At 32.1% G+C, this 72089-nt stretch overlaps 3 protein-coding genes and 2 pseudogenes across 7 annotated transcripts; 1 reads left to right on the top strand and 4 right to left on the bottom strand.

Annotated features, from left to right (window-relative positions):
* Positions 1-5169, top strand: part of LOC133678515 (AAA-ATPase ASD, mitochondrial-like) — a 5542-nt pseudogene extending 373 nt beyond the window's left edge.
* Positions 5170-6034: 865 nt separating this feature from the next.
* On the bottom strand, positions 6035-14840 carry LOC133678574 (DDT domain-containing protein DDR4-like). 2 transcript variants are annotated; one of them, XM_062100934.1, is made up of 12 exons: positions 14150-14840; positions 13941-14051; positions 11584-11670; positions 11424-11461; positions 11262-11343; positions 10204-10310; positions 9835-9994; positions 8421-8513; positions 8119-8242; positions 7645-7687; positions 7339-7527; positions 6035-7250 (listed from the first exon to the last, which is right to left on the bottom strand). In XM_062100934.1, the coding sequence occupies exons 1-12, from the start codon at positions 14513-14515 to the stop codon at positions 6512-6514; spliced, it is 2139 nt and encodes a 712-aa protein (XP_061956918.1). In that variant the 5' UTR covers positions 14516-14840; the 3' UTR covers positions 6035-6511. The 2 variants fall into 2 exon arrangements, with proteins under 2 accessions (XP_061956918.1, XP_061956917.1); XM_062100933.1 differs by having other exon boundaries at positions 6035-7256; positions 14150-14839.
* Positions 14841-26406: 11566 nt separating this feature from the next.
* LOC133678854 (uncharacterized) lies at positions 26407-29892 on the bottom strand (annotated as a pseudogene).
* A 2442-nt stretch (positions 29893-32334) lies between these two features.
* On the bottom strand, positions 32335-33042 carry LOC133678567 (LOB domain-containing protein 27). The gene has a single exon (XM_062100921.1). It carries the CDS (start codon positions 33040-33042, stop codon positions 32335-32337), a length of 708 nt encoding a protein of 235 aa, XP_061956905.1.
* Positions 33043-49028: 15986 nt separating this feature from the next.
* Positions 49029-60306, bottom strand: LOC133678988 (uncharacterized). Of its 4 annotated transcripts, none has more exons than XM_062101540.1 (15): positions 57465-60306; positions 57254-57382; positions 56972-57163; positions 56818-56870; positions 56383-56677; positions 56131-56191; positions 55898-56041; positions 54280-54393; positions 52729-52823; positions 52378-52593; positions 51960-52238; positions 51686-51833; positions 51460-51593; positions 49859-49945; positions 49029-49786 (listed from the first exon to the last, which is right to left on the bottom strand). In XM_062101540.1, exons 1-15 carry the CDS (start codon positions 60057-60059, stop codon positions 49700-49702), a joined length of 4629 nt encoding a protein of 1542 aa, XP_061957524.1. In that variant the 5' UTR covers positions 60060-60306; the 3' UTR covers positions 49029-49699. The 4 variants fall into 4 exon arrangements, with proteins under 4 accessions (XP_061957524.1, XP_061957526.1, XP_061957523.1 ...); XM_062101542.1 differs by having other exon boundaries at positions 55991-56041; XM_062101539.1 differs by having other exon boundaries at positions 56131-56197; positions 57465-60305.
* Between the last annotated feature and the right edge of the window lie 11783 nt (positions 60307-72089).

The raw sequence follows: 72089 nt of genomic DNA, 5'->3' as shown, positions 1-72089 counted from the left end.
AGAGAGAAGGTATTGAAGGCTCACGTTTCATAAGCGGTACCGGGAGATCATAACTGAGGCTTACTTGAAGCATGTGATACAGCAAGGGAAAGAAATTACGGTGAGACACAGACAGAGGAAGCTTTACACTAATGATTCAGGAAACAAGTGGCAAATCTACAAGCAGACCACGTGGAGCCATATAGTGTTTGAGCATCCTGCCATATTCGAGACGTTAGCCATGGAGCCTGCAAAGGAGGAGATTATAGAAGATCTGGTGACTTTCAGCAAGAGCAAGGATTTCGATGCCAGAACTGGGAAGACGTGGAAGCGAGGGTATCTTCTTTATGTTCCAACGGGACCGGAAAGTCTACCATGATTGCTGCAATGGCTAACTTGTTAAACTATGATGTTTATGATCTCGAGCGCACAGCTGTGAAAGACAATACCGAGCTTAGGAAGCTTTTTGGTTGAGAGTACTAGTAAATCCATCATAGTGATTGAAGACAAAGATTGCTCGCTTGATCTGACTGGTCAGAGGACTAAGTGTTGGGGATTCCAGCACCCCAATACGCGGACCGGTGGTGTACTGATATTTGCTCATAGGAGGCTTAAGCACACCGTGACACAATATTTAACGTGGTTCGGCAAATCACTTACATCCACGGGAGAGAGTCCATATTATTTAGAGATAGAGAAAGGATACAATAAATACATGGAGGAGGATCACTCAACTCCCAGCTCACACACTCTGCTGCATATGGCAGCAGCTCCTCTTTCTCTTCACTTCACGTTTTCCCTCACTCTCACAACTCTCAGAATTTGCTCTCCACAAGACATGCCTATTTATAGGCAAGTATGATGGCTCCTCTTCTTCAACAATAGCAGCTGCACATGGGTTGATACATTTGTCAATGATAGGTGCAACTACCATTGACAATGGCAACTCTCTCTTCTTGGGGTAGGCTGCACAAGTCATTGCCCATTAATGGCAAATCCCAACAATCACTCCCTTTGCCATTCATATGGGGCAATTGTCCTCTTGCTTCTTCAGCACAGGCTTGCATCTTGCAGCTCTTCCAAGCTTACCATTCTGAGAGCATCTGTGGCCGAGTTTACAGGTACTCGCTAAACCTTTCAATCACCAGAGTTACCAAATCACACCTTTTCTCACACAAAAGGATCACTACAACCAGATAGTCTGCCACTTCACATCTGAAGAGTGTTAACGCTTGTCTCTAGAACACAACATTCCCCTTTGAGCGTATCAACCATGCCCGGTCCGGAATGATTCATCAAGCCTTACATCAAGGCTTACAACACCCCCTCAAACGGAAATTTCTATTTCCAAGTGCGACAGTCATTATCTGAGTATCTCAATATGATCACGAGCTCACCACTCTTCCAAGAGTCTACTCATCCAGGAGTTGCGCATGCCCTCTGTTCCACCCTAGGAACCACGACTTACTTCTCCATGAGTCTCTCGCTCTTAGTCGTAAGAGTCCAGGTAGCTCTTCACCTTTAACCATGGGGGCAGCCCATTAAAGGTTGATCCATATCTGTCTTCATACTCTGAATATTATAATGTCATTACCGAGCTCACCACATTGACAAGAGTCAACTCGTTCCCGGAACTTACGCATGCCCTTCTGCTTCTTCATAGCAGTCGCGTCTTAATGCTCCACAAGTCACACACTTATTGTCCAAGGCAAATGTCTTCTAGCTCATTGATCTTTAGCATGGGGGCAATATCCATGAAAGTCAATCCTGCATTTGTCTCCATACTCATCATAGCCACTTCATTGGCTATACATCTGTCCACTCATATCTAGCCATCACATTGGCTCTGGGGCGTTCTGAACTGGGCTCATATCACGGCCCTCACACCTTTTCTAAGGCGTCTTCGCCCGTTGTCATGGGGCGATCTGAACTGGAGCTCCTCTCATGGCCCTCACACCTTCCCTAAGGTGTCTTCGCCTGTTGTCATGAGGCGGTCTGAACTGGGGCTTCTATCACGGCCCTCACACACCTTTCATCTAAGGTGTCTTCACCTTTCATAGGTGGTCGCATCCTCCTTCAGCTGAGATGCTTCAAAGTGGCTCCAGAATTCTCTACAACCATGTGCACTATGGGAGAGATAACTGCCACTAATCACATAGAAAGAGAAACTTGCGGTATACTCCTCGCAATCCTCGATCTCGATTTCTATGTTTGGAGCTTCTATGCCTTTTTGCTTGACAGCTCCACCTACACCAACTCTCTTTGGTGTCTTCTCCTTTCATCATAGGCGGTTGCCTTTTATCACAGGCGTTTGCACCCCCTCAATTAGGTGCCTCTACAACAGCTCTCTTTCCATCCTTGGATGCATTGGAAAGGTCTTCGCTTGTTGTCTTCATCAAAAGCACAAGAGACTTTATATTGTACAACTTCTACATAGTCTCTGCTCTGAGCTTCATCTGGGAACACTTCTTCTCCTTGCACCTGTTGTCTTAAAATAGTACCTCGTTGGATCCTACGGGTACCCCTGCACAATCTCCATGTGCCCTCGTGCAATTTTTGTTCTCTAGATTTCTCCTTATTCCTTGCTTATGTTTGACAGCAGCTCATCCTGTCACAACACCTATCCAAGTCAAAATAGGGTGCCAATCTTTATCCCCTTGCTGTATTTCTCTTCCATTATCAGGGTCTTCATCAATTCTCCCCTCAAGAAATCACAGTCACCGAATCTAACTTCTTTGGAGAAATCACCACTTCATCAGATCCTTGAACATACGGAACCCAATTGTTCCCTTGTGCTGTCGTCTTGCTAGTCTTCAACCGTTTCATTACAAACTGCTATATATACGAAAATAGTACCGTATGGATAATCCTTCCACTAAGCAAGTTCCCAGGAAAGATTGGAGGGGTCACACTGGTCCCGCTTAAAATTCAATCTCCTAGACAGAACTTCTCAGGCCATATCTATCCATCGTACTGCCTTTCCGTATATACAACCATTTGCTAGCTTTGTTGCGGCTTTTCTTTACAAGTGATCTGGAATATACTGGTTTAATACATGATTTCTCAACATCTGGCGAGACTACCAGTTCTTAGATTCGTCAAGATTGGTATTCGTCAATTTCACTCTACACCTCAAATTGTCCAGTTGATCGGGTGTCCAGAGTGTCCCAATTTTGCCTTCCCTCAAGGCAATTAAAATTCTCCCCACTTAGCAGTTCAACACATGCAATTGGGTAAACATGTGCGATTTCTTCTTCTTCATCTCCAACGTCCACCATGAAGACCATCAGATGCCTCCTGATCGGGCAATCTCTTTTGTTAATTCACCACCACCACTTTCGGTCTCAAATCTCAACGATCGGACCGTACCATTGCATCCGGAACGATCAAATTAGCTGGAAACAAGTCTGAAATCGTCCAAATCGCATTTCAGACGGCTAAGATTTGATCAAAACAATTCTGGCCTGATGAACAGCCCAGATTCAATCTCAGATCCGGTTGCACGTAGACTCTGCTGCACAGAATCTTATCCCTTGGCTCGGCTGCATAAACGGCTCGGCTCATCTCGGCTCGCGGCTGATGACGTGTCAAGTGGGTCCTGCGGTGATGACATGGCAGATGACTGGTCGCTGACATGGCATGCCAACTGTGCATACTGGCATCACAATTACATCATGCTGATGTCATCCCTGGCATGCCTACTGTGCATGCTGACATCACAATTATGTCATGCTGACGTCATCCTTTGCATGCTTACTGTAGACTGCCACCTCGTCGGAGCGTGGGGGCGCGTGCGGGCATGTCCGACGTCCGTGTTTGACGCCGTTTTCACCAGTGGCTTCGTCTCAGCCTCCTCTACACAGTGGTATGGTCAAAACACCATTTTGAGAACTTTCATTTTTGAGCAAAAATCAAACACCCCTTTAAACCATGTGCTCTGATACCAATTGTTGGGGATTCCGGCACCCCAATGCGCAGACCGGTGGTGTACTGATATTTGCTCATAGGAGGCTTAAGCACACTGTGACACAATATTTGACGTGGTTCGGCAAATCGCCTACATCCACGGGAGAGAGTCCATATTATTTAGAGATAGAGAAAGGATACAATAAATATATGGAGGAGGATCACTCAACTCCTAGCTCACACACTCTACTGCATATGGCAACAGGGCTGCTGCCTATGGCAGCAGCTCCTCTTTCTCTTCACTTCACGTTTTTCCTCACTCTCACAACTCTCACAATTTGCTCTCCACAACACATGCCTATTTATAGGCAAGTATGGTGGCTCCTCTTCTTCAACAATAGCAGCTGTACATGGGTTGATATATTTGTCAATGATAGGTGCAACTACCATTGACAATGGCAACTCTCTCTTTTTGGGGTAGGCTGCACAAGTCATTGCCCATTAATGGCAAATCCCAACACTAAGAAAGAAGAGAAATCTCCAGATGAGGACAAGGAGAAGTCGGAGAAAGAAATTCGCAAAGAACATAAAGATGAGAGCAGCAGCAAAGTGACACTTTCTGGGTTGTTGAATTTCACCGATGGGCTATGGTCTGCTTGTGGAGGGGAGAGGCTTATTGTGTTCACTACTAATTACGTGGAGAAGCTTGATCCTGCTCTGACAAGAAGGGGAAGAATGGACAAGCATATTGAGCTCTCTTACTGCATTTTTGAGGCATTCGAAGTGCTTTCAAGGAATTACCTGAGACTTGAAGCGCATCCTTTGCTTGATAAAATTGAAAGCTTAATGAAGGTGACCAAGATCACACCAGCAGAAGTTGCAGAGAACCTCATGCCCAAGTCCCTTTTGGATGATGCAGAGAAGTGCCTTTCACGCTTAATTCAAGCTCTTGAGGAAGCAAAATAAGCTGCAGAAGCTACAGAAAAAGATGAGAAAGAAGCATCCACAAAAAAAGCTCAAGCAGCTACCAAGGCAGCAGAGGTCCCTGCCACGGAAGATGTTGCCCAACCACAAGAAAATAGTCACCGAAATGCCAAAATATGAATTGTATTATTTCCCCTTGACGCTTTCTGGTCCACGGTTGCAGTGCAGAGGTTATAATCAAGCAGAAATTAAAATTAAAATCTGCACCCACAAATCCATTGGCGTATTAACTAAGATTGTTAATTTCATTTTGGTCAGTATTTTGTTTTTTTAATTGAAATAAAATATTTTAGTTTTGAAGTATTTCACCGTATTGTTGTAGAGTTATATTACTTTTATATATATATATATTCCACAATGAACAAATATAATTTAAATTCAAGATAAATTAATTATAAATTATGCAATATAAATACAATGTTAAATAAATATAATTTTAAAATTTAAAATATTTCTAAATAGTCAAAATTAAATAGATCTTTAACTTAAAGTAATTCAACTTAAACAAAATATTAAAATATTATGAAATTAAAATGTTTTAACACAAATATTTTAAATATAAAGTTAGGTCAATGTTATCAAAGCTAATGGAATTTAAAGCATCTCTTGTTTTGCTCAAATTCCTACAAAGTATAAATATGAAAAAAACAACATGAATATAAACCATATATTAGTGATAAATCTAATTTTAAAAAATTAATATCATTGTTAATGAAAATAGTAATAATAATTTTCAATATTATTATTAATATCATTGTTATTGAAAATAGTAATGAAAAAGAGTTTTTTATAATTGGGTGATTTAATTAATTAAATTGAACAAGGTTCAATTTGATTCAATGACTTTTCAAGAGCGGAACGAAACATGTGGAATGAAACCGGAACGTTCCGGGTAAAATTTAGCTGAAAAATCTGGAATTGACCGAGATTTAAAATGAGATGAAATTTTTTCTGTTTTTTGAATTGATATAGAATATTTCGGTCATTCCAAACGAAACGGAACAGAATTGACAACCTTGATCTTAACACTATTCATGCAGTTGCATCATATAAGAGTTACAAATATCATGATAGAGTTTAATTGAGTCAGACTTTAGTGTGACAAACTGGCATAAAAATGGCATTAAAATCCAAAAATGATGATAATTACAACGTAGGAAAAATGTTAAATTGGAAAGTGATACAATAATTACCTTTCAAGGGAGGATGATCCATCACATACAGAAAACAATGGCCTGACCTGATCATTTTATCAACACAACCAACCAAAATGTTCATGAGGCAGATCATAGCCACGATCATGAAAGATTAAACTATAGGGCCTGAACATCTAAACGCCAAATCTTTCAGCTACAATATCAGTTAAGGTTATTGTACATTAATTGGATAGCATAAGTAACCCCAGTGAACTCTCATTGACCCGTTGTAGGCTTCTATGAATGTAGACATGCTAAAAAATGACTCTACCTAATCTACAGAACTCTCAGCATCAAGTTGCTCCTTGCTGCAAATTGCATTAAGGTTGTTGCTTAGCTTATGCCATGGAAGAACCCAGACGGTAATTTCCTCCACAGGCTTATCACAAAATTTAATAACATTTTACTATCGTACATTGAGCTTCTTTTCCAATAGAGAGTGAACCTCAAAAATCATTTCTATCTTCATCTTTCATTACTGTGTTTGGACTATCATCAAAACCAGAACCCGGTGCAAGTTCATTGAGATCAAGGAAACGTCTTTTTCTTACACCCTCAACTTCTTCTTGGACTGGGTTATTTGATTCCTCAGGCGGCTGATGTTGCTCTTCCCGTGCTATCACGGTGTCACCTTCAACAGGCTGATCAACTTTCATATTTTGCTCATCATCATTGCCATCAGAATCTCCACTTTGACTTCTGGCTGAATACTCTCCATTCTCACTTGCATCTGAGTGCTCATCTGATGCATTTGATTTCTCGCATTTTATTGACTCTGTTTCTGACTCGGACAGCTCATATTGTCGGTAATTAATCTGGTTCCGAGTGGCTCTTCTACTGCGTCTAAGACCTGACTGGATCTCATCAACAGACCTTAATTTTGTTTCCCTGCGTGTACGCCCTGGCAATTTCTTGAATTTTTGGGGCTCATCACTATCCTCACTGATACTCAAGGAACCCTCTTCTTCATCTTCCTCCTCCTCTTCACCATTTTCATCATCCCACTGATACTCTTCATCCCCTTCGGAGCTGCTAGACAGCCTCCTCTGCTTACGTTTCCTCAAGTATTCGTCATCATAGACAGCTTCTCCAACTATATCATCATCACTGTCAAAGTCTGCCTCGTTATCTGAAACTGCCTCAACAAACTCTTTTGCTGAATACCGTTGAGGCCTCTGTCTTCGTCTGTTGCTGCAAGCCATTATGCAATGATAAGTTTATGTGCAAGATCAAGGAAACATTGTAAGTTCTGAGAGATATAAACTTATATCACCTCCGGTCCAAAGCTTCAGATTTATGGTCTTCATCCATGTCATCATAATCAAGAGAATTAGGAGATGCAGCACTGAAAGTGCCATGTTGTGATGCATGTGAAGGACCACTCCATTTACCATTTGTAGAAGCTTCAGGTTTAGCAAAACCTTCTCTTCTGTGAACAGGTTCTGGGGATGGTGGTTTGCGCCTAAAAAAAGTAAAGAACAAGAGAAAAATTGATATTCCTTGGATGAAGATAAAATGAATCCCTCCAAGCATGGGAAGGAAACAAATAAATGATGAATGTCCATGAACAAGAGCTTACTTTGTTATTTTGATAGCCTCATTGATTGACCGATCATAATCATCTGCAAAATATAATTGATACAGCAATCAGATTGCCCATTGTTGTATGAGAACAATTATTACTATAATAAAAGCACATCCTAATTTAGAAGTGTTCGTCAGCCAGAACAGATGTCTGAAAGTTCAGCAAAACTGAAGTAACATATGCAAGTTTTATTCAAAATAGAATTTTAAGAACATAAGAGGGATAAAGTTGCAAAAAATAGATTTCCCGGTTTACTTTCCAACGTTAACGTAAATTCTCTGTTCAACATCCCTCAAGTTCCCCAAAACAAAACTCCTGGAATGGTAAACATAGAGGACTAGGCATTATAGGCAAAATCTACTTTGAGAGAAATAGTAATAGGAAAATACAACAGGTGTCGAGAGTAATCAATTACAACAGCTACTAAATCTATTGGTACTGCATGTTTCATAAGTTTTCTTTGCTTACCAAAAGTATATGTAACAGGCTTTCTATCACGGAGTGAACGTCCTGGGGCAAGTCCATCCATGTTCAAGAAATTATCAAGAAGTAAAGCCTGCCTATGTTGCTTTTTCAGCAACCTCTCTTTCCTCTGAGCAAACACAAGTATAAAAGAAGGAATCCTGAATATGATTTCATTTTAGGAAAAGAGAACTTAAAGCAGATTTCAATCAAGAATACCTAGAGGCAAGAAAGAAATAACATTTCTTTCTTGATTGATGAAATCCAATTACCTAAAACATGTTAATCACTAAGCAAATTTTCAGTACCTTGTAAACCTTCTCAATCTCGGGGAGCATGTCATTCTTTAATTTCTTCCCCAACGAAGCCTCTGTTCTATTTTTGCTATTAAAAAGCTTCTCCTGCAGCAGTTTAAAAGCTTCAATAAGGAACAATACCCCCACAAAAGTACATAGCAGATGGCCACGTTAGAAACCATCAGGTGGACCAAATGTCTTTACCACAACTGGAATATCACTGGCACTAAAAGGTGTATAGAATTGTTAAGCATGGCGAAGTTTCAATGTCAACAACTGAACTCCCACGATCAGTAAAAAGCTATTTTGAGATAGCAAGATTGGTTCGTAATTAGTGTATCATACCAACTTAATTTTTACTTTGGTTTTTCAGGTTTTTAAACCTATCAAAGGAACTGTCAGCAATGGCAGCTGAGTATAAAATTGAAGAAGAGAAGGTTAGCCCTCACACAAAAAATTAAAACTACTCATTACAAGTACAATTCTCTGATGAGACCAGAAAAGGAAAGTGTGGCACAAAGAATGGTATGAAATACAAATCCAAGAATGGTATGAAATAAAAATCCACCAAATGAGAAATCCAAATATGGAACTTGAGAGGGTCAAGGCTCTTAGAGGATAGCTTTGACAACATCACCACAATTTAGCGTTTGGCCATGAAGTTACAGTTGAAAAAAATGGGTCTAGCTTCTAGACCCCTTGACTGGATATGCATTTTACATTGTGAATGATAGGTAGTCTCAAAAATTTAACCTACCACTAAAAGGATCCATTATTAAGATGATTTTTTTGATGCACAGCTCAAACATCTATATAGACTTCCTGCAGCCTAAAGAAAATCTCATCCCAGTCCATTTTCAACTAACATATGTCAATGGGCACATACAAGCAAACCCTTTATGTAAGATCTTGGAATCTAATTTTTCACCAACTTGGATAGAAATTGATTGGAAAACCCACTCTGTTTTACAGTTAAATTTAACAGGAAGCTGGGAGGGCATCATAATATCTAACTTATCATTACAAGGCCCAGAATCATACAACCTGACATTCTTTGTGCACAATAATTCTCTTTTGTTCTTTACCGTAGTAATCCTCTATTAGATTAATATCTCACATTCTCATCATCCATAATTCTGCTTCATCAATAATCATTACTGCAGGAGAAAGAATCTATAGAAGAGACATATTACAAGGAAGGCACACTGCCATGGATGTCAAGGCACATCACAGATTCAAAACATAATCTCACAACAACACATATCATCCACACAAAAAAAGAAAGGGAATGAAATATGAACGTGAATTTACCATGAATGCTGTGTAGAAATAAATAGAAAAGTTCAGATTATTTAAAAACATGACAACCTTGCATCAGTACTTGAACAAGGAACAAACACAAAATCATGCCATTGAAGTAACTTACAGAAACATCTTGAAATTCTTCGAAATTTGTTGCAACTGTCTCCCACAGGTATGTCACATTAGGGATGATTTGAGATCCCTTTGCCTTTGCTTTAGCCTTCACCTCAGTTTTTCTTATTTCCCGGTATAACCTTTGACCAATTGTTGGATCATCTTCATACCTGCAACAACAACAAAACTGTAATTGTAGAACTTACAGTACACCAAGGACAAAAAAAACTACAAAAATAATAGGAAAAAAAGAGGAAGAAAAAAAATTCTCTAGTTATAACATAAAAATATCCAGCTGATCATTTCAATCATTATAAAATTGATAAGCGAACACAACCATAGTAAATTAAATGCATCATGAGAAGCTTATCTCCATTACCAGTAATTAATTCCTTGTGAATCACCTCCAATACGTTCCTTTCGAAATAATGAAAGTTGAATGCCATGCTTGAGGGAGTTGTCAATGTAATTCCGTATATCTTCTTGCTGCCAAAGATCACCCAGATTCAATTCCATTGCTATAGAAAAAAAAAGTCCAAAGAAACTAGTGCAAAGCAACCAAGATGTTCAAAAAGTTCAAAGAAAAATAAAGAAACAAGATAATATCCCAAGAAAAAACCAATAATAAATTACAAACCCCAACATAATTTCTAGCAAAACATCCCAACAAAAGCCTTCAAAAGCAAGATTTTATTGCAAGCCCACAAACTAATTCAGTTTGATAAAAGGAGATAACATGTGGCAGGTGTTCCTTACTTAGGTGATTGATGGAAGGTTTGACAATAAGGAAATACTTCTATCTGGAAATGATTAACATGATTATAAATAAACACAAGGTACTTCTAGAATGATGCGTAGAATACATAATAAAGAACTGCATCTAAATTATTCTGTGGAATACACAAGAGATGAAACTTGTCCTGAGATTACAAGGCTGCCAAAGCTTTGTGATGAAAAAGAATTCGACAGCAACAAAACATATTTTGAATAGTGAAGTACATGCATACAGGAAACAATGATATTGAGATAAATGAAAAGAATACCAAGTAAATTATCTACCATATATTCCACTCTACAGAAAAATAAGGGGCTCAGTTATGCTCAACAAAGACAAATAAAGCAAGTGTTGGGACCTATTTGATTCAAGCTGAAGGGACTACAAGATGAAACAAATGCCAAAAGGACTGGTGGTCACATTGTACAAAAACAAAGGTAAAAGTTCTTAGAGGGAGTCAAATTCTCCAGAAATTTCATTTATCTGTCCCAACAAAATGGCCATCAAGGTATTATGCTCTGTTCTCCATCTAATCAAACAAATCTTAACATGAATTTATTGCAGCACTTGACATGTATTGCCAGTTTGAACAGTAAAATGAGAACCAAGCAGCAGTAAAATGAACAAAAATCCAATAAAATTTTTGCTGCCAGTGACAATACCTCAACACGAATGTCACATAATGCTTTCAGTATCACCACACGGACACTAGGATCAAGTGTTTTATACACTTCAACCTCCACCCTACAACATTAAGGTGAAAACACGAATCAGAATCTTAAAACATTTGATTCAAGAGTATCCAGGAATGCAAATCTACTCACCCATGTGAAGCAACCAAGGGAAGTTCCCCATCTGCAACCTGCAAAGACACCAAAGTCATCTTAAAATGATATTCGCAATAGCTAAATCCCACCCCACTGGTCCCCCTTTTTTTTTGTTCAATACTGTCAACATTAATTAAAAAACAGTATACTGAGTTACCCAGTGCCACCAGTCTCTTAATTTTCTGCACAAAACAGTAACCCAAGTATCTCGTGTAAGGGCCATTCTGGTAACAGGGGGGATTGCCTAAAATGAGATAAATCAAAAGCGATGAGAAATCAATGTTGCAATAGTGCACATCAATGTAATATAAGCTGGCTTTCCATCAGGAAGAGCATAAATATGATCCTGTTGCACCTCAAATACTGCATCAGAATGCAATTTGATTTAAATAGCAGTTAGCTTTTCCAAGCATAATTTATCATATCAATCAAACCAAACCATAAGAAAAGTTTCCATTGTCAAATAAGATGACCATACAAAATACCACATATAGTTTGCTGCCAATACATAATTGGGTTTTACCATTTAAGGTGAAACTTATAGCATTTATTGAAAGTTGATATCCCATCTATCTGGTTTTTGGGGTAATGTAATCTAGGTGTTACCTTGCAGGGAAGACATGCCATTATAAAGGGAAATGCATGTTACAAATACAATATCAATCAGAAAATAGTACATACACAACATATAACAAAGAAAAGAAAAGGATGATGACAAATATCAATCAGAAAATAGTACATACACAACATATAACAAAGAAAAGAAAAGGATGATGACAAATATGTAACACATTGGTTTGGTGCCCTATCTTCAGTAAATATCAATTTGTTCAAGCATGTGATTTTACAATGCAAAATAGCAACATGTGAACTGCTATTCTTCCCAACTAAAACTTAAATACAAGTCCAAAATGTTTGTTTGCTCTACTTCTAAGATTTGAAACCTTTGCCTTGAAACTCTCAAGCATGAATTCAAACTAAAGCCAGACTATAGATTTGTGTAGATAATTAGAAATCCATCCATAAGTCACAGATGAAGATAAACTGAAAGGAACCGAAAAACATTCTCAAAAATTTCATAGATCACAGCTACATGATAGAACTTCTTTCAAGCATCTCCCATTTTAAAATGATCATCTAGATGTAGTGCTCAAAACGGCATGGATAATGGAATTATTTCTGCAGTAATTTATACTTCAGTGGTGAGGAAAAAAAAAACACTGGGAGAAACCGCATTAACTAAAAGACCTAACCTAGCAGCATATGCAACCCTAATAAGCTACAGCGTACCTCAGAATCATGCAAGTCAACTGTGCATTGGTGAGAATCACAGTACCTCCAAATCAATGATTTCAACAAAATAGGTGATGATATCAGAATAGGAACTCCAGAAATTTGTGATATCATTTCAAATCAAGACAGCAAAATTGATAATATTGTTTAAATTTAAAAGAAGTTCCTGCATGAAAAATTGTAGGTCAACAGTACCATTCCCTATCCAAAATATGATCCAAGTCATCTTGCACCTTTTATTTTGTAAAACACCATATTTGCTTCCAAAATTATGATAGCTAATCATTTTTTTTCCCCTCTCATTCTGTGGAGAATAATTTATCCTCCTGTGGGATAGCCAAAAACAATAACTATTCAGGTTTATCACTTTACTATCAAACTTGAGAAAACCCTAGCCAGATTTTAAAGGTGCACACCAGCAACATCACATGAACTCAAGTTGGACAAACAAATTACTGCTTCTTCCTGTTAGACTACAAAAGACTAGCCATTTATCCAGCAAATATTTAGGCATGTTTCCACCTACATATCACGTTTTGCAACTTTCTGGAGGCAACTTATTTGAAACTATAGTGAATTCCCAACACCTATGACAAATCTTTCGACATGTCTGACTTGAGGGCCCCAAGACATCCACAGATTCAAGAAGTTGTAAAGGATACCAACTCCAGTGATATCTCTGGTGACCAATGATACCAAACTTCCTACAAGTAATAATTTCAGATCAGCCTATACAAGCCTTGAACATGTGGCACATATGATCTCAAGCAGTCCCTAACAGATAGAAGCAAGAGCCTAAACTAAAACCCACCAAACTCCAATTTCTCATTCTATTGTAGAATAAACACTGCCCATCCAACCGCATACTTCAAAGGTAAAGTTCCATAATGGAAGAAACAAGAGAAAGCAGCATTCAATACTCAAATTGACACATTAAAAAAAAAAAAAGTTATTTGTTTGAGGTATTTAATCTCCCATGAAAATGTTATTGTGCAACAATCAACTTTGTTCGCAGCAGTAGAAAATGAAAAAAAAAAGAAAAAAGAAAAATAAATTGATGTTACTAACTAACATTGGACCGTCAGCAAAGTAAAAAACATTTGCTGTAACTTAAGCTTCTAAAGAAGCAGAACTCAAGAGGTTCAATCCATCCATCCATCCAAAGCAAGGACAAAAAAAGAGTTGTTGAAGTTGAAAAGGGAAGGAAAGCAAGCACTAAACCTTTAACAAAGGCATATGAATATCCCCCAAAGTATCATTAGGTGTAATCAAAGCTGTCTCAAACTCCTCAGCTGAGAACTCCACTGTTATATTCAATAGATGCCTAAATACCTGAACCATCAACAATTTTAATGATATTTTTTTTCTAAACAAATCAAAGTCTCCAAGAAATTAGCAAAACCCCAAAACCAAAAAAATAAAAAACTTACATTTAAAAAATGGAGTACTGAAGCTAATTCCCACATGGAGCGGAGGCTCCACCTCGGCAACTGTGCCGGCTCAGGAGGGGCCACCAGCTGCGTCACGATCTTGCTACTTCCACCACTGCATTGCTCTTTCTGCTGCACCGAAGACTTATCTAACTGCTGTTGCTGTTCCTGCTTCTTCGGCTTCTGCTTCCGCTCGATCACCGCCTGCTGTTGCAGCCTCGCCGCCGCCCGTATTGTACAAGCTCGCGACGGCCGATTGCTCCTGTTAACAGGCGGGGTTTGGGATTGGGCTTGGGCGTCGTCGTTTAGAGGAGTTTGGGCGTCGCTTTGGGAGATCGGTGAAGGCGAGGGTTGTTCCCGAGACATGGTTAAGGAGAGAGAGATCGAGAGGGTTTATGTTAGTTAATGTAGGATTACATGTAGACGATCCTCGATGTTTGCAGAGAGAGGGAGAGATGGAGGACCTAAGGTCCTAAGTCCTAACCATCATCCATCCAATAATTAAATTAGTATTATTATAATTATGTTTGTGATTTTTAATGCTTAATAATGCCCTAATATTTATTATTGGAGGTGGAAAAAGAAAAAAAATTAGGGAGACCAAGGACTTGTGATTGTGAAGTTGGAGGGTGTCTGTCGAGAGAAGGAAGAAGGAGAATGAGGGGACAATAGCCTGCGAATTTGGGGGAGAGTTCTTTTGTTGGAGGGTTATTACCTTTTTAACCCAGGGCTTATATTGGGTGTTCAATTTGGGTTTTTTTCTTTTAAAAAAAAAAAAAAAAAAACCCTTCATTTGTTAGGTTTTTGAATGATGATATATATTCGATAAGATAATTTTGGCTTGGTTGATTTTATTCTGGGTTGGGTTAGTGTAATTTCTAATTAATACTGGTTTATCATTACAAATTATAATTACAAAATTAAAATAAAATAAAAACTAAAAATATCAGTCAAACACTTACGCTCCAGACTAATTAGAATTACTATTTCACTTTTTTATAACAAAATCAAATAACTTTTGTAGTTGGGATAATAAAGATTTTCTTCATTTGATTCATTTGTAATTATTATATTACTCGGAAATAAATTGGTTTTTTATATCATATTTATATGAAATGATTAAATTATTTAAAAAAAACAAAAAAATTAAACCAATATTTTGGAATTTTTTTGTATTTTTACTTAAAATACAATTAAATAACTATATTACCCTTAAAATCTAATTTTTTTAACTTGCACTCATGTCATAATTGTTTGGTTATTATCAAGTTCACTTAAGGATGATTTAGTAATTCAATGAACATTAATTTTATTAAAAACAAAGTGATCAATATGTTTATCGCTAGTATTAGTGCGTGGGTAGTGATTGTACTTTTCGGGCGACCAAACATAAGCTTTTGAGGCAGCATTGGAATCTTCTTTGTGACCTCTTCATGCATAAACAGCACGTGTGGTCAATAGACTTTTAATTTAATGTTGACGGCCTTTTCTTTTCTTTTCTTTTCTTTTCTTTTTTCTCTCCTCCTCGATTTTCATATGCGGTCGTTTAATTTTTTTCTTTTAAATTTGGTCCATGTTTTTTTTATTACTATTTCTTTTCTTTGAAATAATTTATAAAATTAGATTTTTTCAATTTCATCCTCCTTTTTATTTTTTTAATATGTTAGATTTGATTCTCATTCTCTTGGTTGCTATTTTTTTATTTGATATCATTTTTAAAATTGATTTTTTTTTAATGATTTTATCCTCCTTCAATTTTTTTTCTTATAATATTTTATTCTCATTCTTTTGATTGTTGTTTTCTTTACTTTGATAAACTTTTTAAATTGATATTTTTTTCTCATCTTATCCTTCAACATTAAATTAGTTGGAAATTGAAATTATTGATTGAGTCAGGTTCTAGGATTTAACAAGTTGCGAGTCAGGTCCTCTTTCAATGTCATTGTGCAGCCTTTCACAGTGACATTAGAATCATCTCAGTGAGCTCTTTCTAGTGGTGAGGTAATGTCTATAACAAAGCAAGAATGAGTCTTCAACAGACTTTTCTTTTCTTAAGTATGATATTAGTAACTTATTTTTTATAGTTAATTATTGCCAAAAAAGTTTTTTGCTTTATTTACTATCGATGTTTTTTTAATCATATTATTAAATTAATTGAGCTTATTAAACTTAGTCAAGTTAATGAATGATGTCTCATACTTTTCTTGCTTGTTAAAAAACATTGGCATTATGAACATTTCATTTTTTTATATTAGAGAAAATTTGACCCAACCAGTTGATTATGGTATTGCACAAAAGTTGATTAGTGTTGATTAGTGTTGATCTGTTGGTTGTTTATCTTAACCTGATTTGATTTGATTTGATTTAGCTTATATATAGTATTGTCTCCTCTCTAAGCTTGCAAGGGTTGGCATTGTGCCAGGTTTTATTATGGTATTGCACAAGGTCGAGTAAATTAATTGAATTAATAATTATGAGGGGTGTAGATCAACTGGTCAGGTCTTGAATTTACTTTCCAGAGGTCACCGGTTCGAGTTCCACAAACCTCGGAGCCACTAAAAGCTTACATGGTCGTTAATTTTAGGGTTCGTGGGATTAGTCGAGGTGTACGCAAGTTGGCCTAGACACCTATGTTAATCTAAAAAAAATAATCAAATTAATTAGAATACTTGTCAAAACTAATGTGAGATTAATTGAATTGAACAATTTTTTAAAAAAAAAATTAATAAAAAAATTAAAATATATTTTGTTCAATTTCAAATTTAAATTTTAAAACAAAAACATTCACCCCATTCGAATCAAATCTAAAATAACACAAGGTTTATTACATCCAAGTCTGATAAAAAAAAAAAAACTAAAGGTTCATAAATTCAAATTGTACCTATGTAGTTTTAATAAATATAAAATCAAATCCAACTGATAGTTTTAGTTCTTTCATTCGGTTCAAAATTTTGAAAAATAAATTCAGTTCAATTGAATTATTTTGGTCCGAACTGAATCATTTGAACAAATGCTAATCCTACATCGTACTGCCTTAGTTTGCCTTTTCTTTTTTGGACTATCTTCGTAACCTGGTTTGATTTGAGTTTGCGTATATCGATGTTACCTCAGAGCTACAGTTAGTTTGTTATCACAAAAAACATGCATCTCAAGGGTCCAATCATTTTGTTGGATTACTGTGACGCATGAACACATATAACATGTAATATTTAGAAGGCCCTATCACATGGCGCCAAAAAACTTATTGAGCGTAAAATAAATATCTAGATATTGGTAATGTATATTTAAAAAATAAATAGATTTTAATATTGAAGTGAATGATATTTTAATTTAATATTGAAATAGAAAAATATTTGATCCATCTGGATTAACCTATGAAATCCACTTGGATTAATGATTTGTTTTATTAATTTTTTTAAACCAAATATAAAATAGAAAAAAAAAAAAATAAGAAGCGCAACTGCGTAGGCCTGAGCATTAAAAAAAATGCTCAGGTACATGAGACTTCTAGACAGCCCCACAAGCTTGGGCCTGTTTTATTTTTTAATTTTTAAAAAGATGGACGACCTATCATCCATCTCATTAAAAAAAAAAACAACAAATAATGCGTCATTTGCTTTCTGTAGATTTCAACGATTAAAGGTCATCGTAAAATAAGTTGTTTAGTTTTGTTCAATTTCAACTCATTTTCTAACTTAATTTTGACCCCAAACACTTTGATAAACCTATTCATAACTAGAAAAACTCAAAAAACAGCTCAAAAGGCCAAAATCAACTCGGAGCCAGAATTATTCTTGTGGCCAAATCTATCTCCTCGGGCAAGGAGAAGGAAAAAAAACATCTACGTTAAACTTTTTTAATGAAATGGAACCTATTGACATCAAAATCGATTATTTTTGTGGTTGGAATTGTCATCATGATGAATTTCTATCTTTACACCAGAATCTAGTGAGCCTCTCTCTCCTCTTAAAAAAAAGAACTAAAAAAATAAGAAAAATGAAGTTTAGCACTAAAATTAAATTTTAGGAGACTAAATGGACTAGTCATTTAATAGCTAAAAAGAAAGGGGGTCTAAAATGAACTTTTCAAATGAAATTGTAAGACACCATCTATTTTACCCGTCCTTTAGACTTTAATTCTCTATCTTTCAATTCAATATTTTCTTAAAAAATACAATTGGGTGCTAATTTGGGCCTAAAAAAGCTCAATTGTCAAAAAAGAAAAAGTTCAAATACCAAGTGGAAAATTTTAAAAAATTTGACTATTTCAATCCTTGTGATTTTTGAGAGGATGAAAAGTAAAATGCTATAGTAACATAACTTAGTGTTTGTTAATAAAATATCAAATATAAATAAAATATTTGTAGCTTGTGGAATTTCCCTATTAATCATTTTATATCTAAAAAACACATATTAATATAATTTAACCAAGTATTAATTAATTACTTGAAACATTTGTAAGCATAATGTTTTTTAACCAATAGGAAAGTTAGGTTGTAGGGTAAAAAAGCACCACCAACGTGAGGAACCACTTTTGAGCTTTTCTTCTTTTTGAAACATAATTGACTTCAGATTTTCTTCCCTTGCATGAATTCAATTTAGTTATTGATTAACATTTAGAAGACTTGGCTCACTATGGTCTTTCGTTTTAAGGGTTACTTGCAATGTATCTTAGCATATCTAATTTTCATTTTTTTATATTATTTAAGGGTGGTTCTTTTATATATATATATATATATATATATATATAAGATGATTATGATCAAAGAGCATTGTGGTCGTTTTACTTTGTAACTAAAAAGAAAAAGGTCGAAAGTGCCATACATGCTAGTGTTTCAATTTTTTCCGTAAGGGCATATAAGTAATTTTACATGCAAATAATAACAAAAAAGACTATCATACCCTTGCTCCCAAGGCCAATTGTGTTATGTTTATAGGGGTGAAATTGTTATTTCATTATTCCAATCCATAACAATAATAAGTTTATATACACAATAATAAAATTACAGTAAAAGTTGGAATCCTTTTACTTTCTTTTAATATTTCTACCATGTAAGGACTTGAGTAAAGGGCTATGAAAGTGTAAATAAAAATTTTATTAAATTCATGTCCATTGATAAAATTTTCTTCTTGGTTTACACTTAAAAAAAAAACCGGCTTGATCTAAAGGTTATAACATGATTTTTTTTTGTTATAACAAAAGTAATTAACAATAAATAAACCGTGAGAAATTTTACTAAAAGGTTAAACATATGGCACTTTGTGATTGGTTTTGTTAACACAAATTAGTAAAAAAAATTCACATCAACATTTCACATTTAGGGCTTGTTTGGGGATCGTAGTAGTGATGGTGGTTAAAAATATTTTTTGTTTAAAAATGTATTAAAATAAAAATTTTTATTTTTAAAAAATTATTTTTGACATCAGCACATCAAAATGATACGAAAACATTAAAAAAATATTTTAAACAAAAAAAATTAAAATTTTTAGAAACACGGTTTCTACCGTATTCTCAATCACTCTCTTAAACTAGTAAAGTATCACTAGTCATTTATTCAACTTTATACACACACACTATTTTCAATATGTATTTCTGTTAAAAAAAATCATCTAAACTAACATATTGATATGTTATTTGCACATGAGTAATAAAAAAACTAGATTTTCATCAAACTACCCTTATGAAAACGTATTTGAAAAGATTTATTATTTTTTTTAGTTAAATGGGTTTTATTTATGAAACGTTATTTTAAATATTTGTCATTATATAAGATAAATAATTATTTTTTAATATTTTGAATTTTCACAAACCCCTTGCTAGTGAGCTACCTTTTAAAGAGAGTACATCACTCTTACAAGTCTATATCATAGATTGCTCTTTATCTCTTTCTTCATATATATATATATATATATATATATATATATATATATATATATATATATATATCACTACTATAAATATCACTACTATAAATACTAAAAGTAATGTATGTTAGAAACTCAAATCCATAAATTATAATAAATTAGCTAACCTTCGTTAGATAGAAGAGAAAATTCAGCATTATACATAAGGTAAGGTCAAGCTTACAATATGCGTATATACTCTCCCATCAAATTCAACATACATTTTTTTTTTGAACTTTTTGGAATTAATGTATTAGTTTTATAAATAGTGTGTCGTTGCAGGTAGGTTAATTTTCTAATGTAAAGGCAGAAAGTGTTGATATTATGGATATATTTTCGAGTATCATGATTTTTTTAATTAAAAAATAAAAAGATAGCATTTACATTTAATAAAAAAAATCATGAACTAACATATATAAAAGAAAGAGTTGTTAACACTTTCTCTCTTTTTAATTTTTTTTATGATTAGGGATTAAACGTGAAAAATAAAACTTTGGATCGAAATGTAAAATGCTTAAAATAACATGGATCAAAAATACATAAACCAACACTTCAAGGACCAATTTGAAGTTTTCCATGTTAAATAAAAATGGGGTTTGTTTTGTTTTATTGATTATCTTGGTCATAATTCTTTAAGTTTATTTTCTTAACTACAACCTTAGATTCTATTTGATAAATTTGATCTTTAATTTAGTGTTGAAATATTCTTGGATATTTCACATATGTGACAACTTGAAAAAGAAAAAACTCTCAACACACAACAACATATTAACATAACTTGGAAGGACAAGATTGCAAAGAAATAAAGTTAACTGATCATAATAATAAAAGATAATTATTTATATGAACAACGCAATGCATAGTGCAACTTAGTATGCATTTATAGTGATTGACATTGTTTCACTTTTCATATCTTTTAGTTTATTCAATAATATATATAACTAAAATAATGCTACTTCCAATGATGATGACATTACGTATTTAGAAGTACAAATAAAATTTAAAAACTTACTATGTCGGCTAATGAATTACCTTATATGAGATTTGGTTTCTATAAATACATATAAAACATACATGAATCAACATAAAAAAGAATTCAACTTTACTAAACAATCTAACAATTTATTATAGTTTTATCATTTGAAAATAAACTTATTTATTTATTTTAACATACACTAATATTATTTCAAAAAGATACAAATCTATTTAAAATTAAATTTATCAAACACCCTAACAATCTTTAATATGAATTTTGTTTGATCAAAATAAACCATAAAGTAGACACAAGAGAGAATAACAATGAAAAGTATTTGTCTGGGCAGTTTTTTACTTTGAATCTTTTCTATTGAAAACTATCGAATTTATTCGGCTAAGCAATGACCATAATTTCTTAAACTATTTAGGTTTTCATGTATACCTAGACAATAAAAATCACATGATTTCTCTTTATATACTTTTAGTTTTCACAATTATGTTGAGTTTAATCTCAAACATGTATAGGTTTCTATGAGTGCTTTAAAGAATTTAGGATTTTCAATTTTTATAGAAGTGATTTCATTTCAAATTCATATAGGTGATTTTTTATTATGAATATCCTACAATACTCCACTTAAATTTATCAAGTTAGAAGAATCATTAAAATCTTAACTTATTCTAGTTTTTACCTCATGCAATATTATTCATCATAATAATGGATAAGAGCGCTACTATTAAATTGATACAAAACATTGTTGTCCTTTTGAACATAAATCTGGGATCTCTAATCAATTAGGTTGGGTTGACATCTTGTGAATTCTTTAAATATAGGCTTCAATCTCATTCTTCTTGGTAATTTATCAACTCACTCTCTTGTTAAGTCTTTTATAATGGATCCATGATGTTATCCTTTAATTTTATATAATTAATAAAGATATATCAATTTGAGAGTAATTATTATACGATATTATATTTTTGACAAAAGTGTTGAGATTCACCATTACACATAATATTTTGACTAATAGTATATTGACTATCGCAATGTATATATAAGCATAGATTTTGGCTAACTTGATATATCTTCTGAAAGGTTTCGAAGCCATTTTGCATCTTTTCCAACTATTAACTTAGAATCCATAATGGATCTGGCTATACATGTTTGTTTAAGATTTATAAGATATTGTAATTTTTTTAATGGTAAAGATAAATCCACCTATAGATTTTGATTCTTTAGAATCAGATATTTCAATTACCCTTAAAGTACAATTGGATATCTTGTGCAATATAGTTTTATATTTTAAGGTGTATCTCAAATATCCAAGAATGTTTATAATGGCCTTCCAATAATCTTTTTTAGGGTTACTTACATGCACTCAATTTGTTAAATGTATATGTTATGTTTGGTCTAGTGTAATTCATGGGATACATAAAACTTTTAATGATACATGAGTATTTTACTTAAGATATTTATGACCAATATTTTTTTTTATTGATGTCGATTTACATCAATTGATGTTTTATCTATATTGTTCTTATTATTATTTTTTATCAAATTTGTCAATAATCTTATCAATATAATGATATTGAGATGATATTAAGCCATCATGTATTTTAGAAATTCTAATTCCTAAAATCACATATGTTACACTCGTATCTTTTATATCAAACTTACTAATTAGTATTTTCTTAATAGTCTTAATGATATTAGTATTGCCATCCAAGATTAGTATATCATTAGTGGATATACAAACAATGATATATGTTATATTTTTTTTTTTTACTTAAACACATTTATCATATTCATTAATATGAAATATATCTGATAGCACTACGTTGTCAATTTTTCATACCATATTTTTGGTGTTTGTTTTAAAGCATACAAAGATTTAACAAGCTTACAAACATGCATTTCATATCCTGGTACTTTAAATCTATCTGGTTGTTCCATGTATATTTCTGCATCTAAAATCCCATCCACGAAAGCGATTTTAACATCAATTTAGTATATCTCAAGATTGTTAAGCAAAACCATAACAATTAACATATAAATTGACATCATTCTTGTAATTGGTGAGTAAGTATCAAAATAGTCCAAGCCATCCTTTCTTGTAACTCTTTACTACTAGTCTAGCTTTGAATAAATCCATCAACTTTTATCTTTCTCTTAAATACCCATTTGCACTCCAATGATTTATTTTTAAGAAGAAGATTCATTAGTTGTTATGTTCGATTTTACATTATGGATAATGTCTCATTGTCGATGGCCTTTTTCCATAATAATGCTTATGGAGTTGGCATTGCTTTTTTTAAAAAATAAAATAAAATATTTGAGGCTCATTTTCTAATAGATAAGTTATAAAATTAAGACCAAAAGTTTTAGATATTTTAGCCCTTCTACTTCTTTTAGATTTTTCTTTCTCCTTAACTTCTTAAGGATCACTATTAATGGACTTATTAGCTCTCTTAGTAGCATTTTTTCTTATATATTTTTACATGAAAAAATATTTTTTTTAAAATGATGCATTTCTAGATTCAATTATTATATCAATAAGAATATATAAAATATTTGACTTTTGTATAAGAAAAGAATGAGCGAAACTGTTGTTAACATATCTTATGAATATGTAATCAATAGTTTTAGGTTCTATTTTGACTTTATTTAATAGAGGAACCATGACTTTGGCTAGACGTCCCCACTCTTTCATATATTTAAATGATAGTTTTCTACCATTCTATGATTCATGTGGTGTCTTATCTAATTTTTTTTAAAGAGTATTTTATTCATAATATAATTTACATAAAATAGCCTTTCTTATAAATTTTGAGGTAATTTTAAATTTATCAATATATAATTTATTATTTCTTTCAGCGTTTAGCTCTTACGTTCAACAATACCATTTTTTATAGTGAATAAGGAGCCTTAGTTTGATGGATAAGGCCATGCTCAAAACAAAATTCATTAAAAGATTAATTATATTTTCCATGTTTATCACTTATTATCACCTTGATATTCTTACTAAATTTATTTTCAACCTCGTTTTTGAAATGTTGGAATACTTTCAAGGCCTCTTATTTGCTTTTTAGCAAATAGACATAACAATATCTTATACAATCATTGATAAAAGTGAGACAAGAATAAGATTCTTTTGAATATCATAAACATAAACCACATTGTTTAGAGTCATCTCTTTCTTATATGTCATTTTTAACACCATATTTCCATACATTAGGATCTTGCACATAAAAAAGTTACCCATAAACAATTACGTTTGATCATCAGTTGCTATATACTTAGAAAAACTCTTCGTATTAGAACATGTAAGATAAGTGACTCTAATATGAACTCACCAATCTTTAGGATTGTTCACCAAGTTCCCTTCTAACACAACTACAACAAGCTTTATATCTTCGTCATCAACACTTTGAATCATATTTGGCTTGTGTATTCTTTCATTTACGATAATGATAGTCCTTAGCATAATGTCCTTGAATGTTATGAACAAAGCCATAATATATTTTTATGCCAACATCATCAATCTTATACTTTTTATCCAGGACCCTCGCAATATTTCAGCAGTTTTGATTGGACTATATATGTTATATAGAGTGTTGTCCACCCTATTAAGAATAAAATTCTTACATATAAAGTTTGAGTGCTTCCATGTTTTTACCATATCAATCGTGGTCAAATACAATTCTTTTTCATTAAGAATTGGAGCCTCCTCCAATAGTAACCATATAGGACTCAAAATGGTCAAGTAGAATAACAATTTTTGTTGTCATCTCTTAAAGCTCCAAACTTTTTAGGTTTTTTCTCCATGTGGAACATGTACAAGAATAGAGTTAGTTAGTAGAGGCAATTGAGGCAACGAGATCTATTAGGATAATCGGTGAATCAATGTAATTAAAACTAGTTTTAGATGTTTATTATCACAATAATAGGATCAATTTTATAATATTTCTAGATATGCATCACACTTATATAATCTCAAAATAAAAGAACACTTGAATAAAAATTAATTAAAACAAATTATAAATTATATGTATGTGGAACAAAATATGTATAAAAAATGTACGTATCCCAGGGGTAATGGAACAAAATAGGGTTTTTTTTAAAAAATAGAATGAATGACATGTTGTCCATTTAAAAAGATAATGTGACATCAACTTGAATATTTTTCTATCATTTTTTGTGTCTAGAAATAAACAAGATTTGAGTTTGTTCACTTTAAAACACCCTAAAAATACATCTTAAGAACCTAATAACCCCATTTTCAACCTCAAAACACTATCAATTCACTCAAAAAATCTTAAATCAACATAATAAAAAACTCTTTGCATGCTCTAGTTTATTTTTTTGACATGATTATAGAGTAGAATCACCTTCATTATTATTTTTTTCAAGATAAATTCATTAATACTAAAATTAGTTTTTTTGTGGTTGAAATATGGCTATCAAAAAAACTTTTTTTCTCCTTTTTATTTTTAAGGAGTTTCTTTCTCTTCTCTCATAATTCAAAGATTTGAGGACACAAAATAAAAGCATAAAACGACGGGGACCAAGTTAATGGAAATAAAAAAAATCAGAAATCAAAATGTACTTTTCGCGCTCAAGTAACAACGAAAAATGCACATTTTTCCTAATGTACAATCCACTATTTCTTTATGTATAGGAAAACAGTAAAAAGGCTATAGGAAAAGGCTGTTATCTTTTAGTTTATTTTATAATAATAATAATAATTTTAGCTTATTTTATAATTGTAATTGTAATATAATACATACGATCAAAAGGTGTTGTGATCATGTAAATAATACCCTTCTGGATCATATATATATATATATATATATATATATATATATATATTATGGTTTAAAACCACATAACATGTGGCTATTAAATATGTATTTAATACGATAAGAAAATATCTACACAAATGGAGGTATATAAATTAAGATATGTATTTGTAATGAGAGGACAGGATAATATTTCATATAGTAGGAATATGGAATTATTTAACTAAAAAACCGAATGGATATATATTACTTAGGATAAGATTTTACATTTCTTGATATTATATTCTATAACTAAAACTAAAGAAATAGATTTATATAACCATTTAGATTATGGTTTAGTGGTAAGAGCTTGAGAATAAAAGATTTACTTTCTCTGTGATTTCAAGTTCGAGCACTGTGGTTTCAAGTTCGAGCCCTGTAGTTGCTTATATGATTTCAAGTTCGAGCACTGTAGTTTCAAGACCCGTGGAATTAGTCGAGGTACATATAAGCTAGCCCGGATATCCACATTAAACTAAAAAAAAATAAAAATAGATTTATATGAATTATTTCCCATTTTCTAGCATTGGGAAAATGCGAATTGTTTCATTGTATCAAAACTATTTTCTGGCAAAGTCCTGAACCTATACCACAGGCCATGGCAAGAAGCAAAATCCAAAAATCCACTGTTCGCACAGCTTTTAAAAGATTCTGGTCTTGTTCATTGGTATCCAAATCAACTTCATTGTCGTTAGGCAACCGACGATAAGCAATTCTGTCTTCTCTGACAAGCAGCCTAGACTCATCCATTACACGAGAACTCTTTCTTGAAGCTTTAATGGCAAGGAAAAGAGGCGAAACGAGCAACACCATGAGCAGGACAAAGGAAATTAGACGCCCTAACAACTGGAAACCAAACAAGTCTTCCAATACTATAACACTCATAAGATAAGCTGCGACAATCAACGACAAACTATCAAGATATTTCTTCTCAATATCCCCTTCATCAACCTCGTAGATTCTCACAAACCATCACATAAGAGAAAGCGGGTTGGTTACTTGGTTCTTGTCAAAATTGCCAACGTCAAGAGATACCAGCTGGGTTCGCTGTTGAATATGGTTTGGTATGCTTGAATACTCAAACCAAGAAATCCCTGCAAACAATAACCAAAAACCAGAAGAAAAATCAAACTCTGTGGTTATATTTTGGTTTTACGGATGGCGACTAAGTCAGTCTCTGTTTTCCATGTCTAGAAATGAAACCATTAGTGGAAATTAATTGTAGCTTACCTTCATGGTGCCAACGGCAGTGCCACTAAAGTGACGGAAATTCCTTACAGAGGTGACAACATCAGCGGTGTTAAAGAAACTCTGGGCATGTGCGGCTACAAACACGAACAGACACACCGCCGCAACCGGCGGTCGAGGAATCAAACCAGTAACAGCAGCCCACGTAGAAAAATAGCCCGCGAAACACTGAATCGCGCCAGCCACGAGAACAACCCATGGCCCACCACGAACTCTGCTTTGATTCCAGGACGTGGCAGAGGTGTAGAGAACACCAGAGAGGACTCCGCAGTCGGCGCCGATATCAGATACGGTGTCGAGTGTTGATTGGTCGTAAGCTTGAGTGGATTTGAGAGTTGGAGAGTAGATGGAGAAGGTGTAGAGAGAACCGCTGGTGCACTGAATCCATATGCTCGCTACTGTAGAGAACCATTTGCTGTTTAGCTTTAGTGTGTTTGAGAGTTTCTCACTGTTAAGGTTAAAAAGTGAATTTTATTTAAAAATATATTAAAATAATTTTTTTATTTTTTTTAAATATTTTTAATATAGTATATTAAAATAATATGAAAATAAAAAAATTAATTTTAAATAAAAAAATTAAATTTTAAAAAAAAACACGTTTCTAAACAATACCACCTTTTTAAATAATCTTTATTTTTTTATAACCTTTTGTTATTTATTTATTTTTTCTTTTTCTGTGCGTTGTTGCTGGCTTGCTGCAGTACCATCATGACTTGTCTTTGTTGTAGAACTGGGGTTGTGTTTTTATATTTTTAAATTAATTTTTTATATTAATATTAAAAATAATTTTTTTTTAAATTAATATATTTTTAAATAAAATTAAAAAATAATCATTACCAATATTTTTAAATTTCCCATTCATCTCCAGAAAATGTCAAGCTGCTTCTTAATTGACAGCTGGTATTTTGCTGACGTTAAGTGAGGTGAAAGAGTTGTCGTTTTACTCTTTAGCACCCTTTCAGTTTATGTCTTTATGATATGTTCTACATTACATGACAGGAATTGTTGCTATAGTTAGTTACACGTGGAAATCTGAATCACAACATTAATATTAATATTGAAAAAAAAACCCTGAAAGAGTTCAATAATTCACTGCTGATTATGAGATAATTCATATTAGAATAATATTTTATATTTTGATCTTTTTTATCAATTTTTTTCTCTTTTCAATTTTATAATTTAATGTTATATTGATTATAATTTCAGATTCATTATTTATTTTAATTTGTTTTTTATATTCCTTTATAATTTTTCTATTTAATAGGTGAATTTTTTTTTTGTATTCAACAATTTACATTTTTAATTATGAAAAATCTATTGAAATTTTAACATAGTCTCTTCTACACTAGAAAATTGTAAATTATCAACTAGAACTTGTATCTCTTCAATATTCATCAAATCATAACCAAAATATTTTCAATCATCCTGGACTTATCATATCAATGTATGAGGATACCTTTAATTCTCATCCTTCAACTTTTCCACCGTTATAATTCTTTTATTACAAGTATACCAATATGTACTTTATAATAAAATATCATAGATGAAACACATACATTCATAATTCTATCACAACAAAAGAATTATAATGTCATAAATGTCTTTTAACATATTCTAATTTAAATAATTTAGTAAACATAAGGATTTTCATTATTGCATGTCAGATTTACATTATAAAAGAGATATAATTTACATATTCATTTAATTTGGCAAAATGAATCCTAAGTATCTATCAAACTGCTTATGGTTACACGGTATCTCAAATTTAGTTCATCATATCATATAATGAGAAAAAGTTACTTAATAGGTTAATCAAACAAGATAAACAATTTTACTATTACATTTCAATTATATCATGTCACCATTCACAATTTCTTTTACAAATCAATTGATCTTAACTAGCACGTTATAAATTTAGGTCATTCTCAACCTAATATTACTAACCCATTTTAGGGTATACTCTCACCCCTTTTCGAGTGTGTACTTTCATTTTCCATTTTCAAAAATGACTCATCACTAGGTAGTTAAATCTCACAACCCATTTTCCATTACTAGATAACTAGTTTCTCTGTCCTTTTGTCGGCATTAATCCTACTACTAAAAAGCTAATTTCTTTGCTCAATTTCGAGCACTAGTCTCATTATCGAGAAGCTAATTCCTTCACCTATTACTGAGTACTAGTCTCATTACCGGGAAGCTAATTCCTTCGCTTTCATTTTTTTTACATGAAATCAAAACACTTTTCTACATTGAAAATTCATTAAATCTTTAAAACTTAATAAATAAAAGGATTGGGGGTGTTAAATACATGTTTGTTGTCGAAGCTCTAGCTATACCTCTTTATTGTTGCATAGTTCCCGATGCCTCTTCTATATTAACAGGTATACCAAATACACACACACACACACACACACACACACACACACACATTTCACATATCCAAGTTGATTTCTTTCAATTCAACCATGTGCTTGTACACCTATATCATCTTAAATATCATTGACTATTTCTTCAAAGGCTTATAGTTTTCTCATGAGTCATTGAATTGTCAAAAAGTCTATTTTGTAATTTTTTTTATAGCAACTACCACATAATGAAACTTCTTTTGCAGCGAGCGTATAATCTTTTCTATCATGCGTGTTTCCTCCATCTACTCTTCATATCTCTTCATTTGATTGTATATGACTAATACCTTAGCAAAGTAATTTGAAATAATCTCTAATTCAAGGATATATAGCTTTTCAAAGCCACCTCGTAATTTTTGTAGGCATACCTTTCTGACATTGTCAGCTTCTTGGTTTGATTGATGCAAAACTTTCCGTGTTTGTTTGGCGATTGTTGCGTTGGCCACTATTTTAAAAGTAGTATCATCCAGACATTGGTGGATGACTATGAGTGCTTGTTGATCTTTCCTTCACTCACGCTTTTTGCACGACCTTTCTTTAGGCTGAAGTCAACGTTACTCCTTCCATAGGCTCCTCAAAACCTTTTTCAAATACTTTCCACACATCTTGAGAACCTAGCCAAACTTTAATATAAATACACTAAATTTCATAATTGTTCTTTATCAAATGAGAACATTGAATTGGGAAGTTTGTATTGGTCATGTCAAACAATAAAAAAACAAGCTATAATACCACTTGTTGTAAGAAAATTAGTGCGGTAGGGCGTTTATGGACAACAAAGAAAAAAAACTAAATAACAAGAAGAATGTTCGAGAGAAAGAAATGTTTCGTTAAATGTTTTCTCTTCTATACACTTTCTTTTTCATTACACTTATGATTTATGTTTCTGATTAGAAATTTATTTATAAACCTAAAATTTTAGACAATCAAGAAAAGAAAAGGTAATTCTGATGACTTAACTGGTCAACTGTTTCTAAAACTATTAGTCCTTTCATGGTTTTAAAATTTGAAATCTTGCTGCTTCAAAATGTGTGTGCATGTCGAAAAATTTAAAGAAAACTATTGGTCACTAGGGGTGATAGATTCGGATTAATCCGTCCTTGCATTCATAAGGTCAGTGAGGGTTTAGCAAAGCTAGCTCTAAGAACAATTCAAGGGTAAAAACTTGATAATTAACCAAGGCGAAACAAAGCAATCCAATCAACCTAGGAACTCGTATGTACGCCAATACAAAGAAACGCCAAACTCAAATTTTCGTTTATCAAATTAATGCTGTCCAACAAAATACAATATTTGTGCTGATATAGGCGCAAAAAAACATGAAAGTCTCACACATAGGAAACTTAGTCCTATTTGTAGTGGTCCCAATTCAAATATGCTGCATCTTTCTAAGTGTAGCTGAGGTGAAGATGTTAAAATGGATGAGAGGGAACAGAAGAAAGACCCAACAAGAGACAAATATTTGCTGTGACTGTGGTTTACAGTTGCTAGATTTCAGAGTCTATCAGAATTTCATTGCAGTACTGTGTCATAATTATAGACTTAGATTGTAAGGTAATGCCATCATAATTCTCATAACACGTCTCTCCAAAGTTACTAAAAGTTTGGATCTATCCGCATTTTGATCTTCCTTTTACATGGAACATATATGATCTCAAAACATATAATAAAGAACGTCTTTCCTTGTTTCCTTGGCTAAATTGTTGGAATATCGTTCAGGTGTGCTTTCAGATGTTGGACGCATTATTGGCTGAAGAGAAAATCCCAGATGAATATTCTGGACAAACTCAGGTTTATAGTGCTCTTTCCCCCACTGTTCTTGCTCAATGTTATGAAAGATTCACTTCGATGGATTGTGATAGCGATTGCAGGTTATACTCTGTGATGACTGCGAGAAGAAAGGAGCTGCTCGTTTTCATTGGCTATATCGCAAATGCCCATCCCATCCATGGTATTTTCTCATCCTGTTCCTACTCCCCATTTGATGAACAACTAATTAAGTTTGCTTTTGCTCGTCTTTTTGAATCTGTTTCATGGAACTTTACACCATAACATCTTCACTCAAAGCGACCACTTTATTATCCATCTACCATAATCCTGAATTCTCGAACTGGCCATGCACTTGCCCTGCAACCACAACAACCTACTCAAAGACCTGGAAAACTCAGTCATTGAAACATCAGCGGTTCCGCTGCTATAGACAGCAGTGGTGTGCTTAGTGTCTTCATATTTTGATCAGAGAAATAGTAATCCCTTGGTGCTTCAACAATTCATAGGTGTCACTATAAGAAGAATAAATTCATACTAGTAATCAAATAGGAGAACGTTTACCTTCATAATATATATTGATTCACTGAAAGAGATTATGGATTCTGTCGCTGAAATCAAACAAATTAAGGGAATATATTACGAAAATAAAATCAAAGTATGGATGCTCAGACTCTTAAACAATAAAAAAAAGAAAGTAGAACCTCAAAATTGTGGAATTTACTCTATGGAATCCATTACAGGGAAAAAAATTGTAATATAACTGAAATAAAATGCTATCTAGTTCCTACTCAGTTGACACTGGTAAGACTGAAACATGCAGCAGCACTCTTCAATTCATTCTCTGCAACATGCTCCATGGATTGTGTAGTGTCCTTCAACGATTCTTCTGAGCTGCATGCATACATCATAAAATTTGCATCATAAATTAACATACATGGAAACCAGTATGAAATTAAGCTAGGACATGTAAGATGAAGAGCTTTTAGCACATTTTTTCCATACATTTTACACATTTGAAACAAATATCTCTTCGAATTATGATTGCCTACCATCAACAGTATCGAAAAAGGAAAACATACCTGGACTCATAGGGTTCTTTAGTTTCTATATATGATTGCCTATCGTCAATAGTATCAAAAAATGAATGCATCTCATCATAATCTTGAACAATTTCTTGTTGGGTAGATAGTGGCTGAGAAGCATCTAGCTGAGACTGAATAATTGGCATGTAATTGGTGTTACTGTTTGTAGCATAAGGATGTTGACTCCAAAGCTGATTCCCAACATTATCAATGATATTACTGCTAATAGAGTACGAGTACTGTTGTGCCAAGCAAGGCTGAGGAAGTGCCATTCCTAATTCTAATTGCGAGGGAACATCCTCTGTCAAAGCTGCAATCTGATGGTGGTGATGCTGCCTGTACATCTCAAGGTGTGCGTAGACAGCACGGAGCTCTTCTTCCACCTGCCGAATCTGGAAATGCAGTTGACAGATGATGCCCAAACAGCCATGAACAGGAAACCTGTCACGAATATTGGATTGGTAAATGATAGAACGCATTGCTTCCTCCTTCTGGAGATAATCAAGATTCTCAAGTATCCTGAGAATCTTGCGTACACCAAACAACTTATGAGCATTTTGGAACATCTTTGGTTGTTCAGAAGGGAAGTAAGGTGCTAGAGGACACTCAGAGGAGCACTTTCTCCTTTGATACTTGCACGAAGCACAAGCTTGGCTGGTGCCTCCCTTGAGAGTCATGTTGTTAACATCAAAGAAGATGGTAGAATGATTAATGAGAGAAGATGTAAATTAAGGAAATTATTAATAATGGTTGGGGAGAGATAGAGATAGAGAGACGTGTGATTGTTGTAGTTGCTGTTTAAACTGAAATGGGTAAAAAGTAAACATTTTCATGCTGAACAAGTCTTGTACGAGCGGATTTGCTGGATGTGAAGAGACTAAGTAAAAAGAGAAGATCAAAGAGAGCGATTATGGCGGTGTTATTTGTTAATTTCTTTCTTTGATTTCAAGTAATTGTTAGTGGTAGGGACAACTGTTGCCATTCTAGCTACTATATATACATGGAATGGTCAACTCTACACTTCATCTTGTACTGTTTACGTGGCTTGTAAATTTCTGCATGCCTCACCAGGTGAGAAATCCTCTCTGGGTCATGATCCCCTTGGCCTGTCCAAACGCTTGTACCTTCCTTCGTTCGGATTATAAGATTTTTCTAGTAGCAGCGGTTTAAAGTGTTTTTTTTATTTAAAAATATATTAAAATAATTATTTTTATTTTTAAAAATTATTTTTAATATCAGCGCATCAAAAATATTTAAAAACATGAAAAATGTTATTTAAAAAAAATTTAAAATTTTTTAAAACGATTTACACCACATTCTCAAACACACATAGATACACTGTGTACGTACCTCGTACCTTAGAACCCAAAGTGAAGCCAAACCTGCTATACCAATTCGAGCTTCAGCTTCGTCTTTGGATCCACTCCCTTAGACCTGTGGATTAAATTTATGGATTACAAGTAAACTTACAAGAAAAACTTGTAATTAAGGAGAACGTTAAAGACAGAATCCACCCTAGCACTCTTTATTTTGGACACTTTCTCCTTAATTAAGTCAAATATCTAATAATAAAATTAAATTGATAATCAGTATTATCTTTTAAAACTTTTTGTAATTTATTCTATCACTTTGTTTGAACAACAGATTTCACTGAGAGATCAAATCGGATAGATTGAACAATTCGAAATCCTAACTACTCTAGCTAACGAATTGGCTGCAGCATTCTGACTAATAAAACATATGTAAGTGGATGGCTAACATGCGAGCATCAATTTTAGACACTCGACGATAACATGATTTTCTAATGAAGAAAGTCTCTAGGCTGGTAATGGATGTAAAATCCCTAATAACCTCTTGTTTGAATAATAATAAAAAAAAGTTAAAGAACTGAAAAACAATGGAAAATCGTTTCCCTCGAACAATGAAGGGGGGCACAGTTATTATTTTTTTTTTTAAAAAAAAGAGAATTAGAGGAAGAACTTGAACTTAATTTTCTAATGAAAAAAAAAATTATAGCCTCCATAGTTTCATTGTAGGGAAAGAGAGGTACCGAGATTTCTAGAAATTCTTTCAAGAGAGAGAAACACTCACAAAAAAAAACAACAAAGGTTTCTAGAAGAGATTCAAGAAAAGAAGAAGAAGAAGAAGAAGCATAGAGATTGTGGAAGAGAAGAAAAATTGATCAATTAAAGTGGAATTGACATGAAATCAATTGGTAAGGAAACACCCAATCTTGATATTGCTATGAAAAAGCGTAAACCCTTAAATATTGGAAAATTAGGGCATTTAGAATTGGAAAATTGGAGGGTGTTTTGACACAATTAGTTGTGTTAGGTTATAGAGAACTTGAATTAGAAAAATTATATAATGAAAAACATAAAAAATTGAAGAAAATAAAAAATCCTCAAATATTGAAATTAGGTTTCTTGAAGAAAATTCAGAGGAAATTGGGTTTATTTGTTGCAAGAAGGGAACTGATAAGTGGATTTTTAAGAGAAAATTCAAGTTAAGGAATCAATGAGACGATACGGTGTGTTTGGTGTATTGCATACGGTGTGTTTGGTGTATTGCAGTTACAACCAATGTTTTGCGTTTTAATTTCACTTGTTAATTAACTGATACAAGCCATGTGTGTTAATTAGAAGAAAAATGCTAGAATGTTAAAGAATGGAAAGACTGTTATATATATTTTATTATGTTTCAACAAAATGCATGCAGAATTAATGATAAAGCACACTCTAGTATTTTTGGAGATTCTCCATCTCACTCTTATCTGCCTTCTTCTTTTTTTTCCCTTTTCAACCTTTTGCATCACTCAACATCTTCCCTTCCATTATTAACATCTTCCTCTTCATTCCAGTCACCTTCTATCACCTCTGAAATTAGATAACCCATTGTCCAAGTCTATTGCTCCATTACTATGAAAATATATCTAGATTACATAAGTATAAGGTTTGATTGTGAAGGATTGATTTGTTGAAAGAAAAAAACCCACACACCCTAGGGAGATAGGTTTGGTCAAGACCAGGATTTTTTGTGTGTATTTTTTTATTGAAATTTATGAATGTTTAATGAGAAGGAAACATCTTTGATGGGTTATATGTTGTTATTTGCATGAAATCTTGATGAAAGATCGAGTTTTTTGAATTCATAAATTCTAGGGTTTTGAATAAATTAAGGGAAAAATTATGATTCCTGATAAAGTTTTATGAATAGGGAATTGAATTAAGTATAATTTGGTGAAAGATTGAAAAAGAAAACCTTTGGTGATGTAAATGGGGATTTCAATCTCCGTGAATTTTATGGGGGGTTTGTAATAATTGAATGTGTCCTTAAAGAATCCATCATTTGGAGTTTTAAATATGAAATTTGCATGAGTATGAGTTGATCTTGAAAGAAAAGAAAAACTCAAGATTTTAGAGATGAAGGTTCGGCTAGAGAGAAAGAGAAGAAGGAAATTTTCCAAAAGCCAAATCGTGCTAGCTGTTTTGAGAAATGGTGAGACCGATTCAAGAAACAATCAGACTGCTTCTCAAAACGATAAGACCATTTTAGTTACTGTTTTGTGGTAGCCTGATTTTGTATTTTGGTTTTTTCTTATTTTTTCTTTGCATCTTTTGGGTTGTTTAAGGAATATAGGGGATTATTATGTGGAAAATAAAATGTAATATGTTTGTATGCATGAAATTAGCTTGTATTATAGTGTTTCTTGTATGGAACATTAATAGTTGGAAAGTTATGTGAGATGATATAGGGGTACATGTATTCATGAGTAACAAGTACTTAAATTGTTTAAAGAATATTGAGAAACACATTTTTAATATTTTAAATAATGAATGTGATGTATGGCTTGGTGTGATGCAAGAGAGGCATCGGCTGCGGGACCTCAGGCAAGCATGACAAGACTAGTGAAAGAAACATGCTGGTACTTGTCACATCAACTCTTTTAATTTATAAAATTTATATAAGTAATTATTCTTAATATTTTGATTATTGATTCATACATAAATATTATGGAATGATAAATATTCATGAAATCTCGATGTGAAGATTAGTTTAGATAAGTGTTGTGTGCATTAAGTTGGCCACATGAGTGAGGCTTAGATTGATAAGTTGTCATTCATAAAATGCTTGAGTTTTTGAATGAGATACTAACCTTATGAGTGGGGATTAGCTAAATAAATTTAAATTGCAAAAAACAAGTACATATAGGTTGTATGTATTATAGTCGGCCACATGTATGAGGCTGAGGTCAAAGTCCCTTGGAGGGTAAGATGGATGCATTTTTATGCATAGGAGTCAGTCACAAGAGTGGGGCCCTAAAGTTGTTAACATTAAGTCAGCCATGAGAAAATAGAGACTTAATCATAAAAATTAATATACAGGCCACAGGTGTGAAGGTAGTCGGAAATTTATAGTTAGTCGCATGAACGAAGACTAAAAAGGTGTTAGACATACACCTTATACATGAAAACCAATTAAAACAAAGGATTGATTGTTGTTTATATTAACGAACCTCTAAAGAAGGTTTATGAAGGGTTGGGTATGATGACCTTTAATGTTAAGTTACCTTTGGGTATTTCTTGTGTGAAAAACAACATTTTAAATCTAATGCTACATAAAAAAAAAAGTTAGCTTAGGGTTAGGGCTTATAGGCTATTATTGGAGTAAAAGGTTTGATTGGTGAATTATTACTACTAATGAATGGTAGGGGAAATGTTGATGTTAAAGAACTATAACAAAGAAATCGATGGAAATTTGTGAAAGCAAATGTTAATATATGCTTGAATTGTTAATGTCGTAATGTGATTATATAATTTTATTCTAAATTCTTAGTATGCTTAATTTTAACAAGTTCTTCATGTGCTCCTCGAAGCTAGGCTGACGTGATAAACTATTTTAGCTGTATGATTATATCATATATTATTTAGTTGTAGGACTTTTAACAGTTTTTAATTAGCTGTAAGGTTTTGATATTTTATATTATTCATGCTACTTTTTGAAATATTTTAATAAACATATTCGTTGAATTATGAGGATTATTATGTTATTATGATAAAGCTTTATTAATGACAATAAATTTCATCTTTTCATTTTAAATATAGCATTGTGATGTTTCTCTTCTAAATCCTTCTACTATATTAATGTATTGCAAATTTGTATGTGATTGTTTGATTGAAAAATATATTTGGATGAAATATATATACACATAGTGTGTATGTGGAGGAGGGTGTTAGAGTGGCAGTGGCAGTGGCAAGTGGCAACGAATACGACATCAAATAATTCCCTTTGAAGTTTATCTTAAAAGTACTATAATTAGGCAGAGCCCATCTCGATGTTCTATATGTGAGATGCCTAATTGTAGAAGCATGATGACCTAACAAGTTTGGAATTTCCTCCAACGCAGTGACTACCCTCTTAGCATACTTCATTGTCTTTTGGGGCAATGTCACCTTGACCCCCAAATACATATTCCTAACCTTCCACTCTTCCAGCAAACAAGCAATTTTAAGGGTATGCTCTCATCACACTAGGCCACCCAACTATTAAGCATTAATTCCCACCGATTACCAATGCTACTGAAACCAACCCTTTGGGATACATAACCCACATTAGAGGCGAACCAAGCATCATTAGCACGAAGATGAAAGAATAACGCGCGTGCACTAGTTCCTACCTTGATATTGCTTACTTGACACATTTGATTGTTGAGCAAATTAGCTTGACATGGTAACAAGTTTCTTATTGCTCTCTAAATGAACAACTTAAATTTAGGTGCACCTTTCATCTTTAAGATGGCTTTCCAAACGCTAACTCTCACAACATAGCTAACAACAGGATAATTAGTCCACTTAAAGACACAAGACAACACCCAACAACTAGATTTTACTGTATAAAAATCTTGTTTATGGTGATGCCACACAATTCTTGAATAATGAGGAAGAGAGTGTTTAGTTCAGTCCTTTGAGATTTGTAAGGGTCACCACTAGAATTTCTTATTAAACCTATAAATACTATGTAATATGTATTGTTTATGTAAATTGTTAATAAACAATAGTTCAAATAGATTATGTTTAAAGTGTTATGCCTTTTTCTTTATACAAAACTCTAACAAATTTGGTATCGAAACTAGGATAAGTAATGGCTTTCAGCAACAACAACAACCAATTTCAATCTCAAATTTCTTATCTAACAAAATAAAATTTTGACCTATGGTGTATAGGAGTTAAGGCTCTTTTGGGTTCTTTAGATTTATGGGAACTAATTAAAGATGGATACATACTAAACCAAAATCAACAAAAGCAAAGACATCTTGAGTAATGCAAAAAAAACAATTTTTGAAAAATTTAGGAAGTGAGATGACAAAGTCTTGTTTACAATTTATCAAGGGCTAGATGAAGTGACTCTAGCAAAAACTTTAAAAGAGACATGGGAGATTCTTATAAAATCCTTTAGTGGTGTAGAAAAAATAAATAAGGTACAGTTACAGACTTTGAGATGATGAGTGTTTTTGTTTTTGTGGTAACTTTTGTGGTCGTGATTTGAAAAAAATTGGTTTCCAAAAAGCACTTTTTATTGTAGTGTCTTTGATTTAAATAGACATTTGGTTGAAATTGTGATTGAAAATACTTCTACAAAAAAAGCAAATAATAAGTGTTTGTTTAAAACTATGGTTAAAGTTGTTATTGCTTGTTAAATTACTAAAGAGGACAACTAATTTATGTTAAAGAATAATATAAATCATATCTTGGGACCTCACATAACAGTTTAAACTATTGGGTTGAGATGGTTCTTTGACATGGTCACTTAAAGGGATGTGTTAGAGAATAATATAAATCATATCCTGGGACCTCACCTAACAGCTTAAGCTATTGGGTTGAAATGATTCTTTGATAATTTATATATTAATTTGCATGTTAACAATGCTTTTTCATAACCTGTGGTCAAAACACAATAAATTATATTGTAGTAGCTTTTATGGTTGTGATTTGAAAAAAGTAGTTTTAAAAAAATCATTTTTACTTGTGGTTGGGCTAGGTAAAATATATGTTTAGTTAAAATTATGGTTTGAATTGTTGTTTGACCAAAAACATGTTATAATATGCTAGTTAAATTATGGTTGGAATTGTTGTTGTACCTAAAATGACCAAAAAGAACGTAAATTTCTCTCTTATTTTTAAAATAGTAAAATTAACAAATAGTACAAACAATAATCCGTATTAAAAAAATGAAAATTAAAGAAGATTGAAGGCAGAAAAATTTGGTGGATGGATTCCCAGCTATTGTGGCCTTGTTTTCGTGGATTGATTTTTTTTTCCTATGTGTACAGATTTGTTTTTTAAGACTTATGGGAACCAAGACTAAAAGGTTTGGAGGATCATAACTAATTACACAAGAAGGAAAGAAATAGAAAAGGGAGGTTGAATGAAAATATAATCTCGGGTTATTTTGGTCACTTTCTAAAACGATACTTTTTTGTTTTCTCAAAAGTTATTGGTGGAGAGACAACTGTGCTTTCAAATCAGCTTCAAAAATATATATGAGCTGCTTCTTGTAAACTTACGGATGAACCATGAATATAAATGAGTCCCACATTTTAAAAGTGTGGTTGAAAATTTAACCAAACAACAATAAAAAGTTGGTTTTCAAAAAGCACTTTTTATTGTGGTGTGTTTGATTTAAATAAGTATTTGGTTAAAACTGTGGTTGAAAATACTTCTAAAAAAACAAATAATAAGTGTTTATTTGAAACTGTGGTTGAAATTGTTATTGCATATTAAATTACTAAAGAGGACAACTAATTTATATATTAATTTGCATGTTAACAATGATTTTTCATAACATGTGGTCAAAACACAATAAATTGTATTATAGTAACTTTTATGGTTGTGATTTGAAAAAAGTAATTTTAAAAAAATCACTTTTACTTATGGTTGGGCTAGGCAAAATATATTTTTAGTTAAAATTATGGTTTGAATGGTTGTTTGATCAAAAACATGTTATACTATGTTGGTTAAAATTATGGTTGAAATTGTTGTTGTATATAAAATGACCAAAAAGAACACAAATTTCTCTCTTATTTTTAAAATAGCAAAATTAACAAATAGTACAAACAATAATCCATATTAAAAAAAGGTGAAGAATGAAGAAGATTGAAGGCAGACAGATTTGGTAGATGGATTCCCAACTATTATGGCCTTGTTTTTGTGGATTGATTATTTTTTTCCTATATGTACAGATTCATTTTTTGAGACATATGGGAACCAAGGCTAAAAGGTTTGGAGGACCATAGCTAATTACACAAGAAAAAAAGAAAGAGAAAAGGGAGGTTGAATGGAAAGATAACCTCAGGTTATTTTGGCCACTTTCTACAACGATTCTTTTTTTCTTTTCTCAAAAGTTGTCGGTAGAGAGACAACTGTGCTTTCAAATCAGCTCCAAAAACATGTATGAGTTGCTTGTGAACTTACAGATGAATCACGAATATAACTAGTTCCCACATTTTAAAAGTGTGGTTGAAAATCTAACCAAACAACAATAAAAATTGGTTTTCAAAAAGCACTTTTTATTATGGTGTGTTTGATTTAAATATGTATTTGGTTAAAACTGTGGTTGAAAATATTTCTAAAACAAAAGCAAATAATAAATGTGTTTGTTTGAAGTCGTTGAAGTTGTTGTTGCATGTTAAATTACTAAAGAGGACAACTAATTTATATATTAATTTGCTTGTTAACAATGCTTTTTCATAACATGTGGTCAAAACATAATAAATTATATTATGGTAGCCAAGGTTATCAAAAACATTTTTTTGACACGACACAAAATATACAATATAAACTTAAATTGTAAACTCGAATCGTAAAATCATAAAATCATAAGTAAAATATTTTAACTAATTATATATTAACAATTTCAATCAAGTAGTAATTAACAATATAACACATTTAAAAAAAATAAAATAAACAATAGAAAAGTCCAAACACCATTATTTTATTCACATTGATTCGTCTACTTCTTGGATAAATCGACCTACTTACTTCGTCATTTACAATAAACGAGTCCCTTCAAATTTTGACAGACCATTTAACATTAATTACTCCAAGGGTCAAGCATGCCAATTTACAACTTTTATTCTATATATGTACCCGCTAAAATAGAGTAATATATCAATTGATATGTTAATAGTTTACATAAAAAATTATGAAGAATGAATGAGTATTTTAATTTTACAGAAATAAAATCCATAAATAACTTGTATCATTAAAAAAATTATAATAATCATAGTCAAAATCAAGCCCTTGATTATCAAATTGCACAAGTTTTGCAAGATATAAATTTAAAACAATGAAAATATTAAAGGTACAGATTACCAGAATGCACAATTTTAGTTTGATCGATTTTACTAGTTTTCGAGTTTTAATCTGATTTGATACGTTAGACATATGTTGACTCGTAAAATCGTAAGATTTTAAGAGTCGACTCGCTTTTTTGACAACATTGGTGGTAGCTTTTGTGGTTGTGATTTGAAAAAAGTAATTTTAAAAAAATCACTTTTACTTGTGGTTGGGCTAGGTAAAATATATTTTTAGTTAAAATTATGGTTTGAATTGTTGTTTGATCAAAAACATGTTATAATATGTTGGTTAAAATTATGGTTGTAATTGTTGTTGTACATAAAATGACCAAAAAGAACACAAAATTCTCTCTTATTTTTAAAATAAAAAAATTAACAAATAGTACAAACAATAATCCATATTAAAAAAAAATTGAAGATTGAAGAAGATTAAAGGCAAGCAAATCTGGTGGATGGATTCCCAGTTATTGTGGCCTTGTTTTCATGGATTGAATTTTTTTCATGTATATAGATTTGTTTTTTGAGACATATGGGAACCAAGGCTAAAAGGTTTGGAGAATCATAGCTAGTTACACAAGAAGAAAAGAAAGAGGAAAGGGAGGTTGAATGGAAAGATAGCCTTGAGTTATTTTGATCACTTTCTACAACGATTCTTTTTTCTTTTTTTAAAAGTTGTCAGTAGAGAGACAACTATACTTTCAAATCAGCTTCGAAAACATGTATAAATTGCTTTTTACAAACTTGCAATTGAACTACTAATATAACTGGATCCCACATTTTAAAAGCATCGTTGAAAATTTAACTAAATAACATTTTTTTGGTTTCTCCTAAACACAACAGTTACCTCAAAAACAAACACCCCTATATTACCTTCAAGAATAACAGTCCAAGTTCTTAGTTTGTATAAAATAAAATAAAAAACAATAATGCTTTCTAGGTTTAAAATGGTCCAAGCATCTTTTGTATTTTTCTGCCCTTGTATAAGTGTGTTTGGTATTGTGGTTGCTTTTGTGATTGTGGTTTAAAAAAAGCCGTTTAATAAAAAGTATTTTCTGTGAGGTTTATTTTAAAAAAATTCGGTATTTGGTTAAAATTGTGGTTGAAAAAAAAGCAGTTTCTTGTGTTTGGTTAATATGCTTTGTGTTTGAGGTTTGATTTTAGAATTACTTAAAAAGATATATATAATTGCGAAACATAGGTGTTTTCTAATTATGATTACATAACGAAATGAAAAATCCTTATACATTAATTTATTCCTTCATTGTTTCATCATACTATGTACAATTCTATTGCGTAGAAAATTCATACGTGAAGGCCTCTGTGATCCTTGAACGGTCGAGCAGGGAACAATATCAGGTGAAAAGTCATCTGGAATTAAATTGGGATTGCGATCATACTTAGAAAAAACCGCATCATCTTGCGATCTCCTTCTAATATAGTTATGTAGTGTCATTGATGCAACTGCAATCTCAACTTGCTTTTCGTATGGATAAGCAGGCATGTTTTTCAAAATTCTCCACCTCTGTTTCCATACCCCAAAAGAATGCTCGATCACGTTACGTAGTGATGAGTGTGCACGATTAAACACTTCTTTCCGACCACTTGGTTGTCCACGATGCCTAAATTCTTGGAAGTGATACCTCTCGTTTTTGTAGGAACCCAAATACCCATACTCATTTGGATATCCATCATCAACCAAATAGTACTTTCCTGCAAATAATAACAACATGGTAATTTTTAACAAAACTAAAAAAACAAATTATATGCCTTCAATTACTAAATCTTCAATTTATTTAAAATCACAACCTTTTAGAGGTTTTGGAAATTTTATACTGCTATTGTCAATAGCCTCAAGAAAAATATGTGTATCGTGTGCACTGCCTTCCCATCCTGCCCACACAAACATGAATTGCATGTTGAAACTACAAGTGGCCATGACATTTTGTGTTGGTACACCTTTTCTTCCAACAAATAAAATTTGATTTTCAGATGATATGCAGGCACGAACATGTGTGCCATCAGTTGCACCGACACAATTTTACAGGCCATAAAAAAATTAAGTAATCATAAACATTTATAAAATATTTCATACTCATTTGAACAACTTAATTAAACAACTTAATTAAACAAAAATTCATCTTACCTTGAAAAGTGGCATAAATCTTGGATTCATTGCAATTTCTTTTGGTGTGCTCATAAATTGTGGATCTACTAGTTCGATGACTTCCACAGCAAACAAACATAATGATTTAAGCACTTCTTTAAAACATCTACTAACAGTTTCACCTGAATGTTGAAATCTCTCATGCACTTGTCTATTTGACGCCCTAACTGCTATTGTAAATAGAAACATTGCCACATTTCAATAACACTCATTCTTCTTGAAGGTTTTAAGCCATGATGCGTTTCTAAATCATTGCACAGACTCAACAAAGTGGTTACGTCCATCCTGAACATGTTAACACTTCGTTTCCTATGACCTCTTAAAACCTCATTCAACCAACGCATCCTTGTATTGTACGAAACCATACATGGTTCTGTATATAAATAATTAATATAATACATGTTTATAGCTCAAGCCGTGCATATAATTAATTTTTTCATATCAAACTGCCTCCTTAAAATAAATTCATCGTCATCATCACTGTCAACGTCACCGTCATCATCATCATCATTACTATCGTAGGCGTCGTTTCCATCACCGTCATCTCTGGCACCAAAAACTAAGGCACCATTACCTTCACAACTAGGATAATTAATGTGGTCTACAATGCGGTTCATTACATTATCATAATTGCCATCGAAATCTTCATTGAATATGTCATTAAACTGTGGATCATCCATAACTTCAATTACACGTAAACAAAAAAAATTATATGTTGTTAATAAAAATATTTAAATAATTAAATATCATTCAATAAAAAAAACTATCAAAGAGTTGGTGCGACATAATTTTTTTCATACCTGTAAAGCCAACAAAACAGAGTGTTCCACTTGCTTGTATGAAATGTAATTGAGGTTTGATATGAAGAAAGATAGTTCATTGAAAATTATGATACAAACATTCCTTTCTATATAGAAAAAATTCAATATTGTTTATGTCTCTTTTACAAGTTTTTCAGCTTTTAACATAAGTACATTATCACATGTATAGACTGTAAAAGTAACATATAATGTTAATTTTACAGCTCATACATGGACAACATTCTGACATGTATTCTTTTATTTATATTGTTCTCATTCTATTATTCAAGATTCCTTAACCCTTTTTTTTTTATTTACTTTTCACCATGACAGTTTGAGGAATTCACAAATTATGAAAATCCTGTGAATGAACTACAACAGTACCGAATACATCTAAGGAAAAACAACAGTAACTGAACTAGAATTCGCACCTCACAATATTCACACCTCATAAAATAAACACAATTTATGTAGAATTCACACCTCACAAAAAAAAAACACAATTTACACCAACAATAATTCACACCTCACAATATTCACACCTCACAAAATAAACACAATTTACATAGAATTCACACCTCACAATAAACACGTCATCATCAAACCTCATGGCAGAAATTCGTTCACAAGAGAAACTGCAAATGTGGTTTTATCTTCTAACCAAACCAATATTCACACCTCACAAGCTCACAGTAGCTTCACATGGAATATTACAAGAAAACAAACATTGTACAGCAATGAATACAAATAAGGAAAAACAAGGCAGCAACAGGTATAGTCTCATCAATCCTCAAGGCAGAAAAGAAAACAACACCAATAGTAACTGCAAATAGGGTATCTATCTTATAAACAAACCAATATTCACATCTCACAAGCTCACCGTAGCTGCACATGGTATATTACAATAAAACAAGCATTATAACAGCAACACTCAAGATCTGTTTTGACAGGGAACAAAACAGTGAAGGTAAATGAACAACCAATTCCTTCCAAGGGTCAACCATTTAACATTAATAAAAACCATTGAACAGTTTAATTCGTAGATAAAATAAAACATTAAAAACCAGCAATTTCTCATACAAGTCTGTTAACTCCCGAAAAGTAGTTTAATAAATACAATAGTAAACAAAGTACCACAAATAGAAATGTCTATATGTCTCAACATGAAATGTGGAATAATACAATGACTCGAAAAAACTTTGACAAATGGAAACTACTCTTTTAAAAACCGGCATCCCATTATTCTGCAACAATAAAATAAACATGTATAAATACAGTAAGCAAGTGAACATAGTTAATTGATTAACAATTAAAAAAATGAAATAATACCATGTCAACTAAGCACGTTTAGTTACCATGTCAGCTAAGCACGTTTAGTTCGTGCATACATTCGTTGCAACCATCTCAACTTCTGTTGCTTATCACCCATACTGGCCCACATTTCTCTTTTCCTTCTTAAACTCAGATACTCTGTAGCAAAATTGTGAAACTCATCTTCAATTGAAACTCCAGGAATTGAGTGCAGCTCAGCTATCACCTTGTGAATACTATAGCCTTCGCAATACATATTAACAGACGTGGAATCACTCTTAGTCGACATACTCTCAAGTAGTTGATTGCATCTTGACAGCAACCAAACACCAATTCCAGACATTTTCTTCTTTCTACCTCGCACCTTATAAGGATCTCGTTCTTTTCTTTTGCCATCGCTTTTTGTGTTGCTGCTACTAGACATATTTATCCCTCCAACCATTTGAGCCATGTCAGTCTGGAAATCTGGAATCACATCTTCCTCCGAACCACCGCTTCCTTCTTCCAAACCAGCACGATCAATGTTGGCATTACTTGTGCCAGGATCGACATCATTTCCACCAGGTACTCCTGATGAAGGAGCCCATGCAAACTCTCCAGTTGCGATAATGTTGGAATACATTCTGTCAAATTTATTCTTCAAAGACGGTTCAATACCGACATGTCTGAATTTTTTGGCTCCTCTAATTTACTGCATATAAATAAAATCAAGTAATGAAGGATCAACAGTAAAAAAATATTGGTGTTGGAATTTGACAACAATAAAAGAAATTGTTATGATGACGAGGAATTTACCTGAATTTTTTGTTTCCACCACTCATCGCTAGTTGAAATTGTTTCTAATTCACTATTCCAGCCAACATCAGTTTCAGAAACCAACTTATTCCATATACTCCAATCCTTTTTGCATCCATCCCATTTGTTTTTCAATTGTGTTTTAGTAAATGCATGACTAGTTTGTTCTTTGAATGATGTTATAAGAAATTTCGACCCCGTTTTATCGAAATGAGTATTAGGTCTCATTCCCATATCAATGGCCTTAATGCATATATCACAAAATATATGCAACATTTTTTTTGTCCAAGCAGCCTTATCGAAAGATTCAAGACCTTTCATGATATCGTTTAACACATTTAACAAAAATTTAAAATCAATCAATGATATCAATTACATTGTGGCACATATATAACCATGGATTCAACCAATAAAAAACAATTAATGTTCTGCATTTACAAAAGCTGTGTGGTTAGCAACAAACATTGACTATGCATTTAATTTGAATGAGAATGTTCCCTTTACTTCCAAGTAAACCAGAAGGAGTTGCAATTTGTAATGAAAACTAATTGAAACCCATTAATTTTCAACTGTTCAGAAAACTCAGTTTCAACCATGATATTATTTCAATTATCAAGCAAAACGTCATTGTCATCATGGTTGTTTGGATTCTCAGAAAACTGAGGAAACAAAAAACAAAAAAGTCAAGAATTTATTTCTAGATTGAAAGTAATACAGCTTTCTTTCTCAGCATGCAAACATATAAATGCAAAATCGAAGTTCTGATTTCCTTCAAAAGTAGAAATCAAAGTAATCCTACACAACATGTTAACAGGTCACTCCTTAGGATTTACTATAAACACACGCACAGTAAAGAACTCTACGGTTTATCAAGCAGAAACAACATCAATGTGCACAGTAAACATATCAGCATGGATGCATCACATTGTTTCCGGTAAACAAATTTTAATCAAGCAGTAGCACTATAAGCTAGTAGACATAAAAAACTAAACCAGATTTCAACAAAGAACAACACATAATAACGCACAGTACATAAACCATGAAGCAGCACAGAAATACAGGTTTTAGCTCAAGTAAAAATTGAAGAACACACAATACGAGTCATGAAGCAACACAGAAATGCATTAAATTTGCTCAATTAAAAAAAAATTGATGAAGGCATAGTAAACAGAAGACAAACAGCAACAGCAATGAAATTTGTAGCTCAATTTAAACAATTGAAGAACACACAGTAAATCGTTAATACAGCAGAACAGACATGTAATTTTTAAGCTAAAAAAAAATTGAAGATGGAGATAAGGCAGGAACTTACCTCTTTCTCTCTCTTTTAGGTGTTTTCTCAGCACGGTTCTGCAACGTTTTTCTGCAAACCGAAACAATAGAGACCTAGAATATAAATGAAATTTTGAGCTACATTTTAAATAAAATTGACAAAGATAAGGTAGGTACTTACGGGTCTCTCGCTCGTGTGACCTTTCCTAGCATGAATCTGTTGGGTTTTTCTACAATGGTAACAATGGAGGGACAGATCGATGAAGGTTTGGGTTTTCAATTTTCATTTGGAAAGAAGAAGGGACAAAGGGGAAGAAGGTTGCTCTCGAACTGGAGTCGTCCTGTACATAGTGGTTTTTACAGAATTTTGAAACAAGGTTGTTGTCGGCAAGAGATGATAAACGGGAATGGTATGGGGAAGGTAGAAAATGAGAGTTAGATTAATTGTAACATTGATCTGCAACCGTAACAGAGCAATTTTGGGAGGGTAGAGAACCGTTGGGAAAGTAATTAGGATCGTTGGGAAAGTAATAGAAAAATATCGATAGTGAGAGAGAGAAGAAAACACATGAAAAGCAATGAGTAATTGCTTCTCATAAACTGCAATCCAAACTCAGTTTAGACTGGACCCATGTAAAAAAAAAAAAACATGGTTAGGGTTAACCAAACACCATGTAAACTGATTTTTATTTCAACCACAGCCGGTGCATATCCAAACACTATCTAAGCCTTGTCAATGTAATAAACTTAACAATATTTTATCTAATTCCCACGTGTGATTTTCACTGAATAACATTTAGCGGTACATGATTTTAAAAATAACCCCGACAGATAATCATCAAGAGAAAAAGAAAATAACAGAGACCGGACTAGCAAGTTGCTAAATTCCCAGTGCAGTAGAATTTCCATAAAAACAAAAGAGAGAGAATCGAGAGAAATACTGCAGAATCATATGAATTCAGCAAGTGAGAGTAGGAAAGGCACGTTTTTTCCCCCATCAGATTATATAGCAAGCGAGTAGTCATAAACAGTAACCATAAGCTGCAGATTAGAGATAAAGACCCTGATGTGATCTATACAAAAACTCTTCATAGGGGGGGTTATATTTTCTTAAAGTTTGAACCTAACTAACAAAATTCCCCCCTTGCAACCTTCACAGCATATGTTTCTGCCTACAACTGGACAGTATTTGCTACTATACGCTCCTGCAATGCATTCGCTCCAAGCAATTACTGTTTTTTCTATACCAAGTCTCCCTCCAGGTAAGATCAGAGAGAGAGAATTCCATGGACAGAAACCCCAATTACTCTGACAAAAATTCTCAGATCCAAGGGTGCCAAAAAGCACCCTTCAAGCTCCTGTTATTTGATTCATCAAGTTGCAAAAAAACTCTCTTGATTCATGGTTCTTCCCTCCGCAAATGAAGCTTCTCCTACCAAAACCGCCTGATTGTATCATAAAACCCTGGATTATACGTCACCATTCTCTTATGTGTCAAAATTTAATGCTTTCAATACCACTGCTGATGTAATGGGTCGGTGTTGCAAAACATCACTATAAACAACAAAAATGTGAAGCCATGGTAAACTTGATACTCTGTGGTTCAAGAAATAATTCCTCAAATTCTTCTTTAAACACTAGTTTCCAGTTTCAAAGAACAGAACTTGAGGTTGCAAGTGTCCTTTTTCACACATGATAAGAACATCAGTCCAGCTACCAATTACCTATTAATAGAAAGAATAATTGTAAGACAAGATAGCAGATATAACAATGGCCAGACATGATTGAAGAAGTACCTTGACAGTCTTGTCATCATACATAATCCACCGACTCTGATCGTGACTATAAGCGAAGCAATGATAATGCTGCCCATAGTAGCACACCTGAAGTTAAAAGGATCATGAGGAACGGAATAAAGTACAAATTGGCATCCCAACAAACAATGACCCAATCAGACATCCATAACATGAACAAACATAGCAAGAATGTTCAAGTAAAAAGAACAATTAAATAAATTTTACTGCTCTTCTCGTATTCCCCCTGATTCAAAAACTTCAAGTTCTATAAGAATTTTCTCCCTTGTTCCCAATAAAAGAACGTTAAATTTGATTCATTGTTCAACTGCCATAAGAATGAACAGCCTACATGGATGTGCCATTCATTTTGTTTCATTTCTTGGTTGATGAGGCACATCTGTCTGTGGTTACTTTCGTGAAACAGCTTCCTAATTTTCATATGTTTAAAACTATTTCTCTATGGAAAAATATGAAGGCATATGGTGCACTTTAAAAACAAACCAATTTTCTAGAAAACTGGAGTTTTTTGTTCAAATGGAATATTTCTCATCTAAAAAATTAATTTTTCAAATTTACATTGAGTTTTAAAAACATATTTTTAATGTTTCTTATGGTTTTTCTTCACAAAGTTTACAACGTTTTTCAAAAAAAAAAAAAACTGAAGAAGAATAATATAATATCCTTCATTTATATACATTCAGTTTTAGCAACATAAAACATTAAAATTATTTTCTTTTACATATTTGATTAATATCATAAATTTATTTTTTTTTATTATAAGTGTAATATAAAATGCTGTTCTTTTTCTTTAGTTAACAAGTACAACTTTTTTATGATAATTTCTAATTTGAATGAAATAAAAGTAATACTTCTATAGTTAGTTAAAGATTAAGATGCTATTATAAATTATGCTTTGAATTTTCTAATAATAGTTATGATCTTGACATTTTTCTTCTTTTTTTAGTGAAAAAATTCTTAACCATCAAAACAAAATAAACACAGTTTCCTATTTTTCATTGGAAATAGGGATGGAAGATAATTTCCTGTTGCTAGACAAATACTAACCATGAGTTTTCTTTTTTGTTTTCTAAAATAGAAAACAAGGCATCATTTGGTTTGCATTTAAGTGTCACAGAGAAAGGAGATAAAAAAATTAGATGAAAACTGGGCCCTTGTTTTTAAATAAGAGAATTCAGAAAATGACTTTTGGTAGTTTTCATTTTAATACAAAACTGAAAAGAAAAAAAAATACTTGTTTGCAGGAAAACAATTGTCATTTTCAATTGGTAAACATGTTCTCTAGAAATCTTTCTACAAATTGGGAGATTTTCAACTACACCCTAAGGTTTCCACATTTTTCCACTTGATGTATTTGATTTTTATATCTTTCTCCTGTTGTCCCTAGAAAACTGGTGCTAAAATATTTTCTCACTTTCAGTATTTTCAAATGCTTGTCTTTTCACCCTCATATAGATAACTCATCTTTCCTTCCAACAGAACAGCCAAACCAATCTTTCTTAATTTAACAGCATATGCAAAGTTTTTAATATCAATATCTTCATCAAGATAACATAATAAATGGTCTGAATGACTTTACATACCACTGAAACCAAGCTACGTATGTTCTTCAGATCCAGACCACGATAAAAAACACTGATATCTATCTCAGTACTTAGAGCAGCCAATGTTGCCTTTATATCATCAATGCTTTCACAGGTTTTTCTCCAGCCCAGAACTGCATGCCAAAAAATTGCTTAATTTTGGGTTTCCACAAGCTTGTCATTCTGTCTAAGCAAAAATCTCTTAACTATTCAGGAAAACATTCACCTGTTGTAAAAACATGTGGTGGAGTTGACATAATGTGATGGATGTAATTGGGCTTCCCACAACCACCAGCCTCGGAATCACAAGTTAACTGGTGATTCATTTCAACAAGATTTAAAAGTTCATCAAAACAGCTTTCAGCACACATGACCTGCAAGGAAAAAGGAAAAAAATCAATGGACAAGGTAATAGATAATGGACTATACACCTAGAAAAAAAAATTCTGAACATGGAGAAATAAGTGATTGTGTAAAATATTTTTACCAGCAACAATTACCTTCACTGTTCGGAGGGCAGTGGCATTTATATTATGAAAGAAAGCATTGTACTTCAAATGTCTGGACTCCACACCACAACTCTGGCAATTCATTTGTTCTGAAATGTCCATTCCAAAAAGAGAGTGCACTATACAAGCATTCTTTTTTGTACATTCCCAAGATTCCATGCCACTACATTCCACTGATTCAGAATCAGAGCCATGTAAACCAGTGGTAAATGCTCGATGAAGGCAGTCAAATATTACAGCCAATACTTCAGATGCATCATTCATCTGACCCTGCAATCCGATTGTGACCAACTCAGCAAAGACATCCTCGTCCATCAATTCATATACTGTGAAGAGTGAATGACGAAAAATCACAGTTCACTGAAATATATGAAACCAAGGCGGACAAAAACAAATCTTAAAAAATCACCTCCTGGAAGAAATTACTATTAGGATACAAATTGCTCAAAGCTATCCTGAGGGATGTAGGAGCAACCGCTTCCCTTCGTGTATCTGTGGATGCCATGCTGATAGCAGTAAGAATATCATACAATGCACAGACAACACATGGATCTCCCACATGAACATGCTCTGATTTTGATCTACTCAAGAACTCATCTCGAAATCGCCTTAAATGCCACAAGGACTGAAGTTATACAAGAAGCAAGAAGAAACAGGTGAGCAATGAATAGTGAAATGAAAAGCATACACCAATGGAATAGTGAGAAGAATATATAAATAGAATAGTGAAACAGCAAAGATGTCGTTGTATAGAAAATACCTGTATGATAACATTCAGGAAGCAATTGTATTCACCAATATCATTCTTCAAGCCAGTGCCAAATACATCAGTTCCATCCACATTTTCAGTTGCAACTTCATATGGTACAGTACGAGAATTATCAAGTTCAGAATATATTGTTGGTAGTGCTTTCAAACATGACATCAAGGGTATCTTCTGATGTGCTTGAAATGTATCTTGAAAATCAATGCAAATAGATGGATATAGAGTTACAAATAAATGGACCTTTACTTCAGCGACTAGGGAAAGGAAAACTATGTCTTGACCATGTTGGTAAATGCATTCAATAGCCCAAGGCAAATGCTGCCTGGCATGATTCAACCAAACTCAGCCAACCAATCTCAAGACCAGGTCAGAGCCCTTTGATTCTCAATCAGTAAGATGGGGGATTGCTTGATATCGAGTAAGACAACAGTGCAAAATACTTTCATGTCAGATGCAAAGATATTCGTTTGACCTCAATGCTCATTGCGACCACCTCAAATGATGTAACGCGTGATTTTCTAAGCCTGACAGGTATAGTGCCAACAAATAATAATAATAATAATAAATGCAATGTCAAGTCCAGTACCCAAGCAAAGCAATTATTTAATTGATCAAGTAACCCACATCCCAGCTTCCTAGCGAGACTTGTAGCATGCTCAGAAACCCACCCAGGCAGGCAGTTGCGGGCAAATTAAATGTGAAACTGTTCTCTTTTCAACAGGTAGTTAGTTAAGTGAACAATATAGAATCTTGAATATTTGACTAAGTGAATTAACCAAATACACAGAGGAAGCTTTATTGGCCTCTTTTTCACAGTGGTGTGTGCATACACGTCAAATGTACATGAATTGTTGGAGACACAATTCCTCCTGCCTATATAGTACTAACACAAATGAAGAGAATCTATGTTCTGATGATGGAACCCATCCTTCAGCATAGGCATCCTCCATGACATTCTAGGTTTCATTGTTGAGGCTTCTTGTTGTTATTGTCAAAATAAATCGACCCTGAAATAGATGGTTAGGTGCAGAACTATACGCAACAATACCTTTGATGACAATAAACCCAGGGGATAAACTGCCCAAATGGGAAACAAATTTTCAATTTAGTTGATCAAAACAGGAAACACAAGTCAAATTAATCTTTTTATGCACAGAAGGCTGAACTTGCCATTAAATAAGAAAATGAATAAAGATTACATTTTACAGAACTGGAAAGAAAAAATATAGCACAACGACCTTTTATACCAGATATCAGAAGATTTTGACAGAAAATGTCTTAAGGAACTGTCTATCATACAAAAATATCAATAATGCTCAAAAACCTTAAAGAAGCATAGATAATTCATTAATGCTCAAAGACTTTAAAGAAGATAGAAAAGTGCAATTTTGATAGAGAAGTGGGGTTTCATGGGCCAAAAGGCATCGAATGAAGAAAACTGATTTTGTTCCCTTAGGGCCCATGTAGTTGGCATAGTTAAAAATGTGCAATTATAAAATGTAGTGAAGTACAATGAAAGCAAGCAAAGGATCAAGAGAAATTTACCAAGGCTTTGGCGCACGGCTCTTTCAAGGTCAGCTTGAAACCTTTCCTCATCATCCTCCTCTACTTGTAACTGTCTCAGAGTCTTAGTCGCACTGTCTCCCAAATTTGGAGTAACTGATTTCACATATGGAAACCCATGTAATGTTAGGTTCAACGTGTAGAGAATCAACCAAAAAATAGCTTAAGGTTTAATGGCTGACAGGCAAGTAAAGAAGACCATAATACAACAGCACACAACAAACCAGAATGAGAGGCCAAAGCGACCATCATACAACTAAGGTATCCTGGAGAATGTAATTAAAATGTAAATCCCAGACAATGCACATGAGCAGTTGAGCAGAAGGCAATGTTAAACAAGTAATACAATTGATACTGCAAAACTTAAATGCTACACTTAACATTCATATGAAAACATAACATAAAGTTACAAAACTAGAAGCCTCCCAAAAAGCTCAATTCAACAAACCATAATTTTATGTTGGAATTTAAACTAATTTGGTAATGACATCATGAGTCATGAACAGTTTTTTCACAGAGATATGCAGGAAGAGAGCAATATACCATCAACACCACCTAATGTTTTTACTAATACGGTATTAAAAATAAAGATTAAACATTTCTATACCCACAATGTCATCCTTTGTGAAAATGCTGCTGAATGAGATCACTACTCCCTTTTGCACCACACTCAGACTATTATGCTCGCATGTCTTTTCAGTGTCAGGGATCAATTGGATGGCAAAACTAAGGAGAGGTGTGGGCTTGGTAGAATATAGAGGGGGGGGGGGGGGGGGGGGGCCTTCTTCAATCACTTCAACGATTCTTTGGCTCAAGTAAGGAAACGTAACAAGAGGGCTTCTGAGGGAGAGGAATTTCCTCTCTCAGCCTTTTGATAGGATTCAAACTCTATACTAACTTTTTTCTATATAGAGCAATATTTGGAAGATTGTCTATTCATTTATAAATTTTGTAGATTCACTCACTTGCCTTCTTCAACAAACAACTCTCTTGTAAATGAGTTCACTGTGCGAGTATGGTTCTCTTGTCACAAAACATTTTAATCATCCATACAGAAGATGAAAAAAGGCTAGTATAGAACAGTAAATACAGGGACAGGAACATCCTTATATGCAAAAACTAAGCTATGAACATCAGAGCCAATTTTGTTTTAACACATCTTTACTTTAACAACAACTACAATTATCATTAAGTGTTGCATAATAAAAAATTAGACACAGAATCACCAGGATAATCCCAAGGGTAATATGTCCTTGGATTAAAAATATTTAATTTCAATTACTGTCCAGGAAGTATTATATGTATTGTCATTTAAATAAAAGATGGAGTAAACAATAAATCTAAGTGAGAAATAGACGGATTAAAGCTGCTGGTTAACGGGGTGGGGTGGGGTTGTCGAAAGGGCAGTGGGAAATAAAAGATATCACCATAATTAGATGATAAAAAAAATGATGTGTTACCCACATTAGGTAATCTTAAATCCACAACCATGATTACAGCACTTTAGAAGATTGAAGTCCATTGCAATGCACGCTTCTATGCATGATACAGCCTATTTAAGACTAAAAACAAAAATTAATCATGGGGAATAAACACATACTGCTTCCAACTTCAATATTTTCCATTTCACATGACATGGGTTGATTTTTTCCATCATATTTAGCGGAGCTTTTCTGCCTCCTACTTTTCCTACCTGGCCGTCGATCAGAAGGACCACCCTCCACATTTCCTCCAGTAGATGGCTCTGCAAAATAAGGACGATGAAAATCATTTAAGAACATTACCACAAGCCCCAGCCTCATTCAGAAACTCTATTGTATAATGCTAACCCACCACTGGCAGTTGTCATAGGCATGCCTTCTAAATTGTTGGGGAACCCACTCTTCTGCGTCAACTGTTCCTGAAAGTGAAATGTCATAAGGTTCCATTTGACATTTAATGGAAATTTCCTAAACACAGCATTCTAACTCTTAGAATAACCTCTGTTTATCTATTCAAGAATCACATTTCCAAAGGATGGAACTAATATTGATTTTCAATCCCTGTACAATATCTTGAAAGGGAAAATTTCAAACTAATGCTTACCAATGGCTCACAGGAATCAGCAGCAGGATCAAAGCAAATATTGCATATTCCCCCAGACAACTTCTCTGGAAGAGTTATATGAGATTTTTTGTACTGTTGCTCAGCAAGATGTTTCTGTTTGGCCTCATTCTCTATTCGTCTTTGATACTTTAAAGATTCTTCAAGCATTCTTTCCTCCTCTTCAATCTCAATTTTCCATCTAAATTCTTCCTCCTGTTGTCTCAAGTCATCACCATTTCTGGAAAGATGACACTGAGAATCTGGATAGCCACCATCAGATGCAACTGGAAAGGAACTGCAGAGAGGAATGAATCAAACATTATAAAAATTGCAGTATGCATTATCACTACTACAAAAAAAGGTGCAAATTTAAACAGCAGCGCATATTGTGGAAACACAAATTAGAGGTGCAAAGCAAAACATAAGAAAGCATACCCCCTTTCATTAGTCACATCTTGAAGCAAGTGCTGCTCGCTAGCAGCAGCAACCTACAAAGCAGAACACATTAGACTTGCATAATGGACTGTGTCTGTCTACTATGAAGAAGCCTGCAGTGCATGAAACACAACCATAAGGAGAAATTTGAAACCTTCAATTCCTTGGTTTTCTTATACTCTTTGTTCTTTCTCCTATCCTTCCCCTTCTCCAATGTATTTCTTGAAATATCACTTCTTCCTTGGGTACCCTTCTTGGAATCAAGGGCAAGCTCCGCCAAAAATGCTTCTCCTGCAGCATTAGACTTCTCTGTGGCATCCTTCTCAGCTAGATCCTCCAAGTGTGCCTGCAAAAGAGAGATTAGAGCAAAAATAATAAGCAAAGATACAGCTCAAAGAGATGTGAAACACCCTATTCATCACTGCTCAATACAGACCCTCATGTATGACTTCACTAGAGGTGGCAAGATTGATCGATAATCAAGGGCAGAAACTGACTCGAGCTTGAGTTCCAACTGTTGCATTCCAGTAACAATCCGCATGATTTGGGCATCAATTTTGCTGAGCTGAACCACTATAAAAGTGAGTAAAGTTGCAAGGACCATTATCAATATTTTTTTACTAAATAAGTGGAACTAACATACTGACCTCTATTGACAACTGTTCTTTCTGTCGCTGGATAGCAATTTCTATGAAAGTTTCCACTTGATGCATTTGGTCCTTGGTTCTCCAATTACCATCTTCACCAGATTTCAAGTCACAAAACTGAGAAGTTATACCACCATAAGTATCCTCGTACCCATATTGATTGGCATTTAGAGTATCTGCTTCTTTTAACACATTTGATATAGCATCTAACTCAAATCTACTGCTAAAGAACAGAGCATCATGCTCATTCTCAACAAGCTTCTCTCTCCGCTGCCTAAGAACAGAATCATAGCTTCTAAGTTCAAAGAGCGTGTCAGTTTCCCTCTTCTTACCTTCTTCAAGACAGAGATACTCCACAGCCTGCAATGCTTGCTCATAGCTTAAATGTTCACATTTCCTCTCATAAAGGCTCTGCAGATGGTAAAACTCCTTCTCAAGCGTCTGGAGAATTTCCATCCCTTGATTCATTCTCTCTTCTTTTGTACGGATCCATGATTGTAATTGCTCTCCGCTAGAAAGGCCTGCAAATATCCATGATAGTAAAGTATCAACAGCAGGTAGAACCCCATCTCCATTGCCAACAATAGTTGAAGTTGCTGTGGTGACATCATCATCAGGACATGTTCTTGGAGCATATTCCAATGGCAATAAACATTTATCCAAGTAGAGACAAGATGCATCATCATTAAGAACAATATTCTCTTTTATTTCAGGACCTTTAGCACCAGTATTCATGTCATCTACAACGCTACTTTTCTCAGGAGAGATGCCTAAACCACAAGAATGAGATAGTTCCTGTAAGAATTTGAGGATCTTTTTGAGCTGGAACGCTCCCAGAAAGCAAATGCACATAGGTGTCTGGCCCACACCGTGGTTCAGAAGTTGAGAACCAGTAGCAAGACTCTGTAGCTCATCCACTGTAAATTGTATCACCTTGTTAAGATGGCTTGCAGCAAGATATTTATGTCTAATAAGTGCCTGAAATACATCATGAATTTTTTCAAGGAGCTTTGCTCGCTCAGAATCCTCTGAAATAGGCCAGCTCTCAATAGTGCATGCAATAGACAGTTGGTTCCCATCAAATTCTTTACCTTCAATACTGTAAACTTTACCGGAGTTGCTGCTGCTCACAGGACAACTAATACAACCATCCCTCAAATTTTCCTTCTCTGGAGAAGAATCCCATGCGTCTTTGAAACAACCATCACCGTCCTCATTATGGTTCTCTGAGCAAATATCCTCAACAAGTTCTCCATTCTGACATTTCCCTCGATTCCAAAGCATCTTAACCGCAGAGGAAATGTCTAATGGTTTCCAGGAGCAACTGTTAATCATTTCAATCCACTCATTGCCAGGACTCTGTGGCAAAACCTCCTGCATCTTCGGCATAAGACTCCTCATGTGCTCTTGCACAACATGATGCAAATGACTATCTGAGTCCGCAAACTTTTCATTGCATCGACAACACACCCAAAACCTCCAGCTCTTATTCTCCTCGCTGCAAGCCAACGCCTCATTCAAAACATCACTCGCCAATCCATTCTTTGATGACACAAAATAACTCTTCAAATCACTGACCTTAATTTTCAACAACTCCCTCTTCATTTCCAAGCTCATCGAATTCCAATAGGACCGAACCCAATCCTTTCTCTCAGTGTTAGTCCCATTCTTCCTTGCATTGCTCCCATTCTTCCTCCTCTCTCCTCTCCTATCACTCCAAGGCGTTACCTCCACTCCTTTATCACTCCTCTCTCCCTCACGCTGTCCCAAACCTATCTCCGACTTCTGCAACAACCTCGCAGCAGCAACCCTAACTTCAATTTCTTTCCTCTTCTCTTCCTGTGTCTTAGTAGCCTTCTTAATCTCATTTGGCCGCCTTGTTTGCACCAACCTAACTTCCATTGGATCTTCAGTAGCTCTTCGTATAGGTATTAACCTAATCTCCTCACCAGTCCCCAAATTCTTCATCCAAGTAGAAATCGAAGCAATGTTCGACTTCTGCTGCAAATTTTTCAACTCACCTTGCACATGTGCAATCCTCCCTTCCGCAGTAGCTATCTTCTGCTGACTCTCCTCCTGCAAACTCTCCTTCGCAGGATCAATCGGATTCTCAATTTTCAAAGCACGGTCACACTCTTTCATTACCTCTTCATACTCTTTCCCATCATTCGCGGCCTCATACAGTAAATTCGCATAGAAATGAGCGAACTCGATCGAATTCGGAGACAATTCCGCGGCTCTACGAGCAGCTTCGATTGCGTTCTTTAAATACCGCTGCTTACTGTTAGTGTCGTCGATTATTGAAGCAACTTTAACACACACCGTACTATGAACACGGTGGATTAAGGCGTCGCCGCCGTGTTTAGCGCATGAATCCTTCATGATACGTAGGGCTTTTGTGTGGTTTCCACGACGGAGAGCATTTAAGGCGCGGTCACATTCGTGCTTGATTGTTGAAGAACCGTCCGATTCTGTAGAAACCAAATTAGGAGAAGGATAGAGGTCGGTTTCATCGGAAGCCACAGTGGCCGCCGCCGCAGACGGTGGCGGAGGGTGTTTGGTACGAGAAGTTAGAGGCCGTTTTCTATTCCCCATGGAATTTTAATGGTCCGTCACAAAAAAGAAAGGATGCATGGAATATGCAAAATGCGTCACTTCTATGATTATTATTACTATTATGATCTATAGAGTAAAGAGAGAGGCTTACTAGGAAATGTGAGTGGGGGTAAAGAGGGGATTTCACTAGGCGTGCCGGTGACGATGACGATGACGATGAGGGATCGGCGATGAAATCTTGGGAGAGAGTAGGTGAGTAATAGTGGTGTTAAAAAAAAAACCGAGTCATTTGTGATATTTGTACTATCTCCCTGATTTAACTCATCAAAGTTAATTAATATAAATATTACAAATAATAATAGATTAAAAAATTAAATAAATTAATATTATAAATTAGATGGAGTTAGGATTTTTAAAAATCATTGAACCCGTATAACTCATGTATCATTTTTTATAGTACTTATAAATATTTTGTTATCCTTTTCTTTCTTTCTTTCTTTCTTTCTTTTATATGTATCATTTTTTTTATCTCATTTCAACATATATTTTCTTTTTATGTTTAGTGTTAGCTATATGTTTGAAATATAGTAAAACACATTGTAATATCAATTGTGATCAGAGATAAATAATTATATGTTTTTGAAAGTGTATATATATATTAGAATGGTGGATGAATAAATAAATTTATATACTCAAGATATTTGTAATATTTACAAAAAGTTTAACTAAACCCGATATATCCAACTTACTCAGGTTCAAATTTTTTTTAATAAATCAGGTCTATAATTTATAAAATATTATAAGTTGGGATAGATACATTTATGGATATCAAACTTATCCATGAACATCCCTGATAAGTAAAAAAAAATGGGTGAGTAACAAATAGACAGCTATACACGAGGAATAGAGGGCGAGATAAGATTTAATATTTGATGAAGAAATTGAGTAATTAAGTGTGTTTTGTATTGTAGTTCATTGTATTTTTCAAGTATTTTTTACTTGAAAATATACTAAAATGATTTTTTTTAATTTTTTTTATCAAAACATCAAATTTATTGAAAAATAATAAAAAAATACCAATTTAATTATTTTTCAAGTTAAAAGTATTTTTGAAATGTATTTAAACACAATTTAAAATATAAATAAAACAATCTCTAAGGTATTGTTATTGTTTAATACCATAAAGAATTTTGATTCATTAATTAAAGGGATAATACTGTGTTATCGTTATTGTTTTTTAGTTAAGGTGATTTTATTATAGTAATGGTGTTGGAGTTATAACTAATTTTTGAAGTAGATATGGAGATGTCGAGCGTATTTGAGATTATAATAGCAGAAATAGTTTAAAATAATTTTTATTTAAAAATATATTAAAATAAAATTATTTTTATATTTTAAAATTTATTTTTGATATCATCACATTAAAACAATATAAAAATATAAAAAAATTATTTTAAATAAAAAAATTTAAAATTTTTAAAAATATAATTTATACTGCATCTCCCTACATGCTTTTAGAATACTAATGGGTGGTAGTTGGTGCTTAGAAAAGACAATATAACTTAGAGTGGCATGGCTGGTTCATGTGGCTCGGATGGTTCGAGCTGGTGGATTGTGAGCAGCTTTGGACAAATGGGAAAGGTTAGATATGTATTTTTATGTTAGGGTTTTTTTGCTTTCTTTCTTCAGCATTAGGTGAAGGAATGATATGTTTTTTAATCATTCCTGGTTGTACCTCGTGCGTGGTTGATATTTTGGAGCACGTGGATATTTTAAAGATTGATAGTTTTTAAAAGTATTTTTTTATTTAAAAATATATTAAATATTTTTATTTTTTATTTTATTTTATTTTTTATATCAATATATTAAAATTATTATAAAAAATACTAAAAACACATTAATTTTATATTTTTTAAATCAAATATATTTTTAAAACATTTCCAAACATATATTGAAAAACAATATCAATGTCCATGTAACAATTCTTAATAATTAATAGCATAACTTACGATTATTATAAAAAAAAATAAAAATTAAGAGTGTAATTTTGACTAACAACCAGCACAAAGTTGGCCACCAGATGTTTTTTACAAATTCCAATATATATACATTAAGTAGAGAATTATAGGGTGACGGTTTATTTTATTGTAGCTTATTAAAATAAAATTATTTATTTGCCCTTAAGCGAAGAAAAAAGAAGCTTTGAGAGTTGGCGGTGCTTTGATCTTTTTTACTAATCCACTTGTCATTAAAAAATTGTACAGAGATGTGTAGGTCTTTTTCATTTTTTTACAGTAAAAATATTTTTTAACACGAGTTAACAAAACTTAAAGTTGTTAAACAACGGTTTTTTCACTTTCCATAAAAATTTAAATAGTAAAAATACTTTTTTGTTCTGAAGATCAAAAAATTATTAAGTTGTTGTATAATGGTATTTTTGTTTTTTTCATTATTCATGTACAATTAAAGTATATTTTTTGCCTTAGAAAAGATAAAAAAATAATGTATGCATTAGGAATATTTTTGTACTTTCATACCGGTTTTTGATGTAATTAACATAGACATGAGGGCATTTTGGTATTTTCACGTTGTCTTTTTTATTTTTAAATTAAAAAACTTGTTGGTGTTCACTTAGCACGTGCCAGCAAATGAGTGGTAACCACACCATTCAAGCATGCATGTGTGATGCTATTTGGTAGTCAAACCTGATCTTTCATTGTCTGTTTTGATGCACCACACCATGTTCTCTTTCACATGATATGGTGCGTGAAGGTATATGGTAGTTAGATTGTCGCCAGATGTTTTTCCGGTCGCCATATGTTTTTCCCCCTTTCTTTTTTTCTCTCTTGTTACGTGAAGTGCACGATTGTCTTCTTTTTTTGTTTTTCAATTTTAGTCCTTATTCTTTTAATTTTTAATTTTTTCTTATTCCTTTTATAGAATTTTTTTTTCAATTTAGTTCTTCAATTACAATTTCTCATATGTTTTATTTTTCATTTCGATCCTTATTTTTCCAATTTTTAATTTTTTTCTTGGCTATTTTGTTAAAGTTTTTGGCTTTCAATTGCATCCTTCAATCAAAGTTTTTGTTGTTTTATTTTTTTTTCTAATTTAACTCTCATTATTTTGATTTTTTTTCTTTTGTTAAAGTTATTTCTCGATTCAATTTAACCGTCCAATTAAAATTTTTTGTTTGCCCTCTAATTAATTTTTTTTATTTTCACCCTCATTTTCTTAAATCTTTTTACGTGATTGATTTTTTTCTTGGTTTTATCTTTTGACATTTAATTTGTTAGGGATTTGGCTTCGTGTAATTTTATCGTTATGCATTAGTTTTTTTTTAATACTAGTTTTGTGGTTTTCTTTAAATTTTTTTATTAATTTATCTCGGTCTCATGACCTCAATCATGGGTTTTGCATGCCTTTTTATAATATTTTTTAAAAAAACAAATTGTTTGATTTTTCAAGATATTATTCTAATTCATCTATATTTTTTGTTTTATAAAAATAAACTTTATTTTTTAAAATAAAAAATATTCTTTTTTAAATAGTATTTCTTATGTGTTTGGCCTTCTATAATATTTTTTTAGGGTGTGAGTTTATTCAGTCAATTTTATTTGTATTTATCTTTTAGATCACAAGTTTTTTATTGTGTGAATCTATATTTTATTGATTTAAATAAATAAATTCAATGAACATAGTCGGGTAAATATCTCATTTTATGTGATTGAATATCTTGATCTATATTTATTTCTTTCTTTTAATTTCTCTTTTGGTTATTGTTAAAGAGATTAATTTATATAGATAATTATCGATTTATTTAATTAGATACTTGCATAAATGTTTTGATTTATATTTAAACTTTTTTTATGTAAAAAAGCATATCGAAGTAGCCTATAAACTTTACACACACACACACACACACATATATATATATATATGACAAAAGCTAAATAGCGTGGAGAAATCATTGTAGATCAAGAAACCTTTTATTGTGTATTGTAATAGTAGTTTCACTTTCAATTTCTCATCTTTTCGCGAGCGGATAAACGTTTCTTTGGCTTTTTTCCATAAAGGCATTCAAGTTTTTTCAATTTCCAAGTACAGTCAAATAACGCTTTTAGCCTTAGGAAAGACAAAAAAAACTTTACATTTGGGGGTATTTTGGTATTTTTACATGAATATTTTGTGTAATTAAGAGAACCATAGGGGGCATTTTATTATTTTCATGATGTATTTATTATTTTTAAATCAAAAGGTTGCGAGCGCATGTTTCTTATGTCTCAATGAGTGGGCAATGCCCGCACTATTAAAGAGGTGCATATAACGCTTCCCGGTAATTAAATCTAGCCATTCACCGTCTAGCTGGATGTGTAGCCGTGCCCACTTCCACATAATGTGGCGTATGTAGACAGATAATAATTATATTGCTACCGGTGATCAATTGTTTGTATTTTTTTTCTTTTCTCTTTTCTGACAATTAAAGTACATAATTGTCATCTTTGTTTGTTGTTTGTCAAATCAGACATGTTTGTCATTTCCACATACCTTAGGCCTAACATTGTTTCCAATTCCAAGGCGCTTGGGTATGTCATGACTGTGAGACCCAAGTCGCTTGTGTCTAGCATTGGTTTTAGTCCCAGGATGTTTGGATCTGATAAAGAGTTGAGTAAATGTTTAAAAATTAACAAATTTGATTATATTTAATAACTTATTAAAATTTTCTCCATATTCTCAATATTTTCTTTACACGTGCCAATATATATATATATATATATATATATATATATATATAAACTAATACTCTAAAGCACGTGGGGAAAGTACTGTAGCTTTCCCTATATGTTTTTTTAATGTTTTTTTTCCATTCCCCGCATGTTTTTTCTTTTTTGTTTTTTTTCAAAATTATCTTCTTCTTTCTTTCATTTTTTCATTTTTGTGTTTTTTTTTTAAAAATTATCTTTGTCGATTTTATTTTTTTAATATTGAACTGGTTGAAAATTTAACTTTATAGTTTTTTTCTTTGAAACATTATCGATTGCTACAGTGTTTCCCACATGGTTTTTGTTTTGCTACAGTATTTTTCCATATGTTTTTTTTTTCTAAAATTCTCTGTTGAATTTATTTTTTTAATATTGAGATGGTTAAGAATTTAGTTTTGTAGTTTTTTTTAAAAAACATTGTGGATCACTACAGTGTTTTCCCACATGGTTTTTATGTTTTTTTATGATTTTTTCTAAAATTATCTTTGTCAATTTTTTTTTAATATTGAGCTGTTTTTTTTATGTTTTTTATGGTTAAGAATTTTTTTATGTTTTTTTTTCCATTCCCCGCATGTTTTTTCGTTTTTGTTTTTTTTTCCAAAATTATCTTCTTCTTCTTTCATTTTTTTGTTTTTGTGTTTTTTTAAAAAAATTATCTTTGTCGATTTTTTTTTAGTATTGAACTGGTTGAGAATTTAACTTTATAGTTTTTTTCTTTGAAACATTGTCGATTACTACAGTGTTTCCTCACATAGTTTTTGTTTTGCTACAGTATTTTTCCACATGTTTTTTTTTAATTCTCTGTTAAATTTATTTTTTTAATATTGAGATGGTTAAGAATTTAGCTTTGTAGTTTTTTTTTTAACAATGTGGATCACCACAGTGTTTCCCTGCATGGTTTTTATGTTTTTTATGATTTTTTCTAAAATTATCTTTGTCGATTTTTTTTAATATTGAGCTGGTTGAGAATTACAACTGTAACTTACCTCACAAAATATTGTGGATTGTTATAGTGTTTCCCTACATTGGTTTTTTTTCTTTTTTTTATATGATTTTTTTTTTAAATTATCTTTGTTGCTTATATTTTTTTAATATTAAGATAGTTGAGAATTTAACTTTGTACTTTAAAAAAAAATATTGTGAATTGCTACAGTCATTCCCGACATGGTTTTTTTGTTATGAATTTTTTCAAAATTATCATTGTCAATTTTATTTTTTTAATATTGAGCTGGTTGAAAATTATAATTGTATATTTTCTCACAAAACACTATAGATTAATGCTACGGTGTTTTTCTATATGGTTTTTTTTCCTTTCATTTTTTATGTGTTTTTTTAAAATTATCTTTATAGTTTTTTTTTGAAAACATTATAAATTATAATAATTTTTTTATATATAAATTTTTTAAATATTTTTTTATAAACTAACAACAATACACATGTATATTACAAGCCCGCGGCAGCTCGTGCACAGCATCTAGTATATACGTAATCTTTCTACCGAATACAGCACCCGAATGGGTTACCAGAATTAAGTGGCATCTTTGTTTGCCACGTCAGCTCATATAAATCTAAAGTCTCTTCCAAAACAATCAATAAATTTCAAGAGTTTTAATTCTTCCATGCAAAAATAGCAGCCACCTTTCACCAAGCTCTCATCTGGTCTGCCAATTAATTCATGCATATCCTCAATTAATTCATGCATTATTTTAAAAGTATGTTTGAAAGTATAATAATTATTATTTTTAAAATACTTTTTACTTGAAAATATATTAAAATAATATTTTTTATTTTTAAAAAATTATTTTTAATAGCAACACATTAAAATAATTTGAAAATACTAAAAAGAATTAATTCAAAGTAAAAAAAAATAAAAAAAATTTAATTTTTTTTAAAATACTAAACTTAAATATATAGAAAATTGCTCGATTTGCAAGGACACATAGGAAATCTGATTAGATTGCCTATATCTGTGTAGCAAGACTCTTAAGGACACTTTTGCAAGCCAAGTAATATTAATTAGTTTAATTAGTTTATTAATTAGTTTAATTAGTTTTGGGTTCTTGAATATAATACAAGTAATGAAATAATAAAATAAAATTATTTAGAAATTTTTAACATTTTATTAGATAAATTTAAAGTTATTTAAAAATTTATTAATTGAAAATCTAGAATTGTGCAAATTCTTTATTTATTAAGAGTGAAAACAATGTAGAGAGCATTTAATTAATAAAGAAAAGAAAAGAATACTTAAAAGAAAAAGGGTTTTTACCGTAACTCTTTTTATAAAATATTATTTATGAGAATATTATTTTTTATTTTATTTTATTATGTAATATTAAAGATTTTTATTGGGCTATTGATACTAACCCACTAACACAAAAGGGAATGAAAATTAACAAATATTGCCAGAGTTATCAATTGTTTTTTTAAAAAAATTTATTATTTAATATCATGTTAGTTAAAAAATTAGCATTATAATTTATTTTGATTTATTTTATATAAGAGTATCTTGGTTTTATAATTAAGATTACGGGTTTTGACATTTTAACCCTAGTTAAATCAAGATATTTCAAAAGTTTTATCATTTTCATCGTTTAACATTGGGTCTGAAAAGATCAATTGAGAATTAAATTTTATAATTGTTTGATTTACTTTTTATAGGGTTATCTCAGTTTCATGATCAGAGTCGTAGATTGGCAGATTAACCCGAGTTAAATCAAGTCATTTTTTATTTATTTATGTGAAGTTGTCTGAGTCTCATAACCCGGGTCATGAGTTGGGTGGATTGAATCTGGTCATTTTTTATTTTTTTTAATTGATTTTTTTTAATATCATCATTTAATATTGGATTAATTGAGAATTGAATTTCATATTTTGTTTCGATTTGCTTTCTATAATTTTTTTTGATTTGTTTTTTATGAAATTATCATAATCTCATAACCCGGATAACATATTTGACATATTAACCCGGGCTGACCCAAGTCAATCTAATATATTGTTAAATATGTTAATATTAAAAAAAATATTATCTTAATTTTATTTTTTTAGTTAAAATACATTTTATAGGTCGTCTGAGTTATTTTTTGGACCTACAAAATTAACCAGGTTACATCAAGTCAACCCTCACATAATATATTTATTTTTTCATTAGAAAATATTAGGAACATGTGAATATCTTTTTATATTCAAGTAAAATTTGACCAATATATCATAAATCAATGATACAGTCTGAGGTATACCATGTCTCCTTTTTTCAAGAAAAAAAAATCTAATAATATCTGAATAATCTTTTTATGCTCAAGTAGACTTGACTCGACCTGCGACGTAGCATAAACCAATGATGTGCTCCCTAAGCTAGAATTACCTACCTTAGTCCCCACGACAAACATGATTTAAACTAAACCCATCATACAGATCAACATAATCCTCTAATAGGCCATTTCTAACAGCAGATTGCCAGTTCTTTAGCTTTGGCCAAAAGACAAAACAATCGAAAAATTATCTTCCTTCGGGGCTTTGAATTTGCAATATGACTATGGCATGTCTATTAAAAAGTGTTGAAGCTGTTGTGAAGAGCACTGTGATGGAGTCAGATGGCTAATAAACATGGAATATGCTATGTCTTATGCATCAGTTTTATAAAAACAACAACAACACTTGTTTGTTTCGAAGGTTTGTTTGAAGAGTTGAGCATGGGAAGACTTTTTTTATTCAAAAAGACATACAGCTCTTGCCGTTATTCCCAGCTTCATACAAACATGATTCCAAATTCAGACACAAACCCAGATTCATAGAAACATAAGTCCAAATTGAGACACAAACCCAGCTTCACAGAAACATAATTCCAAACATCTTAATTCCCTCTGCAGTGCAGTGGTGATGGAACACTCTCATTCAAAAAAGTTCCTTCAAATTTTGTGGATTGTTAACGTCCTTTGACAAAGGGCTAAAAGGGTGCTCTCAACTCCCTCTAGTCTCATCTATAGTATGATTGGGTTTAGCTTATGGCTCGATTATAGTTAAAGAGGTTTTTGTCCCATCAAAACATCTGGGCTTCAGGTTAGCTGGGCTCGATACAAAATCCAATCCTTCTAAACAAAGAGTACTCGATTTGAACAATGCTACTAGTTACGGTACAATGGAAGAAGAATCCAGGCATGAAGCCTAAGAATAATTCCTGAGGCACAATCAGATGCAGCTGACATGGGCAATACATACAATGTTAATACATTGAAAAACCAGTAGATATAATTTTGTAGTGGGGCATGCCTAATTTTTGTCCCGAGTCATGTTAAAACGACATCATTTTATCACAGAATTTTACAATAAATACTAAAAGATATCAATGTTTTATTATTCATTCTTTCACTATTTATTGAGACACATATGGATTGAAACAATATAATAATAAAATTGTTATTTTCAATAAAACTTGTTAAGCATGCAGGGGTGAGATTGTCTTTTCTTTGAGAGATACATTAGATATTCAAAGAATAATTAGGGACAACATGATCCATTCAAAATTTTTAAGCTACAATATAAATATTGATTTACCTTTCAAGGCATAAAATTTTAATCTTTAGATTGGGGGGCTTCTAATGATTATTATTCTCATTCTTATTATTATTAAATTTAAAGAAAAAAAATATTACTAGAAGAAAAACTATATATTTGATTTAAAGGATAAAATTAAAAATTATAAGAACTTGGATCAGATATGTTTAGTATTATTATTAATAATATAAATATTATTATTTTTATTATTATTAATATAAATATTAAAAAAATTTAAAAACTGTTATTACTATTGAAAAAAACCATAAATTTGGTTTGAAAGGTAAAATTAAATAATAATAATAATAATAATCATAAATAAATTTGAAAAAAAATATTATTACTATTAAAGTAAAACAATAAATTTGATTTAAAGGGATTAAAAATAATAAGAACTTGGGTAAAGTAAGTTTAATATTATAATTAATATTAAAAATATTATTATTTGTATTAAAAATATTATTATTATTATTAAAATAATTATTAATAAATTTTTAAAAAAATATTGTTACTATTGAAAAACAGCCATAGATTTGATATGAATGGTAAAATTAATAATAATTAATAATAATAACTATTATTTATATAATTATTAATAAATTTTAAAAAATACATTATTACTATTAAAAAAATAATAATAATATGATCACACCTGAGATTGACACAGTCACACCCTAGAAACTAAAATATGATAGGGGAGCCAAACCAAAAAATAATTTGAATTTGATAAGAGCGTCATACCCAAATAACTTGAGTCAGACAAGGCAGCAGACCCAAGTTAATAATCATTAATACTAATGATTATTAATATTATTCTTATTCTTCATATTATTATTATTATTACTATTATTATTGTTATTATTGTTATTATTAATTTTTTTAAAAAATTAATATTATTATTGAATAAAAATCATAGATTTGATTTTAAGGGTAAAATTAAAAACTATAAAAAGTTGGGTCAGACATGTTTAATATTGTTATTAATATAATTATTAATAAATGTTTTTAAAAAATATTATAACTATTTGAAAAAAACCATAAATTTTATTTGAAGGATAAAATTAAAAACAATTATTATTATTATTATTAAAATAATTATTAATAAATTTGAACAAAATATTTTTACTATTGAAAAATAACCATAGATTTGATTGGAAGGGTAAAATTAAAAATTAAAAATTATTATTATTTATATAATTATTAATAATTTTTTTAAAATATATTTTTTCTATTAAAAAAAAAGCAATATAGTCACACCTGGGTGTGGTTAAGCCACATTCTAGAAACTAGTGTCTGACAGGGACGCCAGACCAGAATAACTTGAGTCTAATAGGAACGCCAGATCCAAGTTAATAATAATAATTATTAATAATAATGATTATTATTATTATTATTAAATTTTAAAAAAATATTATTACTATTAAAGAAAAATCTTAAATTTGATTTGAAAAGTAAAATTAAAAACTATAAAAACTTGAATAAGACATGTTTAATATTATTAATAAATATTTTTAAAAATATTATTATTATTGAAAAAATTCATAGATTTAATTTGAAGGATAAAATTAATAATGATAATAATAATAAATACTACTATTATTATTATAAATAATTAATTCGTTAATAAAATTGTTTAATGACGTAGTGAGAGTAACTAGTAGAATATCACTAATTTCATAAATATCATAAAATTTTATAGGTTGCATATAATTTTATAATATTTTGTTAGCTATTTTTAACGAAATATGGACATAAGGAAAGCATTGCAATTGTTAATAAACATATATAGGTTAGAGAGGTTATTATAGTGAACCCAAATGCTATGTTAGTATGCTTAGTAAGGGGTTCAAAATGAGATTAAAATTTACTTTTTGGAATTTAAATTTGTTTTTTTTTTTTGAAAAGATTCGCATCATGCTTGGTGTAATCATTACCCTGAAAAGTAAGTTTTAAAATTACTCCAAATAATATTATTTTTCAAGTCTCTCTCATCCTTTTTGTCTTAAATTTACACCAATTTCTTTATTTATTTATCTATTACCAATAATTAATAATAATTTAATTATTTTCTCTTTCTTAGTAGTATAAAAAAATAAATTTTGTGTTCTTAAAATTACTTATATAATAATTAGTTTTTTTTGTAATTTTTGTTTTAGATATTTTTAATGTGAAGATATTAAAATGTATAATGTTTTTTAAAAGTATTTTTTAATTAAAAATATATTAAAAAATTTTAATTTTTTTAATAACTTCACATTAAAATAATAAAATATATTAATTTAATATTTTTTAAATAAAATTTAATTTTAAAAATATGTAAAACAAAAAACTACTATAATTCCAAGCATAATTTAATGTGCTCTCATAACCGATCTAAGCCTATCATCACCGTAAAGGTAACTTCAACAACACAAGGATTAATAAATAGGCAATCTCAAGAAATTTTAAGATTTTATGTATTAAACTATCTTAAATGTAAAAAACTCATAGTTTTTAGATCCGATTTGGTAACTGACCTAATTCAAAGTTCTGGTTCCAAGTTTTAACCGGGTCACCAGTTTTAACTACATATCATTTTTATTTTATAAGGAAATGTGATTCTCTTATCTTATAAAATAAGGGGAATCTCATATTTTATAATGATTGGAAAATATTTTTTTTATTTAATTGCTTCCTTTTTTTTAGTGGATTAGTGTTTTTTTTGTTAGTTAACGATAATAGTTGTTATAGGTCTCTAATTTATTTAAACAAT

The sequence above is a fragment of the Populus nigra genome, chromosome 18 (assembly GCF_951802175.1).
Source record: "Populus nigra chromosome 18, ddPopNigr1.1, whole genome shotgun sequence".
Taxonomy (NCBI): Eukaryota; Viridiplantae; Streptophyta; class Magnoliopsida; order Malpighiales; family Salicaceae; genus Populus; species Populus nigra.
Note: the sequence above shows the minus strand (reverse complement) of the source record. Positions and strands in the feature narration are given on the sequence as shown.

Coding starts and splice junctions, on each gene's coding strand:
- LOC133678574 (XM_062100933.1), bottom strand. CDS start 14,515: ATGTCTCGGGAACAACCCTCGCCTTCACCGATCTCCCAAAGCGACGCC. Junction 10,311..11,261: donor TATGTGACATTCGTGTTGAG/GTATTGTCACTG, acceptor GATCTTTGGCAG/CAAGAAGATATACGGAATTA. Junction 9,995..10,203: donor TCACAAGGAATTAATTACTG/GTAATGGAGATA, acceptor TTGTTGTTGCAG/GTATGAAGATGATCCAACAA.
- LOC133678988 (XM_062101539.1), bottom strand. CDS start 60,059: ATGGGGAATAGAAAACGGCCTCTAACTTCTCGTACCAAACACCCTCCG. Junction 56,042..56,130: donor GCCTATGACAACTGCCAGTG/GTGGGTTAGCAT, acceptor CTTATTTTGCAG/AGCCATCTACTGGAGGAAAT. Junction 51,594..51,685: donor ACCACATGTTTTTACAACAG/GTGAATGTTTTC, acceptor TTTGGCATGCAG/TTCTGGGCTGGAGAAAAACC.
- LOC133678567 (XM_062100921.1), bottom strand. CDS start 33,042: ATGACTCTCAAGGGAGGCACCAGCCAAGCTTGTGCTTCGTGCAAGTAT.